The sequence below is a fragment of the Sarcophilus harrisii genome, chromosome 5 (genome assembly GCF_902635505.1).
Source record: "Sarcophilus harrisii chromosome 5, mSarHar1.11, whole genome shotgun sequence".
Lineage (NCBI taxonomy): Eukaryota > Metazoa > Chordata > Mammalia > Dasyuromorphia > Dasyuridae > Sarcophilus > Sarcophilus harrisii.
In genome coordinates, this window is record NC_045430.1 from 183,151,921 (window position 1) to 183,224,009 (window position 72,089).

Sequence of the window (72,089 nt, forward strand, 5' to 3'; positions counted from 1 at the left end):
TCTGGTTCTAAATTCTATAGTAGGAGAAGGGGGAAGAAGAGTGCACATAGTGAATAGGTGTGACATTATATTGTGGTACAAAAGCTCTCTTCCCCTAAATCTCTACTTTGGTTAACCCTAGCTCTGATCCCCTAGCATTCCTATAATCTGGTTAAGAGAAGATCTGATGAGCAGGTCTTACTGGATAAAAGATTTTCAAATTTATCAATAAGCACTTCTATAAAAAAAAAAGTCCTTATTTCATTGTGGAGGGTTTACTCAGGGAAATAAACAAAATAGTGAAATGCTGTTGTATTACATAACATAATATTAGTGCCTAATATGTGTGTGTATGTGTATGTATATATATATATATATATATATACATATATATATATATATATATATATATATATATAATTTTGTTATTGTTCAGTCATGTATGACTCTTTGCCATTTTCTTCTCCAGCTCATTTTACGGATGAGGAAACTGAGGCAAACAGGGTCAAGTGACTTGCCCAGAGTCACACAGGTAGTAAATGTCTGAGGCCAGATTTAGATCCCAGAAGATGGATCTTCTGGCATTTTATCTACTGCCCCACTTTGCTGCCCTTCCTAGTATATAGTATATTCTCTTTAAATGTTATCTATTATTATAATAGAATTATTTTAAAAAAAAGACTTAATTGTGGATTCATAAGATCTGGATTCAAGTCCTTGCCATTATTTACTAGCAAATCATTTAATCTTTCTGAAACTCAATTTCCTCCTTTATATAGAATGGGATGATTATGATACTTCTCTTACCTATCTTTCCCAGGTTTTATTGTGAGGATCAAATGTGAAGTATATAGCATGCTGTATAAATGTGAACTGTTATTAAAGTCAGGAACATGGGGATTTTGGGCACAGACTCCTATTTTCTCTATACCCCTCCCCCAATTCTATTCAATTTTCAGGATCTGGTTTATTCTCTCTTCTGCCCTCTGGATGTTTCAGGGAAAAAGAATTACAAATACTCATTGTTGTTGGAGAGAAGTTGAATTTGGTTGATGCCAATGGAAAAGTTGTTCTGTGCCAGGCAAGCCAGAGGAATTATTGTGTTAAGCACTATTTAATATATGATATTAATATATGATTTCCACTATGTGGAAAGAATTCTGTTTTCTGTTTCACTCAAAATCATGTTGATGTCTTGTTCCACTTAGTAATTTATATTTTGGTAGAAATTAGAAGCAGAGGGATCAATGAAAGTAAACACTAGATTGCCTCTAAAAAGGAGACAGAAGGGGAAAAAAATCTGTGCTAAGTTACAAGACTGGTTTCTAGGGGCAAGAGAATGTAGTGGAGAGAGCCCTGGGTTTTCAATCTGGGGACCTGGGTTTGAATTTTTTTCCTTTCTGGGTCTCAGTTTAGTCATCAATAAAATGATGGAGTTGGACTATTTGGGAATGTTAACGTGGAGATTCCTCTGAGGTGTGATTGTCCTAAATGGCCACTGAGTTCCTTCCCAATCCAAAAATTTTGCGATTCTATGATAAGATGCTCTCTAAAGTCCCTCTAATATTTCAACCAGAGATTTAGAGGTAGAATGGACTTTAGAGGCCATGGTCTTCCACCCCCTCAAATTACATATGAGAAAACTTATTCTGAGAGAAATTAAAGTGATTTGCCCCTAGGGTTACACAATTAATAAATTTCTGGGACTTCCTGACTCCACTGAATCATCTATGGCATTGCTGAATTTTTTTCCCTCAAGGAAATTTTTAAAAATTGAGGCTAAAATCAGAACATCCTGCTAATAAGAGGCTATCCAATGATGGCTTTTTTAAAAGAATGTTTTCATAAATGTAGTATATATTTCAAAGGGAAGAAAAAGCTTAAGAATTAAAAAGCACACAAGAAAGTCTTCTTTTCTCAAACCAAGCTAACATGAAAAAGTGTCTGTCATAATCCAGGTTGGATTAGATGTCACCAGGTCTATTTTTGGATGGTTCTTGCAGCCGGTGCTTCTAGTCTCAAAGGTCCTTGTTCAGGGGGTCTCTTCCTCTATTCCTTCCCACTTTGTAAAGGCTTTGGAGGCATCCCACTCACTACAGTTCACAATACCTGTCTGCATCCAGGCAAGGAGCATTATCTCTCCCTAGCTGAAAGATGTCTGGAGGGAAGGGGGCTGTCCAGGGCCCAGACTATGGCAGACTGCGTGACTGTAACAATTTTTTTCCCCCCAAAAAAAGTCTACTCAGGAAACCGCGATGTCTCATAACCTCTGATATCCAATTAAGGCACTTAAATCACAGACGCCTGTACCAGAAGGATTTTCTGAGCAAGAAGATTATTGTTTATAATAGACTCATTCCCGTGTTAATGCTAGCTCCTCCTATTGCAGTAAGATCATTTCCTTCTTATTACTCGAATCCTGCTTCCAAGGTTCCGAGTTACAGGCGGAGCATCCTTGATTAATTAATCAAGGCCAAAGGGTTTATTTTTTTTTCCCAGTGGGCCCTGCTAAGCTTTTCAGCGTCTCTGTTTTCACTGGGCTGGGAAACATACCAGGTATCTCATCATCCAGCCTACTGGCTCTTGCAAGTGACAGTCTCTGCAGAAGGCCAATGAAAATGTTACTTCCTCTCCCGGAGGTTTGGAAACACGAAAGGCCTTTGGCCAGTGTCTTGGAGCCCGTCCCACTTGCTAGGGCTGGGACTGTTGTCTCTGAGAGCCAGCTGAGTGCTGGAGTGATAGCTCAGCCTGCCAATGGGCAGGCCCAAATAACTTACCCTCCCGCCCCTGGCTACTTCTATATGAGCTTGTTTGAGCCTGGGAGAGCGATGAGGACCCGAGGTTGTTGCTGGCTGCGTGGAGGAGAGGCAGAGCTTAGTGGTCTTTGGTCAGGCAAGTGCTTTCTGCTGGGGATTGGCAGCTCGGTGGGAAGGAGCTCTTATTTACTGTGTGCCATAGTCATGTGTGTTTGCACAGCAAAGTAGGTGCTTTGGGAGGGGATGAAAGAGGAAGGTCATTTTTAAAAATCACCCTGGTGCAGTTGGATTGGGATGAGCTCACCCCTTGCAGCCCCCAATTGCTAACCCCTTGGAAATTCCCTTTCTTCCTCTCCACCCCGCCCCCACCCTCCGCCCCCAAAGCTCTCTCCTTTCTCTGAGCCTTTCTTGCAGCTGCTACTCTGGCAGCCCTAGATAGCGATCCCGTGTGACATGTAGTGGTGCCTTGGCAGCCAGAGTAAGTAGGAGTTAGCGTGAGCAGTGGATGGGCTTCCATCGGATTTAGGGCTATAGCTGAGGCTGAATGTGATGAAGGCCCCTTGATGTGAACCTTTCATTGAAAAGCTAGGTACTGTACTACAAATGATGTTCAACGTAGATTTGGCCTATAGAGAGGAAATGGCTATTTTAGTACTATAAGTAGGATATTTAAATGGTACCATTACATAGCCTATTGGACTCAATTTAAATTTTTAAAAATTTTCTAATGTCATAGTTCAATCCATATATTTTTATTTTTGAAAGATCTAAAATAGGATGCCATAATTAATTTTATTAATTCTATTTCTGGGTTGACAGTGGAAAGAGCACTGGCTCTAGAAGCAGGATCCGAGTTCAGATCTTATCTCTTATATTCCCTTTGTGATCTTATATAAGTGTTTTAATTTCCTTTAACTTTGGTTTCCTCATCTGTGAAATGAAACTAATCTAGATAGTCTCCGAGTCTCTCCCCATCCCATAGAACTCTAGCTCTATGATTCTGTGAATTGTTAAAAAGCAGTAATTTAAAAGACCTATATGGTGTTATCAAGAACAGGTTGATCCACAAATAAAGTACCCACTATGTATCAAGAACTGAGGATACAAAGATCTGCCTGCCCTTCAATTCAGTCTTGTCAGCTTATTATATGTATGTGTATATACATTATGTATTATATATATATATATGCATATATATTTGCAGAGTTAGTAGATTGGTAAGTCTGGGTGGTTCTGTAGAAAGAGGTTGCTCAGATTTTTTTTTAATAGAATTTTATTTTTTCTTCCAGTTACATGTCAAGAGTGTATCTCCTTAATGACCCCATTTCTTTCTCATTTTATCCCCACTGTTCCTGAGAAAATAAAACCCTACCATTGGGTAGAGGCAAGTGGGAGGATGCTGATCTTCATCAGGGCATTCAGGGCACAGAAGGAAAGAATAATAGAAAAAAAAAAGGGGGAGAAAGAAATTCTCTCTCTAGTTCCTAGTTTTCGATATGACCCTTTAAAACAGCATTATTACATCAATAATAAATAACTGAATTCTGGAGATAAATACAAAAGCAAAGATTGTACCCAACTTCTGGAAGTTTACATTCTCTTCACCTGAAGTATAATATATTCTGCTCTAGTCCTTTACCTCTTTTACCTTCACTCTGTATGTATCACTATACTTTAAATGTGTTTCTTGTAAACAACATATTGTAGGATTCTGGCTTTTAATCCAGTCTGCTATTTGCTTCAGTTTTATGGGGGAGTTAATCCCATTCACATTCACAGTTAAAATAACTAATTCTGTATTCTCTGCCATTTAATTTACCCTAGATTATGTTTTTCTCTTTCCTATTCCTCTTCCCTCCTCCCCAATATTTTGCTTTTGATGATCACCTCCCTCTAACAGTCCTCCCCCCTTTTTTACACCTTTCCCCTAATTCTTCTGTTTTCCCTTCTTTTAGTCTTTCCCTTTCTTTTCCCCCTTTCTCTCCTACTTCCCTATAACATGAGACAAATTTCTTTGTTTCTTTTTTGTTAGAGCTAAATCCGATGAGAGTAAGAGTCACACAATGTTCATCTTCTTCCTTTCTTTCCCTCAATTATAATAGGTTTTCTTTGCCTCTTCATGAGATGTAATTTCCCTTATTTTACCTTTTTTTCCCTCTTCTTCCAGTATGATCCCCTTTTCACCTCTGTTTTTTCACATTATCATAATAAAATCAAATTAAACCCACATTCTCTAAATAAACTTAGAAATATAACATATAGAATATAAGTATACAGAAATATAATTCTCAAGAGTTCTTTTTTTTTTTTTAACCTTTTTATGCTTCTTTTGAGTTCTGTGTTTAGAGATCAAATTTTTTGTTCAGTTCTGGTCTTTTCATTAGAAATAGGTGAAATTCACCTATATCTTTATATGTCCATCTTCTTCCCTGAAAGATAATGCTCATTTTAGCTTGATAGTTTATTCTTGGCTGTAATCCAGGTTTCTTTGCATTTCGGAATATTAGATTCCAGGCCCTTCTATCCTTTCAGGTAGAAGCTACTAGGTCCTGGGTAATCCTAATTGTGGCTCCTCAATATTTATATTGTTTTTTTTTTTTTTTTTTTTCTGGTTGCTTGCAGTATCTTTTCCTTGGTATGATAGTTCTGAAATTTAGCCACGATATTCCTTGGGGATTTAATTTTGGGGTCTCTTTCAGGAAGTGATTGGTGGATTCTTTCGATGGCTGTTTTACCTTGTGATTCTAAAATAATTTTCTTCTTTTTTTTTGTTTTTGTTTGATTGATTCTTGAAGTCTTGTGTCATTCACTTCCATTTGCTCAATTCTAATTTTTAGTGTATTATTTTCTTTAGTTACCTTTTTAAGCTCCTTTTGCAATTGATCAATTAAATTTTTTGTTCATTGCATTCTTTTTCCGTTTTTTCCATTCTTCTTTCAATGATCTCATTTCATTTCCCCATTTTTCTTCTAACTCTTTTAAGATCCCTTATTCAATCTTCAAAGAAAGCCTTGTGAAACGGGGACTAGATCATGTCTCTCTTTGGGGCTTCATTTGTAGTTGCTTTGCCTTTAGGAACCTCAGGATTTGAAGTCTGTTCTTCTCTCTCTCTGTAAAAGCTGTCTATAGTGAGAGTTCTTTTTTTTTATTATTATTCATTTTTTTAAGGCTTGAGGTCTGTTCAATGCAAAGGAGTGACAGCTGCTTTAACTTGCCCTGGGGGCAGTTCTGCTGATTGATTTCCAGTGCTGAGTAATGGTGGCTAAGTCCTGCGTTCTTCTGGGGCTCAGTGGTTTACAAAAGGCAAATCTGTCAAATCACCTGCTTAGATTGCTCTGATTTTTGTAAAGCATTTGTCAGAGTCCCTTATCCTGTTTTTGTGGTCAAATGGAAAGATGTAGGATTCAGAAATGATTGAATGGCTAGATCCAAAGAATAGTGTTCCATATCATTTTGGGTTCTAGTAGAGTACACCAGGGATCTAGGTTTGGTATGTTATACTTAATACATTTATAGGTAACAGGAAACAAGGAGACAAATCAGGACTGAAAAAGATCTTGATAGGCTTGAGCTCAACCTAACAAGATAAAACTCAGGATAAATGTAAAATCATCCTTGAGGTTCAAAAAACAAATTTCATGAGCACAAGACTGGTTAAATGTGGTTAGAGCATTTGAAAAAGACTTTGAGCTTTTAGTTAACTGCAAGCTTGATATGAATCAACAAAACTATTTGAACCTCTGTTTTGAATGTTCTAAGTATTGATGTATATACTTTATAAGTATATGTGTTGTACCATCTGATAAAAAGTAATTTCCTTAAGGACACAAAGTGATTTTTTTCTTTGTTCTTGAAACCCTAATAGCCTAGCAGCATACTAGTCAGGGACAACATCCAGAATAATGTGCTCATTTCTGGACTTACATTTTAGAGGGAGATCATTAAGAAGCTGGAGAATGATCAGGAAAATGAAGGGCTTAATGATTTTTGTTGCTTAAGGGTTAATTAGAAGAAGTAGGAATATTTAGACTGATGACTTGGTAATGGTAGTGAGGGGATAGGTGTTGTTGGGCACAGGTTAGATGTCTTCAAGTCTTTCAAGGACCATATTATGAAAGAGGAATTAAATTTATTCTGCTTGATCCTAGGAGATAAAACTAGGAACAATAGTAGAAATTGTAAAGAGACAGATTTGATGGAAGGAAGAAAATGAACAAGAACTTACCAACTAACTACTGTTTTCCAAGCTCTTTACTAAGTGCTTTACAAATATCTTATTTGAGCCTCACAACAATGCAGGAAGATGATGTTATTATTATCGCCCTTTTATAGTTGAAAAAAACTGAGACAGACAAGTTAAATGAGTTGTCCTGGTTGACACAGCTAGTAATTGTCTGAGGTCAGGTTTTAACACAAGTTTCTTAATTCCAGCCCTTGTGAGCCATCTAGTTGCCTTTAAGGAAAATATTTACTGAAAATGTGAAGTATCTAAAAGGGAAATACTTTTTCTCAAAAGTGAAGAAATTTATCTTCACTAGAAGTTGGTTTTCAAGCAAAGGCTAAAGGAAGGCGTGTTGAAGAAAGGATGCTTGTTAAGTCATAGGTTGAACATGCTGGCCTTTGACTTTCCAATTCTGAAATCATGTGACTTTCTCTAGTAGGGAAGAACAATTGCTAAACTCATGGATAAAATTTCTATTTGTAGTTCTATTTTCAATGTTTTTCAAGTGTTAACATGTATGTTTTATATATACACATTTTGTTTCCCCTGATAGTTTTTTGAGGCTAGAGATTGATTATTTATTAATTGGTCTTTGAAAGCTAAAATCCTACCATAGTCTCTGGCATTTAGTAAAAACTTTATAAATGCCTAATGACTGTTCATAGAGTATCAATAATTTCATACTACCTTGCAGAGCAACCACTCACTAATTAGTACTGTGACAGTAAGAAAGGCAGAAGCGTTTATTGAAAATGAAGAATGTTTGATGAGTTAAAAGGCTTTGTATAGCTGTGGTCACACTAAATTTTATATGATTGGACAAATAAAAACAGAGCCTTAAAAAGAGTCTAAATTCTCTCATCTATAAGGCAAGAGTATTCAACTCAGTGTGTTCAAAGTTCTTTTCCAGTTTTAAGAGTCTATAATACAAAAAATTAGGATTTTCAAACCCTGATTTATAAGTAATTCTTCCTTGTAATGGGCCTTATCCCTTCATTGTGTACTGTTATAAACACAAAACAGATACAAAGTGACTATTACAGTATCAAATTCTGGAACTAAAATGTTTCCAAGACATAGGATGTTCAGAGTTTTTCTGAATAGTAATTGATACAGAAAATCACTACGGTGGCCAAAGAGTTTAAATGGACTTCAGAAATCATAGAGATTCTTATCCTGTGAATAGGAAGAAAAAGTAAAATAGTTAAGATTGGTAGCCAAATTTCAGTGAAATTGAACCTATCTGGCAAACCAATACTTTAAGAAAACAAACTGATTAAATGATAATCAGAACCCCATTGCATTTGTGTTAGGGTAGGCTTAAGATTTTTATGTTGCTCCTAGCAAGTTTTTCAACTTAATCTTCTCAAACATTGAAAGCCCTTCTCCCATTTTCAACCATATCTTATGTTGAGTCCAGTGGTGTAGTGCTAAGTGTTTAACAACTGGCTCTTCAGAGAAGGTCACACTTTAAAATTTAATCTGCATTATTAACATTTTCCCCATCACTTTAAGTCTAAACTGTACATAGCAAATGAAGCCTCACTTTATAAAACTTGGCAGTTTCTAAGATGCAGATGCTCATGCTGAAAATTTCACTGATTGGCTTTTCCTTCAGGCTTGCTCTGGCACAGCCTAGGTAGTAATCCTCTTTCACCTATCTCCTCCACAAAACTTATCTCATTTTTCTGCCACCCTTTCCACTCAGTGCTGTAGGCTGAGCCGAGGGACTGTGACTGGTGAGATGCCAAGAACTGGTCATTTCTAATTCTTGTCTGACTGTTGCACCTGGTTTCCCACCTGCTCTGTGCTAATCAGAACTTCTCTCCTTTTAATCACCTCTTTCTTCCTGTGATTCTAAGTATGGGGGGGGGGGGGGGGGGGGGGGGGGGGAGGGAGCTACAGTGTGCTAATGGATTGGAACTTGTATGTTATTTAGGGGAAACCAGCTTGTCATTATTTACACTGGGGGGTGTTACCCCAAGCAAGATACAAGCTTTGTTAAGTCCTGGCTTCTGCTGATCTGAGTATTCCAGTACTTGACAATCAATTTGTTTCCCAAGCCAGCATTCAATTCCCTCAGTTTGTTTTAAGACAACTAAGGGAAGAAGAGGTCAAATTTTGGGGGGAGGGACTTGAAAGAGAAGGCTGCTGGAGTAAATGTTCTTGACAAATAGAAGGGCACATGAGCAGGGAGTCAATATTATCCCTGATTAGATGCTGATTTTTAAAAATCCTTAAATATAAATAAAGGGATTTTTTAAAGGAAGGGATTAGAAATGAACAGATGAAAAAGCAATTATTAAGTGCTGGAAAAATAAATAGGCCAGATAGACCCTGCTTTCTAGGAACCTGTTATATCCAGATTGAAGGAGACTAGATGGATGGGGTCATCAGTTAGGCAGAAGTAGAGCCAGGGTCTGCCATTTTACTGCAACCATTATAATTAGTGTCTGTTCTAGTATAGACCCTTGACCATTTATTAGCAGTGTTACCTTGGTATAATGAAAAGAGCACTGGCTCTGGAACCAGAGGAGGTAGCTTCAGATTCCATTTCTCATGATTATGACATTTGTGACTTATCACCATCCCTGAGCCTTTATTTTTTCATATGTAAAATATCCCACTTGGCTCTCTTCAACAATGAGATGATTCAGGCCAGTTCCAATGGTCTTGTGATGAAGAGAGACATGGGACTGAGTATGGAGCATAACATTGTATTTTCACCTTTTTTTGTTGTTGTTTGCTTGCATTTTTTCCTCTTTTTTTCCTTTTTGATCTTATTTTTCTTGTGCAACATGATATTTGTAGAAATATGTATAGAAGAATTGCACATGTCTAACATATATTGGATTACTTGCCATCTGAGGGAGGGGGTGGGGAAAGGGAGGGAAAAAAAAAAACTAGAATACAAGGTTTCATTAAGGATGTATGTTGAAAATTATCCAAGTATATATTTAGAAAATAAAAAGCTTTAATTTAAAAAGTGATATTGTCCTAAGTGACCTCTAAGTCCCTGTAATTCTATGATTCTAAACTGCTCAGAATCTGTTTTCTTATCTGTGAAATGGGATTGGATCCAAGGGTGCTTCCAGTTCTAAGCTTCCACAAACCTTTGCTAAGAGACAAGCAAGTGCTCATGGTCATATTTTATGATTGGGTTGTTGTGGTTGCTGTTAATCAATAAGTTTGGCTTCCTTGGACAGGAGAATTTTTATAGAAAGTCCAAGGAATTCTTCTACTTTAACTGAGATAAGACTTACCCTATTGTAGTCTTCTGCCTCATCTTCCTATATTGGTATCTCCTTCTAGAAATCAACTGTCAGTCAATAAGTACTTATTAAATGATCATTAAGTAACTAAGCATTATACAAAGCACTGGGGTTTTTAAAAAAGAGGGGAGCAAAAGAGTTCTTGTCCTCAAAGAGCTCACAACTTAATGGAAGAAGACAACATAATAAATAAATAAATATATGTGTGTGTGTGTGTGTGTGTATGTTTATGTGTACAGAGACAAACAGATGGATACACAAATAAGTTATGTACAGAGTAAACAGGTAAATAAGAAATAATTAACAAAGGAAAGGTATTAGAATTAAGTGGGGTTGGGTAAGCCTTTCCGTAAAAAGTAGAATTTTTGTTGGGACCTAAAGGAGGCCAGGGAGGTCAATCGTTGGAGTAGAAGAGGGAGGCAGGGCAGATAACCAGAGAAAATGTCAGGAGCTAAGCTGACAGATGGAGTGTCTTATTCATGGAACAGCCAGGAGGCCAGTGTCACTGGGTCAAAGAATACTATTGGAGAGGAAAGTATAAGAAAACTGGAAGATAGGGGAGTGTCAGGTTATGTTGGACTTTGTTCTTGTTCTAAATAAACTCAAGGGTTGATCAAATAGGCTAGTGGATCACTTTCTATTTAATCCTCTAAATGCATTAGAAGACTTTCACTTTGTACTATGTAGTATTATAGTGATAATTTCCTCAGCAATGACAAAGGAGTGCCCTCTGGGACTGGGAAGAGGAAGAGACTGAAAAAAACCAACCTGCCTGGAACTGAAGTTGTCTGAAGTGTAGCAGAAAAGAAACTATTGTTAGCCAGTTGGGGAAACTTCCAGGTACTTGGACAGTGAAATAAGAAAATGACCCATGGGTATTTAGAGAAGGATGGATACATAGGAACACTTCCTATGAAATCTTGATGTATAAGAGGAACATCAGTGCCAAAAGAGGAAGCCCTAAATTTGTGGGGAAAGTACCTTCTTGGTGTGACCTTAGGCAAGTAACCTAAGTTCTGTCTCAGAACCTCAGGTTCCTTTTCTGTAGAGTAATGACAACTGTATTTGGAATTAACAAGGCATGGCATAAGGACCAGAGATTCTATAATGGATAAAATAATATAGAAAGGACATGCTTCCCTGACCCTTCCCCAGCACTCTGTTTCCAACAGGCTATACCTTGATCTTGAATTGTCTTTTGTGAACAGTATGTCCACTTGGAGGGTCACTGTAAAATCAGAATGTCCCAATGGAGGAAATGAGGCTTTCTTAAACAGGAAATATATCTCCCATAAAGCAAGAGGCTCAAACCTACCCTCTTTGGTACACTTATAACTGAATAATAATCAACTGATTCCTTAAACCACATTTTTGTATTGGTGTTGACAAGAAGAATGCATGGAAACTGCTTTTGAGCATATACATGTTGATTGAGGTATGGCTCAGCAAAATTTCTATTAAATGAAGACATTTCACAGATGTATAACATTCTCAAAATACAATGACAATAATTGGGCTTGGAGGATATGTATGTGACAATTTAAAGACATAAATGCTTCACCTTCCACTCTTTCTTCCAAAGAAACTCCCTAGTAAAGAGACCTCTTAGGCACCTAAGTGCTCAGTAAGATGATGAAGAAGAGTTGTTTGTTTTAATTGGGTTGGCTTCAGACTTGTGACTTCAGTGGAGGAACCTAAGTTATGGAAAGTTTTTCCACCCATGTAAACCAGAGACTCCCTTAGCTTCAGCTTAGTCATAGTTGCCTGGGGTGATTGAAAGGTTATGAGACTTCTCCATTCCTCAAGTAAGGCTTAAAACCAGATCTTCTTCATTCTAAGACCACTATACGCCACTATTTACTGAAGGAGGTACAGAAGACTTATATAAAAACTTCCCTAACTTTTAAAAATTCCAGTGGGAGACAAAACTGATGCATGAATAATGAAGTGTTAAATTAGTTAGTACTCATTCAAATATGGTAGGAATTGGAGGAGGGCAGAGTATCTTAGGACTAGTGTTGTAGAAAAGATGGAATGTAAGTGAAGTAGAATGTAAGCATGTAGAAATGGAGGAGGGCATTTCAGGCAGTGATGACTTCCTCAGCAATGACAAAGGAGTGCCCTCTGGGATCGGGGAGAAGAAGAGACTGAAAAAACCAACCTGCCTGGAGCTGAAGTTGTCTAAAGTGTAGCAGAAAAGAAACTATTGTTAGAGCCAACTTCTCGAGGTCTTTGAAAGCCAGACCAACAACTTGGACTTATGCCATGGGAGATTATTCTAAACTGGGTAGAAATATGGTGACACTGAAAGTCTAATCTGGAAGTGACCTACAGGCTAGGCTATGAGGAAAGACTAGAAGCAAGAGATCAGTAAGGATGCTGCTTAAGTCATAATCCTGGACTAGAGGGCTAAAGCAAGAGTCAGATACCAGAGACTTGACTCTTGGGAGATGAAAAAGAAAATTGTGTTTTTGTTGGGATATTCTTTATACAGATGGAACTATATTGGTGAAAGGCAAAACAAATATATCTAATCCTTAAATCTTGGAATTGATGAAGGACAGGTCCAATAATTTGGAGGTGGAAATTAAGTATGGAGACATTACTTACCAAAAGAAATGCTAGGGTATCCCAGTTAGATGTATAGGTGAAGGTTTAATCAATATTGATGTTTCTGGTTGATCTCCATGTGGTATTTGAGATTGTAATGTTGGAAGACAAAAAGTTATTCTTCCTCATATATGGCACATTTTCATCTGTCATGATGCTGGCTGCCCAAACCACCCCCCTCATCCACTCCCCACTTCATGATTAGAACATACTTTCCTCACTTCAGCAGTTTTCAATCTTTGGTTTTCTTAAAGGCTTAATTCAAGTAATACTTTCTATATGAAGTCTTTTCAGATTTCCTCCTCTCACCTGCTAATAGCCTCCCCTATGTTAATATTGTATCTATTTTATATATTTGTATATGTTGAATCTCTTGGCTAGAATGTAACTTCCTTGAGAACAGAAAATTTTACTTTTACCTCTGTATCCCCAGTGACTCTCATGGTGAAAATCCTTCACCTTCTTCTGTTTCTTGTTTTAAAGTATTTGTTGAAAAAGTTGATTGATCACCAATATAAGTTTTCAGAGTTAAATGACTGGAATATATAATCTAATTTTTTTTTTAAAAAAGGGCATTAAAGTCAGGAAGTGGAGAAGAAAGGGAAACAAGTAATAAGAGTCCGGAGGAGTCAAAATAGAAGACTTGGCTTAGGAACAGAGTGCAATGTTCAGAACAAAGTGAAAGGCAGGTCATGGCCATCCTGAAAGCAGAACACCAGGGATGCAGACTTGAAGCAAGAGATCCATTGACTTTGAAACAGAACACAAGACAAAGGAAGAAAAGGGTTCTATGCCTTTCTATAAAATAGAAAAACCAGCCTGGATCTGTGGTGGGAATTGAATGAACTAGTAACAAGAACAGTAACTTCAGTAATCGAGATTTAGAGAAGATTTTCATCTGGAGAAGAGAAAAGAGCTTAATGCTTTAAATCAGGATCCTTTTTGTGCACCATGGATCCCTTTGGGCTATTTCTCAGAATAATATTTTTAAATGCATAAAATATGTAACAGATGAAGTCAGTTATATTGAAAATGTTATCAAAATATAAAAAACCCCACAAATTTATAGACCATAGATTAGGAACCCATGATAATTCAAAACTGAGTAAAATAACCATTTATATCTCTAACTCCAGCCTAAACAACACCATAAATGGTTTGTAACAGAGCTTCCTTTCAAAAAATATTTTATTCCCCCAATTACATACAAAAACATTTTTTAACATTTGTTTTTTTTTTTAAGTTTTGAGTTCCAAATTCTAACCTTCCCTTCCTTTCCTCCAAGATGGTAAGCAGTCTGATACAGATTATATATGTACAATCATATAAAATATTTCCATGTTAGTCATCTTGTAGAAGAAAACTTGAATTTAAAAAGAGAGAAAGTGAAAAATAGAATGCTTTGGTTTATATTCAGATGTCATCAGTTATTTCTCTAAAGACAGCATTTTTATCCTAAGTCTTTTGGATATAGATAGCAATTTTTATCATAAATTCTTTGAATTTGTCCTATATCATTATATTGTTAAGAATAACTAAGTTAGTCACAGTGGATCATTGTACAATATTATTGTTATTTCTTCTGATTCTATTCACTTCATTCTGCATCAGTTTAAGTCTTTCCAGGTTTTTCTGAAATCACTCTGCTGAGCTTCCTTTGAACTATAACAAATAGTCTTGCTTGGTACAAAGTTAACTACTGTAAGATCGGACTTGGTGGGGAAGATGTGGGGGAAGGAAGGATAGCATTAAGGAGGAAAAAGAAAGGAAAAGATCAAAAATCCCAGGGTTATAACTTTAGAAGGCAAATCTCTCCCCCTCTTAATTTACCTGAGGGCAACAAGGAGGCATTACTAAGGGAGTGGTGGTATTTATCTATCAAAGGGACACAATAATGTATCAGAAGACAGGGATAGATAGAGAAGCCAATTTGGAAGTTACTTATTTAGAAGGGAGAGTTTAAAGCCATAAGAACAGTTGAAATGTTAGAGGAAACAAATGTAGTGACAGAGGAGCAAAAATGACACATGCTAGCAAGGAGAAGAATAGGGGATAGGAGAGACACTGGAAGAAACTGATAGCAATAGAAAGGAAAAAAAAAAAAAAAACCACAATTTCTACAGCATGAATAATGATGTAGATTGTAACACTGTTTTATCTTGAGATCTTCATGATTTGCTGTGCCCAACAGAAGGGACCAAGTATTTATAGTAGCATGTTGTGGGTATGTCACAAATATTACCTCATTTGATTCTCACACCAACCCTGTGAGATAGGTGCTATCTTATTCCCATTTTACAGTTATGGAAACTGAGGTAGGAAGAAGTTAAGTAACTTCCTCAGTGTCAAAGAGTATTAGTTAGAGTTTGAGGCTGGATTTGAATTAGAACTTCCTGGATATGAGCTCAGCTCTCAGTTCACCCAGTCCTCTACCTTTTAATGAAATGCTCACTGAATTTAAATGCATTGCTAGCCACATAATTCATCATTGGGACCACACTCAAAGCATCTTCAACTTAGTCTGACAAACTTAGGCTTCAGCTCTGCTAGCATGGCTTTCAGACACCAATTGATTAATAATCATTTATTAAGTATCTACAAGATGTGAGGCAATGTGCCAAGTGCTGAAGGTTGAAATTAGAGACATAAGTGGAACACTCTCTCTGGGAGACTTACATTCTAAGTTGTGGAAGTGGTTTATGTATCTGTGTGTATGTATATAGTTACAAGGAACAGAATGCAATGTTCAGAACAAAGGGAAAGGCTGGTCATGGCTGTCCTATGGGCAGAACACCAGGGATATTACAAGGTAATTTGTGTTAAAGGAGTGATTGGGAAAGGCTTCATGTAGAAGATAACCGAGCTGATTTTTGAAGGAAACTAGAGATTTAATAATTCTAAGAGGTAGAAGGAAGTGAGAAACAAATGCCAGCCTTGAACAGCTAAACTAAAGGTGTGGCTTCAGGTGCTAGAGTTTGTGAGAGAGGGCAAAAACTGTAGGGAACACAAAGGAGAGCGATGTTCAGTAAGACTGGAAAGGGAGTTTGCCATCAGGCTATGAAAGACTTTCAGAGGCATAAGAGTTTTTTCCCTGGAAGTAAAGGGAGCCGCTGAAACTTCTTCAGTTTGGGATTTAGGAAAATCATTTCTACTTGTGAGGAAGCAATAGAACAGAAGAGACTCGAAGCCAAGAGACCAGTTAGGAAGCTACATACTGCAGGACAGTGGTAATGAACTAGGATGGTGGAGTATAGGGAAGGGGACATATGATGTATTATAATAAGACTTCAGTGGAAAATTTTGTGCATAGTGGGTACTTTCGCTGACTCTTGAAATGTTTAGGAACTGGGGGAGGGAGGAATGCTATTGTATTTAGCTAGTAGGAGACATTTTGTGATTTGTAGAAGAGTCAGTTCTCAAACTTTTTGGTTTTAGGACTCTTTACACCCTTAAAAATTATTGAAGATTCTTTAGAAAGTAATTTTTTTGTGAATTATTTCATGTTGTTGATATTTAGTCATTTTTGATCACATCCAACTTTGTGGCCTCATTTTCCTTAGCAAAAATACCAGAGGGTTGGTCATTCTTTCTTCAGCTAATTTAATGGCAAGGAATATGAGGCAAGCTGGGGTAAATGACTTGCCCAAGGTCACATAGTTAATCTAAGTTGGATTTGAATGCGTCTTCCTGACTCCAGGTCTAACATACACTGTCAGCAACAATCTTAGAAATTAAAAGCATATTTAGTATGACCTCGCAGCTGTAGAAGAGTCTTGGGCACATCTGATCTCTGTTGAGAACCACTACTGTAGCATATTGGTGGAGTAGGAGGCCAATTTGCAGGAGATTAATAATGGAATGAATAAGAAGAGCATTTCCATACCCACCTCATAAAAAGATGATTATGGGCAATTTGGGGCTAATTGACTTGGTTAGGGTCACACAACTAGTGTTGTGTTTGAGGCAGGATTTGAACTCAGGTTCTCTTGACCTCAGGATCAGTACTCTATGCTGTCATCCAGCTGCCTGATATACCATTGCTTCTTAAAAATAATATATAATTCCACAAGTTAATTTCAAAAGTTTCCTAATTATCTGATACTTCTTTCTGTCCCCTTCTGTGCATAAACAACAACAACAAAACATTTCAGTAGCCCTCTTGTTTTTGATTTCTCTCTTGTAAACACCTCCCCATCAAAACCCAGGGAAAGAAAAAAACTAAACCACTTTTTTTTTTTTAAATTTAATAGCCTTTTATTTACAGGATATATACATGGTAACTTTACAGCATTAACAATTGCCAAACCTCTTGTTCCAATTTTCACCTCTTACCCCCACCCCTCCCCTGGATAGCAGGATGACCAGTAGATGTTAAATATATTAAAATATAACTTAGATACACAATAAGTATACATGACCAAAACGTTATTTTGCTGTACAAAAAGAATCAGACCCTGAAATATTGTACAATTAGCTTGTGAAGGAAATCAAAAATGGAGGTGTGCATAAATATAGGGATTGGGAATTCAATGTAATGTAAACCACTTTTTTAAAAAAATCACTTCAAAAATCAGCATAGACAAAACAAATCCACATAGTTGCCATATCCAAAAATGTCTTTCTGCACCCTTCATCTCAACTTCTCCATTATGGGGTAGGTAATAATGCTGTCATTGTATCGATCAGAATTCTTAAGCCTTTCAAAGTTGTTTTTCCTTAAAATGTTGTGGTCCTTATGTAAATTAATCTCCAAGTTCTGTTCAGTTTCTGCTATAGAGATTTTTTTTTTTCATTTCTTGGGGAGAAATACTATTCCATTACCTTCTTATGTAACACAATTTGTTTAGCTGTTCTCACATTGATGGCTGATTTAATAATAGATTTTTAGTTTTTAGGGTTTGTTTTTTTGCCTTTTAATTTACTTTTGGTCATCAAGAAGTTTATTTTTCTTATGGCTATTTTCTTCCAAGTACTACTGATATTATTGTTCCACTTAACCTGGCCCCCTCTTGTTCTTTATATTCCTTGTTGGTTTCTCTTTGAGTTTTGATTCATTTATTTTATCTCTTTTTGAGTTCAGTCAACACCTACTATAAAAGGCACTGAGGTTATAAAGATAAAACAAATAAACTGAATAGGGAAAAATAGGAGGGGCTTTGGAAAAGGGAGAGAGAAGATTGTTTACTTTTTTTTCCCCAAGTTTGCTTTGTTTTTTAAAGATAAGACAACTCTTGAATTTCTTTAAAAGAAAGGGAAGCTGCAAGTCCTTTCCCTCTCTCCACCCCTCTGTTTTACTACTTAAGTGTCAACTTCCCCCCCCCCCCAAATTTCTTTCATAACATCCTTAACTAATGAGTTTCCAGCTTTTGTTTGAATATCTTCTTTGACCAAGAACTCACTAACCAAGTGATAACATGTTCTATTTTGAGACATTGTTCTTTAGTCTTTCTCAAATTAAGCCAAAACAAAAAGCCAAAATTAAGTCACATTTCATCTGCCCCATATTCCCCTACTTCTCCTTCTGCCCTCTATGAACCAACAGCATATCCTTAACCCCCCTTTTCTAATAAATAACATGGCTCTTATACCATGTGTAATCCTTTGTTCCACTTTAATTTATTGCTTTTGCAAGACAGTCTGGGTTAAATGACTTGGGGTCACACAGCTAGTTGTGTCAAATGTCTGATCAGATTTGGATTCAAGTCTTCCCCTTTTTAGTTCTGGCGCTTTTTAAATTATGGATTGTGATCCCATATGGGGTCTACTAACTGATGTGAGGATTGCAAAAAAATTGACAAGAGTAAAAGATTTCCAAATCCAGTCACCAAAAATTAATTCAGAATCAAAGTGTAATGAATCCAAGGTGTTTCTGGCAGCACTTTCCCATAATACATCATCACCCAACTTCACTACAGCCTTGGTTCTGAACACACCACACACATACTTTGCATGTGCTGCTAGAAGCACCTCTGCTCAAATTTGAGATAGGACAGCATAAATTTATTGGGTGAAAAGGGATTGTTAACCGAAGAAATTGAAGAAGCTCTAGACCACCTAACTGCTCCCAATCCTTCATTTTAGTCTTTCTTCTAGGCTAAAGGAGCTTGAATCCTTCAGTAGAACCAATCTAATAAACATTTACTAAACATCTATTATGTGTCAGGTGCTAGGAATACCCTGACAAAAATAGGAGGGAAAAATAGCTCAAGGAACTCATTCTATCTGGGATAAACATGTATGTACATGCTTAAGGAGGGACTACTAACACACTAATGACTGGGGAATTGAGATGATATTAAAGAAGAGTCAGAAAATCATTTTGGCTTATAACAAAAAATATTTGAAATAAGTAAAGGGAAAAGTCTGGAAAGGTAGTCAATTCTTCATAGTGAAAGACTTTGATTTTATGTTTTTACCCTCAATTAGATATAAACGAAAAATGTTAGCATTCATATTTTAAAATTTTGAGTTCCAAATTCTCTCCCTCTCTTGAGAAGGCAAAGACCTTGATATAGTATATCCATGTACAGTCATGTAAAGCATTTCCATGTTACCCATGTTGTAAAAGACAATGTAGACCAAAAGAAAAACAAACCCAAGGATAATAAAGAAGGTAACAACCTAAACTCCCCCTCCCAAAAAAAACCCCAAAACACCCATATCTGCCTCAATCTTCATTCAGAATCCTTCATTTCTTTCTTTGGAGGTATGTAGCATTTTTCATCATTAGTTCATGAAGGACTTTTAAATGTCCAACTGAGGAGTTTGTATTTTATTCTAATGGCAATAGGGACCCACCTAAAGTTCTATAGCCAGGGAGCCCCAAGATAAGATTTATACTTTGAGAAGAGTGTTTCTAAATGAACAAAAATCGATTCTTTCCCTCCCATCTTAAGAAAAAAGATGAAATAAAGCTCTTTTAAGACATCAATTATGTATAACCAAGCAAAACAAATTCCCACATTTGACTATATCCAAAAATTATATGTTGAGTAGATTGTTTTGACACTTTTAGAGAGACGTTGGACTTAAGAGAAAAATTAGAAGCCAGGTGTTGCCATGCCTAAGTGAAGGGACAGGTCAATTCTCTGAGAGCCTCCACAGCTGTGAATCATAACACTTGAAGGAGTTACAAAGCAGCCTTTACAGATGTTCCTTGTGGCTTGGGAATGAAATAAATTGGAGGCAAGGGGGAAGAGGAGAGAGGTCGGAGAATGCAATTGCCTCTCAGTCTCCTTGTATCATTATCATCCTGTCACATGAAGAGATCCATTCTACAGGTCTGAGTTAGACCTCCAGCAGCCACTGGCAGGTGGCTCCCATATCACAACAGTCAGGAATCCTATTAGAAGGTTGCAGCAGCATTAATCTAGGAGAGAAAGTTAAGGAGGGCCTAAATGAAGGTGGAGAGCCTGTTCTAATCTAATGAATAGATTTATAGATTAATCTTTTGCAGATTTTTTTTTTTTTTGACTAGGTAATCGAGGCCATTCTTTCCCTCATTTCTTACTTATCCTCAATCTCTGAATGGGCAATGTTTAAGTGTTTAAGTCAAACTGAGACCTGTTAAAGACCTTAATTTAAAAAGCCCAAGGTCTCCCATTGTATCCAAGCTATCTCCAGTTGTCTTGATCTATATCTTCTCTCTGGACCCACATGACTCTGGAGGAGTGACCCTTGTGACTTTGCCTAGACCTTCCTCACTTAAATCCAAATTCATTTACAAGTCATGGCATTACTTTCCTGATGTCATGATTAATAGATCCTCCACAATTTTGAGTCCCTGTCTACTTCATCTAGATCAGTGGTTCTCAAACTTTTGTTTTCAGTGTCTTTATCCTATTAAAAATTATTGAGGATCTCTCCAAAGCATTTTTGTTTATCTGGGTTATATTTATAGACATTTACCATATTGGAAATAAAAACTATTTTTGAATTTGTAGACCCTCTAAAAGGGTTTCAGAGATCCCCAGGATTCTCTAGACCATACTTTGAGAACCACTGATCTAGATCTATGTCACTTGTTAGTGAGTGACCTTAGAAAAGATTTCACTGAGTGGATGCCCATCAGTTGGGATTTGAATGGCTGAATGTTATGGTATATGAATGTTGTGGAATATTATTGTTCTATAAGAAACGTTCAGCAGAATAATTCCAGAGAGACCTGGAGGGACTTACATGAACTGATGCTAAGTGAAATGAGCAGAACCAGGAGATCATTGTACATGGCAACAACAATATTATACAATGATCAATTTTGATGGGCGTGGCTCTCTTCAATAATGAGATGATTCAGGCCAGTTTCAATAGTTTTGTGATTAAGAGAGCCATGTGGGAACTGATTGTAGATCACAACATAGTATTTTCACCTTTTTTGTTGTTTGTTTAATCTTTTCTCATTTTTTTTCCTTTTTTGATCTTATTTTTCTTGTGTAGCCTGGAAAATGTGGAAATATGTATAGAAAAATTGCATGTTTAATATATACTGGATTGCTTGTCGTGTAGGGGAGAGGATGGGGAGAAGAAGAGAAAAAATTTTGAACAAAAGATTTTGTAAGAGGTTTTAGAACCACCTGTTTTAGCCATAATCTGACTAAACCAGAAAACAATAAAACAATCACCTTTACTTTTTTTCCTTTCCTTTCCTTTTTTTTCTTTCAAAACATGAAGCTTCTTCCTTGGTGCAGAACAAAAGTATAGAGAGCAGTCCATTCCTATTGCATGGTCATCCTCTAAACAATTTATAAGTTGATTGTATTTATGTGGTGGCTACTTTTTTTAAAAATTCAATTTTTTTTGAAAAACGGGAACTTAAATGTGTGTATGGCCGTAGGATTGGAGAGGGGGAGGGATGTATTGACTCCATACTGAGCTGACCTTTTTCTGCTAATCTGAATGCTGATGTGCTTCAAATTCCTGACTTCTCTTTCTGCCCAAGCCTATAGATATAGAGCTTTGTACCTCTCAATTCCATCAATCCTGTTTTACAATATTCATTAGTACTCTATGTTGTTGTGCTGAAATTGTGCCAAAGCATTAGAATAATACCCTAGTTTGCAGACAGAACTGGCTCCCTTGTTCCCTTAGGAATTTGGTTTTCAACCATGGGGTTTCTTTCTTTCAAAGCATGTATATGATACTATACATAGTATTAATGTTCTTTAAACACTTTGAGATCTAAGATATTTGATTTCCCCTCTTGGGATCTCATTTTCCTCATCTATCAAATGTGGGAATTAGAGTATCCTCGGGGGCCCTCCTAACTCTGTGATACTATCTTAGAGATAGAGACTTAGAGATGTTTTGTGAAACCTGCCCTCTTCCTCTTTATGCTGCAAAATGAGCCTCTTAAGCTTCAAAGCATAACCTCCCTGTTTCTTTTGCAACCTTTTGCAGCAACAGGAAAACGAGAGTCATCATTTGGGAGAACTGGGACAGAAATTGAGTTCACTAAACATTGAGTAGTTTAGGGCACCGTGCTAAATAAAACCAGGGTGAGGAGCAGGAGAAAGGGGATACAGAGCTCAAAAGGAAACTGAACCTTTTAAAGTAAAGCTCTCACAGGGGAGAAAAGCCCAGTTCCTAGTCTGGTGCTTTGCTGGGTTTTATACTTACATACACATACACACACTCACACACACACGTACATCATTTTATGCATGTGTCAGTGATCTGTAATTTAATTTTTGATATATTTTCTTGCACTGATATACATTGTAAGACCATTACAATTTAGGTGGTCTCATAATTGCTGTCTCTCCTCCCCCCACACTTACCAAAAAAAAAAATCTGAGGCCACTTGGTTGTGATATCCAGCAACAGATACTCACCCTCTATTTTTTTAGCTGAGTGCAATCTGATTGATCTGTTGGCATTACTTCTGAGACTTTACAATCGCCTCCTAAGGAGGCATCAGGGTAATGTAAACCAACATGTTTATATGTATTTATACTAGAATGATAGGTTTTAAACTAGAAGAGTCCCCCACAAAAATCTAGCCTAATCCTTCTGTTTCAGAGAGGAGGAAGTTTAGGCTGAGAGAAATTATTTGACTTGACTAAGGTCACATCGTGATTCAGGAATAAATGTGTTGGGTTTTTTTTCCCCTAGTACTTGTGTATTTACTATTTCTTCTTGTGTAATCATCCCCTCAGCCCTTTCTCTGTTCATTTGTTATTTTGGAGATAGAAAGAAATATTCCAGTATTTCCTTCCACCTACATGCACATAAACTCATATAAATATTATTGGCTGATTGCCTTTAATCTCTTCTCTCTCTCATCTCGGCCTTCTTCCTCACCTCCTACCCCAGGAGCTTGGGATTCTCTTTCTGCACCCCCTCCCCACACACACACACACCCCAGTGATTTTTCTAGCTGGGCAATTAGACTTGAGCTGCCTTAGCCCCAAGTCCCTGCAGCCTAGCTCTGGCTCCACAGAAAGGCTGAAACCCCTAACTTGCCCGGAAAGAGAAAGCTTAAATGTTGCTACCTCCTCCTAATGGCTTCCAGATCTTCTCCTTTCCTTTGTTTGTCACAAACCCTCAGGCTCCTTTTAAAAGGCATTTTCCAGTAGCTCTAGACGCTTCTAAGAGATAGAAATGTTGAGTCTAGAGTCTTAACCTTGCTACTGATGATGATGTATTTCTGGGTGAATCATGGTCTTTTGGTAAACAGGGAAAGAATCTTGAAGATTAATGAGTTGCTAAAAATAGCAGAGTTTCTCGTAATCTTTACTCCCCACATTGCAAATATGCCGAGAGAGCATGGGGGCTCATGCATGTAAATATATGACTTGCTGGGATAGATAGGATTTAGCTAGGGCTGGGACTATATCTTAATGATCTTTTTGTGTTTTTTTTCCCCAAATACTGGAGCACACTGTGCTGTTACAGGTATCCCCTTAATTGGTAGGGTCAAATGGCAGCCATGTGGCTAGGTTATGGTACTTTATAGGGGAAAGATGAGATGAATAGGATGTACAGCTAAGCACCATCAACAGCTAGAAGGAACCCCAAAACAACAAAATCTAGGGCCTATTCACCTGGTTTTTAAAATAAGTTTAGCTTTGTTATTGTTCAGTTATTTTTCAGTCTTTTCTGACTCTCCATGAACCCTGGAGTTTTCTTGTTGGAGATATTGAAGTGGTTTGCCATTTCCTTCTTTATTTCGTTTTTACAAATAAGGAAACTGAGGCTGAGATAGTTAAGATAGTTAAGTGACTTGCACAGGATCATCCAGCTGGTAAGTGTCTGACGTCGGATTTGAAATCAGGAAGATGACTAACTTCAGGCCTGGTTCTCTCTCCACTGAGCCACCCAATATTTGGATGATTGCATTATGATTTAGAATTCCTTTGTTAATCTTACATGTGCATTTAAAAACCTTAGTCTGAGGCAATCCGGCAAAATTGTTGGTGACACAAGTTAAGAACTCCTGCCCAAAGATTACTTAGTATAACTTCCTCACTTTGCACCTGAGAAGAATTCCCCTATTTGGGGGAGAGAGGGAACTGTTCCCTTCAGAGGGCATATAGTTAAGCAGTCATTTGGATTGATAGCACATATTTGTGACTTGTACTGGTTGCAAGACTAACTTAATTTCGTCATTGGACTAGATACCCTTTGAAGGGTGTGGCTGGGGTGTATGTGTGAAGGTCCTGTGTTATCTGTGTCTTCCGTCTTCGACCCAGTTCAGACCTTGATGGTTTTTTTTTTTTTTTTTTATCTGCTCCTCCAGACAGCTTTACCCAGCTGCACTGGATTACTTGTTTTAGTGCCCACATTTTTTTTCCCCCTGCCAGAGGCTTCCCTTCAAAGCAGGAGGGAGACCTGCTGCAGGTTAAATGCCTCTGACTGTCCAGGTGAGTGCCAGCATTTTGAGCTCATCTTTCGTGTATTTTTTATGTCTGTCAGTTATATACTGAGCTCCTTGGGGCCTTGCTTGGGGAGCTATTTGGGATAGCTGTAGCATTTGGTTTTCCATTTTGGATGATGAAAAGGGACAACATGGTAGAATAGTGCTGGACTTGAAACCTGGGGAGGGCCATTTAAATATGGCGTTCTGAAACTCCTAAGGGGCCACTTCACCTCAGACCCTCAGTTTTTTCAAATGTAAAATGTAGGTTGTATTACCTACTTTATGTTATAAAGAAAGTACTTTTAAAATAATTAAGTAATGATATTTCCTTCCCTCTCAAAACTATCACATTTGTTTCTATTTGTACATATTGTCTCCCCAGAGAGAATGTCAGTCCCTTGGGTGAAAAGATTTTCTCCTCTCTTCTTTTTTTTTTTCCTTGTGTCTTTTGCATCTAACAAAATCTCACACATGCTATGTGTTTAATAAATACTTGGTGATTGTTGATATAAATATGGGTAGTGATAGTGATGGTTGCCACATTTCAGAATGACTTTTATATACAACATGGATATGCTCATGTTCTTTTATTGGGGTGACTATTATTATTAAACTTTGGGAAAGGGAATGGCACTTTCCAGAACCCACAAATAATTCTTCCTCCTCTCCCCTCACTTCCTTCCTCCCTTAGAGAGAAAGTGAAACACTTAAAAATAGGTGGAACTTCTTCCAAGCCCGAGGCACTGTCTCTTAGGAGTTAGGCGTGTTCCTATCTCCTTGATACAATTAATCCTCAATCCTCTCTCCCCAGAATGAATTGCTTATGCATGTGGAGGAAACACCACATACCTTTTGGGTGTAGTAGGTGTTCTGTTAATTGATACCCTATAATTAACACATAATATCTTGCCATCAAAACACCTAAGTCAACTTGGTTCCCTGTAATTATCCGTAAGGTATAGTCAGAGTGTGTGCTGGCCTATGAGTGACTAGATAGATATGATGTGAAAATGTTCAAAGGAATGATAATTTACTTTGGAAGCTGTCCATTAGTGCAAAAAAAAAAAATACTTATTGTTTTTGCTACCTCTTCCAAGTGAGAGTGTTGAAGGAGGAGCATGACTCATTTTGCCTTTTTCCCCTCCTCTTTCTAGATGTATTGCCATCAGTAAACGTGGGTCCTTTCAAGAGCTTTAGGGAAGCTCACTATCACGATGGCCAAGTATAAACTTGTCTTGTTAAGGCACGGAGAAGGAGCTTGGAATAAGGAGAATCGTTTTTGCAGCTGGGTGGATCAGAAACTTAACAGCGATGGAGTTCAGGAAGCTCGAAACTGCGGCAAGCAACTCAAAGCCCTCCACTTTGAGTTTGATCTTGTCTTTACCTCTGTCCTTAATCGGTCCATCCATACCGCTTGGCTGATATTGGAAGAGTTGGGTCAGGAATGGGTCCCACTGGAGAGTTCTTGGCGACTAAATGAAAGGCACTACGGGGCCCTCATAGGCCTTAACAGAGAGAAAATGGCACTAAATCATGGTGAAGAACAAGTGAGAATCTGGAGAAGAAGCTATAATGTAACTCCACCTCCCATTGATGAATCCCATCCTTATTATCATGAAATCTACAATGATCGGAGATACAAGGTTTGTGATGTGCCTGTGGATCAGCTGCCCCGCGCCGAAAGCCTAAAGGAAGTGTTGGACAGGCTGCTTCCCTATTGGACTGAAAGGATTGCCCCGGAACTGAGAAGTGGAAAAACTGTTCTCATCTCGGCTCATGGCAATAGTAGTAGAGCCCTCCTGAAACATCTGGAAGGTATGAAATTTGATGTTGCTTACGAGATTTACATGATGTGCTTATGGGCTATTCTTGGTTTAGAAAGGATGTAGTTATTAATACATTAGCTAGACATATTTGAATACCTATGTCTTCTTAGTCTCTGTAATTTCAGGTCTGAGAACTATCCTAACTTAAAAATCAGATTATGTATTGTGTTTTTTTCCCCTAAATATTTTCTTTTTCCAGACAACAGCTATATAGGGGAAATAAAAGGCTAGGAGAAAATGTAATATTTAAAATGAGGAAATGAAGTTACCGAGTTTTTCCATCCTCGCTATGCTTTTATTATATGTGTACTACATACCAGGCAGGGAAGCTAGAATAGAGTCCCGGGTCTGGAGTCACGAAGACTCATCTTCATGAGCATAAATCTGACTTATACAACTTACTAGTTGTGACTCTGGGTAAGTCACTTAACTGTGTGCCTCAGTTTCCTCATCATGCATGTGGAGGAAACACCACATACCATTTGGGTGTAGTAAAATGAGCTGGAGGAAGAAATGGCAAATCACTCCTGTCTCTTTGCCAAGAAAACCCCAAATAGGTTTGGGAAGAGTTGGACAAGACTAAGGAAAAAAAAAGTTGAACAACAATATGTACTAAACACCCTATTTTTAAGCACTAGTGATATAAACACAAAAATGAGAGAGCACCAGCTTTCAAAGAGTTTTCATTTGACTAATGTAGATTTTCTCAACCTTATTTTATATCCTGGATCTTTTTGGCAGTTTAGTAAAGCTCAATGAGCACCCTCTCTGAATGATGGATGAAATACATAGCAAAGAAAACTGAAGATGAATAAAAATAAAGATGCAGTTTTTTCCACTATCGGAGTTTATAGATTGCTTCTCAAGTCTATTCATAGATTCCCTTGGGAGTCTATGGACTTCAAGTCAAGAACCCTTGTATTGGGGGATAAATAGGATCACAAACATAATAATATGCATATAAACATACATATGTGCAAAATAAATATGCAGTGATTTGATAAGAATTTACTTAATTTCTTTATGTGCCAGAATCTGTGAGAAGTACTTCACAAATATTATTTTATTTTTTCTTCACAACAGCTCTATGAGCTAGGTGCTGTTATCCTCTCCATTTTATTCTTGAGGCAACTGAGGCAAATAGAAGTTAAATGATTTGACTTGTCTAGGATCATAAAATTAGAAGAGTCTGAAGACTTATTTGAACTGGGATCTTCCTGACTGTAGACCCAGTGCTCTGTACTTGTCACCTAGTTCATAGGGTGAAGGAGAAGGGGAGCTAACAGCTAGAGGAATTGGAATAGCTGTCTTTGATTTTGAGCTGAGCCTTAATTTGATCTAAAGATTTCAAGATGTGGAGATGAAGAATTAGAGAATTCCAGTTATGAGGATGATCTGTGCAAAGATATGGATGGAAGCTGGAGAAAGAATGTTATGTACAGGAAACAGTAAGGAGGTTTGGGTAGGAACTGGCAAGGCTGGAGGCAGATTTCGAATCTAATTCTGGAGTTCTTTGTTCTGATTAGCTTGTGCCAACTTTAAATGCTGTTTTAATATATTCAAAGTTCTTTTCTGTGACTAATCCTCAGACCCCACCCTTCTCTTTTCCATGACTAGCTCAATCAATATTCTGTCTGTGGAAGAATAAAGGAAAAGGACATTTCCCTGCAAATTTACTTAGCATCGCAGAGGGCAGGCCCTCTGCCCAAACAGATTTTCCAGATAGCTGAAATTTAAGGGCTAAAATCTTTATCTCCACTATTTTTAAAAGTTCTTTCTGTAGTTTGTATTCTTCCCTTCGTTCTTGAGCAACATATCTACCCTGAATCATAATTTATATAGAGTTGAAAGTTTTTAGAATCCCCAGCTCCCTTCAAAGGCTTCTTTGGGGAAATCCTTAGTTATTATCTGAGCCCCAGTTCCTGATGATGTATTTTCTTCTTCCTGAAGTAATCACATGTTTGTGCTTATCTGTGAAATGAATGAAATCAATAATAGAATGTAAATTTGTTGAGAACGGTAACAACTTTGCCTTTATAACCTCCAGTGCATTGTTTGTAATAGTTACTCAGTAAATGTTCATTGGATCAAACGGAAGCTTAAGTTATAAACTATATAGTATTTGAATTATAGCAATACAGAGAAAGCCCCAAAGGCTGTCAACATTTTAAATTTGTTTTCTTCACATGCTGATTCAGTCTACTTTATTGTACTTTAAAATCTTGTGATGGCTACTTTTTTTATCTGTTCTTTTGATTGTTCCTTTGTCAGTTGTTACCATATAATGTGCTTCCAGACTTCTATTCCTTTTTGTTGTTGCTGTTGTTTGGAGTTTTTTTCAGTTTTGTTTGACTCTTCATAAGTCCATTTAGTATTTTCTTAGCAAAAGTACTACCTTGGTTTCCTTCTCCAGCTCATTTAAACAGATGAGGAAACTGAGGGTAACAGAGTTAAGTGACTTGCCTAGGGTCACACAGTGTCTTGGCGAGATTTTAACTTGGGAAGATGAGTCTTCCTGGCTCCAGGCTTGGTGCTTTATCCACTGCACTACCTAGCTGCCCCTTTTTAAAAAATGTGTTGCTCCTGCTACTCTTGTCAGCTGGGAGAACAGAAACTTCACATAGGTACTAAGGAATACAGCCATGCATAAAGAAAAGAGATTTAATGTGAAGATGTTGACATTTGTTTTTGGCTGGTGAAAAAGCCCTCATTTGCTTTTATGGTAAAAATAGCTTGCTGCCTAAGCTTTTACCAGGTGTTTTTCAGTTTTTGTTTTATGACTTTGACTGCCTAGATAAGGGCTGATGTAAATTAGATTTTATGTTCCTATACCCATGCTTTCATTTAACTTTTCATATAGATTTTAAGTCAGGGCAAGGAACTTATCTTTTACTGATAGTAATCACATATTCCATATCTCATGGAATCTCCATGTCCATGATTTCAAGAAAAAGTATTATTCCAACAAGACCTTTAAGTCTTTCTTTCCTTCTTTCTTTCTTTCATTTCTAAGGCAATCACTGTTAAATGACTTGCTTAGAGTCACACAGTTAGGAAGTGTTAAGTGTCTGAGATAAAATTTGAACTCAGGTCCTCCTGACTTCAGGACTGGTGCTCTATCCACTACACCACCTAGCTGCCCCCAATGATTAGATTTTCAGACTGCATCCCCATTTTTTTTTCTAAATGCTTCCCCCAACCAAAAACCCTATTTTCATTGCTTAGATCAGGGCTTTGCATTTAATATGTGCTCAGTAAAATCACTTTGAAAGAAGATATGTAGTACCTTTAAATATCTTTTACTCCAAATAAGATTGAGAATTCCTTTGGGGAGGGAAAGGAAGGAAGAGCAAAGTGCATTCTGAAACTGATGTCTTGGAAGTATTAGGTGGGTAGTGCAGATACTTTTTTCTATCTCAGGACTGCAATTGGAACTCTTATAACTCTACACATTCTTCCCTAAAGAATAAAGTCTTTAACCTCTCCTAGAGATGGTTCCTTTTTTTTAAAAGGACATTTTTATATTTAGCATATTGTTCTAAGGTTCAACATCATTTTTTGTTCTTTTCCTCAGAGATTACTTTAGTCCATGTATGGGTACAAGATTCTAGAGTTGTAAATGGATCTCTTCCCAGATACTTCTTATACCATCAACTTCCTTCTGTTATGTATGAAATTGAAGGTCCTAGTCATAGGCCAGTTTATTTAATTGTCCTCCAGTTATAGTTGTATCCTGAGAATCTTTTAAAAGACAAAATGTGTACGTGGATGGAACAGGAGTTACCATTTTAATGGAAGGAGATTTAGGAATTTGGATTTGTTATAAGAAAAGAATACAAGTGGAATAATATAAAGTATTTTGAGGAGACCAATTAGAAACTTATTACAATAGTGCCATAGAGAGATGATAAGGGATTGAAATAAGATGATAGTTGTCTGAGTGGAGAGGAATGAGCATATGGGAGCACTATTGTACACAGAAAAGTGATGACAAGTAATTGGATATTTTAAATGAATAAGAACAGAGGAATTGAAGATGACAAGGAAGATTAGAGCTTGAGTGACTGGAAGGATGATGGTATTCTCAGCAAATACAGGAAAATTTAGAATAGGGATAGAATTTTAGGGAAGATAATGAATTCTGATTTGGACATCCTGATTCTGAGATACCTAAGGACATATTCCATGGGCAGTTAGTCGTGTTGGATTGAAACTTAGAGAAAAAAGAGTTTGGGAATCATCTACATAGTGATAATTTAACAAATCCATGAAACCTGATGAATTCTATAATTGGAACTTCAATTGAGGTGGAGGAAAAAAAGAACTTGGGCCAGAGCTTGAATACACCCATAATTAGGGAGTATATGATTCAGCAAAGGAGATTCAGAAGTAGTAGAGAGGTAGAAGGGAATGCCCTAAGAAGGCAGCATCAGAAAACCTTGAGAGCCTGGTCAACACCATCAGATACTTGAAAGAGGCCAAGAAGATTGAGAAAGGGCCATTAGATTTGGCAAGTGAGGATATAATTGGTAACTGTGCAAAGAACAGTTGAGTTGTGTTCGGTTGCCATATTGCAGGCTAGGGTTAGTCTCTAATTTTTAAAATATCAATTATAGGGAATAAGAAAGAAAAGAAAGGTGAGAGGCATGAGGATTAAAACAGTGTAGAAGAAATAAGGCTTTATATGGTAGCAGAAATAATACTGACTTTAAGGAAAAAATATCTAGGTTGATTGTTTTTATTTTCTACTTACTACCAAAGTGATCTTGGATGAATCACTTCCCTTAATCTTGACTGATTACTTTTTTCTGCCAAGTGAGTGAACTCGGTTAAATATCTCTAAGGACTCTTTGGATTCTAAATCCTACAGTTCTCATGGCCCAACCACTAAGGTTTATGGGCTTGTATTCCTCAATCCATAGCACCCTCTGCTGGCATATTAGTTCAGACAACAAGTAGGAGACAGAATTGAGAATACTAGTAGTCTAATGGAAAGAGATGATTAGGAGCTAGTCTTAAGCAGGAAGTTAAATTTATATGTCCTAAATAGCCTTCAGCAACACATACAGAATTACTTCATTTCTATGGGTCTTAGCATCCTCAGCTATAAAATAAGAGGGTTGGATTAGCTAGGTGGTTCCTAAGTCTTTGTAGTGCTAATATGTGACTTGTGCACACACATTACAATCAATTTCTTTTTTTAAAAAAAAGAAAAGTCGAAACTTAAAATATTTTCAGTTTCTGAATTTTCTCAAATTTCAAAAAATTAAATATTCTGTACATGGAAAAGGGTAGATTTTTTTTCTTCTAGAAGAGAGGTCAATTTTTTAAAAAATGGTTTATTAATGTTTCTCTTATCTCACTCTCTAAAAAACCCTCCTTTGCAACAAAAAAAGAATAGTTAAGTAAAAAAAAAAGAAAGAAAGAAAGAAAGAAACACATGGTCATGTAGCATACCACCTGTTTCCTGAGATAGAGAGAGACATATAGCAAAGTCAATTCTCCAAAATCATTAGTCATCATTCTGATGAAGGTTCTTAAGCTTTGCAATGTTTTTTGTTTCATTATTGTAGTCATCATGTAAATTCTTGGGGCTCTGCTTACTTCTGAATTATTTCATAAGGTCTTCCCAAATTTCTCTTAACATTCTCTTAATTTCTTTTATGCATAATTTCTTATGCCATAGCAATCTATTGCTTTATATGCTACAGTTTGCTCAGCATTTCTTCAGTCAATGGGTACTTTTCTTGCAACTTTTTTCTACTACAAAGTACTAGAATTATTTTTTTAAGTACATGTGCTAAATTTTTCTTTTTGACATACTTGAGGATATATGTCTGGTAATGTATATGTCAGGGAGAATGCATGGTTCTGTGACTTTTGGAGGTTGGGGTTTTGAAGTTTTTTTGGTGGATGGAGAGACACTTGATTTCATTGGTATGGGGAACTCTAGTCAAGGCTCACCCTCTTCCATTGCAGATCTTAAAGAGATGCCTGACTTTTCTAGTATAATTTTAAGTGATTTTCCAGAATGGTTAGATGCTCTCCCAAGTTCCACAGACAGTGTGTTAATGTGTCTGTCTTCCCATAGTGCCTCTAAAGTTTACACTTTCCTTTATTTGTTATCTTTGTCACTTTAAATGTGAGGTGAAAATTGTCTCAATTTGTGTTTCTCATATTAACCATTTGTAGCATTCTTTCATATGGTTGTTAAGCTTTATTTCTTTTGAAAACTGCCTTTTTACAGCTTTTGATCACTTCTTCTATTAGAAACCAATGATTTTTGCCATAAGTTTAGAGGAAGTATTAAAAGCAAATCCTGGAAGCTAGCTAAGTAAGCTAGCTCAGAATTTCCTGAGAGAGGGAAATGAATTTAATCTCCTTAACACAAAGCCTAAAATTCTAGGAAAGGGAGCCTAGTAATTATCTGAGTCCTCCTACCATATGGTTATCCTTCAGTGTTTGTTCCTGAAGTACACTCATGTATATCATATATTTGCATGGTGTAATGCAAAAACAAAGGGGGGAGCGTTCAGTCAAAGAACCTGGGTATGTATTTTTGCTCTCCTATTTTATGACCATGTTGACTTTGGAAAAACCATTTAATTTCTTTTGACCTCAATATCTTCATATTTAAAATGGGAGAGGAGAGTGGTAGAAAAATTGGTTGGGATCCTTAAGGTTCCTTCCAGCATTAAAAGCTATTATTTGTGACCAAATATGCCACAAGGACAGGGGACTGCATACACTCTTTAAATGTCAGTTAATATCTGGGTATCCTTAACATATATTCCCTTCCCCTACATTCTTATGAAGTAGGGGAGATTAGTAATGCAATTAAAAGAGAACCTGAATAATTTGACCATTATCATAGTTGGTTGAATTGAAAACAGTTTAAGAACCTCCTTTGCCTACATTCTTATTTACTAGATGTCCTGGATGATGTCTGAGTTCAGATGCAGCCTCAGACACCAATTGTGTGACCCTAAGCAAGTCATTTAACTTTTACCCTTCTTAGGTTAGAGACTAACCCTACCTCCTCTGTAAAATTTGGTAATAACTACATTTACCTTGAAAGATTGTAGTAAGAATCAAATAGGTTCATATTTGTAAAGTGCTTAGCAAAGTGCTGGCACAAGTTGTTCAATTGTGTCTGATTTTCTATGACCCCGTTTTGGAGTTTCCTGGGCAAAGATATTGGAGTACTTTGCCATTTTCTCCTCCAGTTCATTTTATAGATGAGGAAAGTGAGATAAGTAGGGTAAAGTGATTTGCCCAGAATCACACAGCTGAGAAGTGTCTGAAGCTAGATTTGATCTCAAGAAAAAAAAATCTTATTTCCAAGGCAGTTCTCTACCCACCGAGCCACTTACCTGCCTGTAACATGTGGGTGCTTAATAAGTTCTTCCTTTCTTATTTAAATGTGATATTTTTTCTTTGGAATATTGCAAAAGATTTCATCAATCCATTGAATGTTAGAAACCTATTAAAAAGAACTTGCCTAATGGAGATGTTTGTGATTAACTTTTATAGCTACCAAGCTCAGACAAAGAACAACATTGATACAGAAAACCATTTAATTGGGTTCAAAATGAATAACAAAGCAGTAGCAAACACTCTCAGCCACATTCTCAAATACAGTTTCAGTTCACTTTTCCCCCAGAGTAGTTCTGGTCATAGCCTCCTCTATAACTCACAGCTTCAATAGAGAAGGAACAGGCAAAATCTCAGGAACCTCAGTATACTCCTGGACAGGTCCCAATCTGCCTTGTTTCAGACACTATTTGTTAGGACCTCAGTGTACTTGGTATCTTTCTGTTTTTCCCATGGTCAGGACTCTTTTGTCTCTTTCAATTTCACAAATATTTATTAAGTACCTAATATATGGTAGGGAAACAAAGATAAAATTTAATAGTATTTACTTTCAAACTTATATTCTATTGGATCAGTCAACATACACACAAGTAATTTGTGGAAGGAGAAATCTCTGACAATTGGCAAATTCAGGGACAGGTTCATTGGGAGGGAACATCCTTGAGTTAATTCTTGAAGGATAAGGGTTCTAAAAGGTAGAACTGAGGAAGACGTCCATTCTAGATGTGGGAGATGGGGGATGATGTTGGCAAAATGTACTGAGTTGAGAGATGGAATGTCTGTTTAGGAAATGGATAGATATTTGTTTTATCTAAAAAAAAGAGTAAGTAAATAAGAGTAATGTAAAATAATATTGGAAAGAAAATTTCAAGTCATATTTTCAATGGCTTTTTAAATATTAAGCTGAATGTTTACATTTGATCCATGGGCAAGATCAAAGACAATGAGGACTCGGACTATATTGGTGATTGTGGGAGTATAACTAAGGGATACATATATAACTAAGGTAATGAATGTGATGGAGGTGAAGCCATAGGTCTTGGCAGCTTATTGAAGACAAAGGCTGAGGGGACAGGAAGACTTAATAAACGTGGGGGACTATGAAGATGGCAGTGTTAACAGAAGTAGCTAGGTTAAAAGTGACATTTAGGATTAGACTGATTGCCTGGAAGACAACACAGATATCCAATTCAAGACAACATACTTACCTTCCTCAATACCCCCAGCTTGGAGCCCTGGCGCCAGGTCTACTACCAGACTGGGATTAAACATCCCAGGCACATGAATAGTGCCAAGGAGCAAAAGCACGCTATTTTGGTCAGATATACCATTGCCATTGGGCACAAAAACATCTAGAGATACTGGAAATAAGCAGGAGATATATTACAGATACACTACAGAATGAGGAAGAAGAAATTGAAGAATTACATTACACAGCTAGTGAAAAGCAGAGCTAGAGTTCTCTGCTTTCAAATCTAGTGTGCTTTTCATTATCGCTCATTTCTTTAATATTTTGATGCAACTTCTGAAGTTGGAAAGTCTACCTGTGAAATTACAGGTGAGAGGAGGGAGACTGGTTCTAATATTCTTTTAACTCTTTTAGAATGCTTTCTTAAAAGCAGAACTGTCTTAATGAAATAATACTGGTTTTACTAATATCATTTTGGGTTTGGTTTTTATGAGATAATAATGCCCTAGAATTCAAGGAAATTAATAATGCCCTAGGTAATAATGTCCCAGAAATCTTAAGGAAATCAAGAAACTGGAAGCCTGAGTACTTAAATAGATTAGGAAATGTGTTAAGTGCCTCTACAATCTTTTTCTGCTAAGCCTCTGATTATTGAATTATAGGAGATGATAAAAGGAAGTAAAGCCTGAGAGTGGCTTTTCTTTTCTGTATAGATTTATCTCTACTCAAAAGAATTGCTCCGGACTTTAAAAGAACAAATTGTATCTTCCCAGACTTAAAGCTCTCAAAATTATCTTCATTTGATTCACCAGTTTGGCAATGGCTCCTAGTACTCAAAAGATACTTTTTAAAATAGATTTATCAAACATTTGATACTTGAGGATCTTTTGTATAATGTTAGTAACTTGTAAATTATTAGATTTCAATTTTATAATGTAGCCCATGTTAGAGCAGATTTATGATATCCCAGAATCTCAGTGGGAAGGGACCTCTAAAGATTTGTGGTAGTGCTTGGTGCTATTTCCATAGATCTGACTCTTCATGACCCCATTTGGGGTTTTCTTGGCAAAGATACTATAGTGCAGTGTTGGAATCTTTACAAAGTGTTAAGCCATTGGAGTTGATTTGATCTTAGAGATATTTTGGGCCAGAACTTGAAAGAAGGTACTAGGTGGAATTGATAGAAACAATGATTGTGTTCACACCTCTAGAGAGCTCATAAGTATCTAAGTACTCAATGGAGTTCACATGTTTGGGAGGATGCAGGGCTTAGTAGGGCTTAGTCCGAATTCACACTTCCTTTAGGGCCAGAGAGCACTCTGGGAGATAACCCAGAATCCCTCTCCCTCCAGAAAGCTAACCAGAACATTATAGGATGCTGCCTAACTATAGAATACTGTGCATGCTGGACACTACAAACAACTTGCTATTGTGTACAGATGTTTCCTTGCCGTTTTAGAATAACTCTGCTTTAATTACAACACAGGTTGTCAGGCCCCTTGACTTCTCAGGAAAGTCAAGATTTCCTGGGTGGGGGATGGAGAGCCAAACCAGACATATCAGCAGGGTTCCTTTTACTGGACTAAAGGGTCTTATGCCTTGTCCAGAGTCTCCTCAGCTCCTACATGAAAAAAACAACTTATATTTATATGATTGTACTTGTATAACAATTTTCAGAGAGAAACAAAGACATATATTCTTAACAGTTTGTAAAAATTCAGTGATCTGCTCCATAATTATAATCAAACCTTCACTTTCCATAACTTTAACAATGCTCTCTAAACATTTTCCTTGTACAGAAACAGAAGGCTGTTTTCTAAAGATCTGTCCCATCTTAGCTGAAATTCTACTTTAATTCTTTTAACAAAATTTCTTTGTTGTACTCACTCTAATTTCTGAGTTGAGGAGACTTTTCCACTTGATCAGGATCACAGGCTTTTCTACTGAAATCAGGATTGGAGCTTTTCCACTGAAATCAGCTGAGGGTCCTGTCAGTCCCACGTTCAGGGCACCAAAATGTGAAGGTTTTCTGGAGGCAGCCTTAGTCTCATTTGAAATAAATAATTACTCCAAAATCGCAGCCAGCTGGTAAAAATGTAAACGTTTATTTCTCCTTCCAAATTAGCCCGGTTAGTTGAGGCCTATCTTTCTGCCTGGTTCCAAGAGCTCTTGCAGCTTTGTCCTTGACTTCTGCCTCTGCTTTCTTCAGCCTCTAGCCAGCACCAAGGTAGAAGATAGGGCTTGTAGGCTTTCTTCCAGAGTCTCCTGTCTCTGACCCCAGTCAATATTCACAAGAAAACTCTCCAAGAAACTCCCTCAAGTAACTAACTCAAGTCAGTCCCACAAGAAGAACTAAGCTCAAGCTTCAAAAGCTCCCTATATATGTGATCTCCTAAAGGTTAACTCCGCCTTCTAGAGGGAGAAGGATTCTGGATTATCTCCCAGAGTGCTCTCTGGCCCTAAGGGAGGTATGAATTCGGACTAAGCCCTACTAAGCCCTGCACCCTCCCAAACATGTGAACTCCTTTGAGTACTTAGATACTTATGAGCTCTCTAGAGGTGTGAACACAAGCATTGTTTCTATCAGTTCCACCTAGTACCTTGTTTCAAGTTCTGGCCCAAAATATCTCTTTCTAAGATCAAATCAACTCCAATGGCTTAACACTTTGTAAAGATTCCAGCAGTGCAGGGGTCCTCAAACTACGGCCCGAGGACGTTTATCCCCCTCACCCAGGGCTATGAAGTTTCTTTATTTAAAAGCCCAGAAAACAAAGTTTTTGTTTTTACTATAGTCCGGCCCTCCAACAATCTGAGAGACAGTGAACTGGCCCCCTATTTAAAAAGTTTGAGGACCCCTGCAGTGGTTTGTCATTTCCTTCTCTCCAGTTCATCTGACATATGAGGAAACTGAAGGAAATAGGGTTCGATGACTTGCTCAGGATCATCCAGCTAGGAAGCATCTAAAGCCAGAATTGAATTTGAGTACTTCTAACTCTAGGGCCAGCTCTTTATTCACTGTCACCTCACAATCTATTCCAAACCTAAATAACAGTCCCTTTCACATTATACTGCCTTTGGTTTGAAGATCTCCAATGGCAGGTTATGCGTTGCCTTTCAAGTCAGTCAATTCCCTTTTGGATAGCTCTCGTTGTTTAGGACATTTGTTTTATTCCCTTCAATCCCCACTGCCACCCCCTGAATGGTTCATCAATGCTGGTTTTGCCTCTTTACAACTTCCCATTATTGTACCCTCTGAAGATGTGCAGAATTACCCTAATTGATTCAATCTTAAAAGCATTTTTAATCATTTGCTGGAATGGGTGCTGGTATTAGAAAGACAAGATTAGTTTGGAGGGAAACAACATATATGCAGACTAGTAATGTATATACATATACACAGTAACTTAATAAGAAGCATTAATGAATGGGAGATCTGGAAAGGGGCTGACATTTGGTTAAGGGCTTGAAGATTTCAAGAGGCACATGAGGAAGGAATGCATTCTAAGAATATGCAGTGGAAAATGGAAAGTTGGAGACAGGGAGTACCAGAAAGAGGCTAGTTAGACTGACATGTAGCCTAAATGGTGGGGAGTGGCAGAAAATAAATCTAAAACATCAGTTGGAGCAAGATCGTAAGGAGTATTTTACCTTATCCTTAAAGCAGAAGGAGTAACATGGTCAGAATTGTTTTAGGAATATTACTTTGTTATCTGTGTAGAAAATGAATTGGAGAAGTTAGCTATGAGGGAAATAATTGGGGCAAAGGGGACTGTTGTATTAATCTAGGTGAGGGATGATAAGAATCTATATTAGATTGTTGTGAGAAGAAAGAGAAGGGGAAGGGAAGAGAATACACACTGATATAGCATCTACTGTGTACCTGGTACTGTGCTGAGTGCTTTATAAATAGCTCATTTGAGCCTCATAACAGCCTCATGAGGTAGACTAGATGCAAAAGATCTTGTGTAGGTAGAAATAACAGGTTTCAGCAGATGATTTAATAAGGCAACGAGAGAAAGTGAATAGTTGAGGATAATACCCGGGTCGTGAAGCTGGATGACTGGAAGGAGGGTCTATTTCCATAGAAATAAAAAAGTTAGGAAAACTGGATTTGGGAGCCCTACTTTGGCCTGGTTGACTTTTGTTTTGTTTTTTCAATTTTTATTTAAAGTTTTGACTTCCAAATTCTGTCCCTCCCTCCCTTTCTTCCTTCCTGCCCCCATCTCTGAGAATGGTACACAATCAGATAGAGGTTATACCTGTGCAATTATGTAAAATATTTCCATAGCAGGAAGAAAGAAAATGAAAAATAGTATGTTTCAGTCTGTATTCAAATATTATCAATTCTTTCTCTGGAGGTAGTTAGTATGCTTCATCTTTAATCCTTTAGGATTGTTTTAGATTATTGTTTTGCTGAGATTAGCTAAATCATTTACAATTCTTCATTGAACAATATGACTCTTGTTGTGTATAACATTCTCTTGGTTCTTTTCACTTCACTATACATCAGTTCATGTAAGGTTCTACAGGGTTTTCTGAAATCATCCTGCTTGTCATTTCTAGTAGGGCAATAATATTCCATCATAATCACATAATACAGCTTATTTAGCCATTTCCCAATTGATGAGCACCCCTTAAATTTCCAATTCTTAGCTACCACAAGAGCTGCTGTAAATATTTTTGTACAGATAGGTTGTTTTCCTTTTTTGATATTCCTTGAGATATAGATCTAGCAGTGGTATTGTTGGATCAAAAGGTAGGCAGAGTCTTATAGCCCTTTGGGCATAGTTCCAAATTGCTCTTCTGAATAGCTGAATCAGTTCATGACTACATTAGCAGTGTATTAATGTTTCAGTTTTCCCACATCCCTTCCAACATTTTAACATTTTCATTTTTTGTCCTATTAGCCAATCTGTAGGTGTGAGGTGGTACCTTGGAATTGTTTTAATTTGCATTTCTCTAATTAGACCATTTTTTTCATATAGATATCTTTGATTTCTTTGTTTGAAAACTGCCTGCTTATATACTTTGATCACCATATATATATATATATATATATATATATATATATATATATATATATGAAATGAGGCCTTTATCTTTCTTTGTATTTTGTTTGTGTAAAATCTTTTAAATGTTATTTAATTAAAATTATCAATATTATATTTTGTAATGCACTTTCTATTTTCTTTGGTCCTAAATTCTTTCCTTATTTATAAATTTTACAAATAAGCTATTTCATGCTCTCTTAATTTGCTCATAGTATCACTCTTTATTTGTAAACCATGTACCCTGGTTGACTTTTAGATGCTTCTGAAATTTTATCTCATGATAATCATTCAAATATTAGAATACAGATATTATCCCCATACTCCTGCAATATTCTTTTTGACTTAAACATTTAGTTCTTTCAATTAATTATCATATGGGCATGATCTCAAGACCTTTCTTTATGCTAACTGCTCTCCTCTGTAGAGCCTCAAATTTATCAGTGTCAACAATAAGTTAGCTTCTTAATTGACATATTTCATTGTTGACTCACTTGAGGTTTATAGATATTTTTCGGAAAAACTGCTAGTTATTCCACATCTTTTCTATCTTCTATTTTGTCAGTGGCTTATGTTACTTTTAATCAACAATTATTCTCTGTGTCTCTGTGTCTCTGTGTCTCTGTGTCTGTCTGTCTCACACACATCAGGTCTTTTTGTTATCCCTAGCTTTCATTGTAAGCCTTGCCTTCTTTGAACCTTGAGAATGTCTGACAATAATTTCGTAAGAATTGTAATAAGCTTTTCTGTTTATCTTCCACTTTCTGCTCTTTTTTCTGTCCCTTTTATGTTGTTGTTGAGTCATTCCAGTCATGTCCAAATCTTTGTAACTCCATTTAGAATTTTCTTGGCACAGATATCAGAGTTGTTTGCCATTTCCTTCTTCAGCTCATTTTACAGATCAGAAAACAGGCAAATAGAGTTGAGTGGCTTGACTAGGTTCACTCAGGAAGATGATTTGAACTTGGGAACATGAGTCTTCTTGCCTCCATGTCTGGTGTTCTATGCATGGCACTATTTAGCTTCCCTAGTACATATCTTTTAAAAATCTCAATTGCTTAGCTTGCTGTACACCCCTATCTTTTGATAACTTCTCCTGCTCTTCCCTATTGAAATTGTATTCTCTGATTTCCCAGAATTTCTTTGGAGGGATTCTCATCTTTCCTACTTGCCTTGTAGAGTTTTAGGTCATGGGATGCTACCTGTTTTCTTTTCTCTTTGAAATCTCTACCCAAATCTAGGATGATTGTCATATTATGTCTGGATTCCCTCTGTTCTTCTATTACAAATTCAGAGGTAGTAGTCATTTCCCTCTCAGACTTGTACCATTTTTCACTTCAGCACATACATCATCCTAGTTGGTATGATACAAATCCAGAATCTGTATGTCCCTTTATTACTTTATCCCCCAAAGTGAAATGATCAGTAAAGCAAGTTAAGAAATTTTTATCCAATCAGTTCTTGACAGAGAAATCAATCTAATGGATGTCCTAAGTGGAATAGTGGATAAAGTACCAGGGGCAGAAAGACCTGAGTTCAAATCCTTCTTTAGATAGTTAATTAATTTTGTGATTCCAGGCAAGTTATTCTCTTGTTTTTAATCTCTGTCTGCCTTTCTGGACATCTAGGTGATGCAGTACATAGTTCAAATCTGGCCTCGGACACTTACTAACTGGCTTAACTTGGGCAAGTCACTTATTCCTGTCTGCCTCAGTTTCCTCATCTGTCAAATGAGCTGCAGAAAGAAATAGCAAAGCACTTCAGTATCTTTGCCAAGAAAACCCCAAATGAGGTCACAAAGAGGAGACACAATTGAACAGCAATACTGCTTTGCCTTTTTCATTTATAAAATGAAATTAATGATAGTATCTCCCCCATTTTTGTAAGAATTAAATGTATGTAGAGTGCTTTGCAAATTCTAGTCCTAGCCACATAAATATTAGCCGTTATTTTGTCTCCATGGCAGACTGTGATCTGTTTCTCAAATGTCTTTTCAGACCCACCTTTTACAAAGCATTTTTATGGAAGCTCTTAATGTGCACCTGAATAATTTAATAGACTCTGGTTCAGTGGTTTGCTGGGCAGGAAGTTTTCGTTTCCTTCTCTGTCTGGCCTGGTCACTTCTGGCATTTGTTTTCTGCCAGCCCTCATGGAGGGGAAAAATATCTTTCCTATCCAACATCGGTGATCGTCTGGCTCCTGCCAAGGAAGTCATTTTATTAATAATAATAATAATAATTTTATTATTACTAAGTCTCTGTGACCAATCCTCAGAATGTGGAGACTTCTTAAGTTGAGAGCAGGGGTGAGTGTGACACCAGAACACATAGATTCAAACACTGGAAGATTGTGTATTGGAGGATAACTAGACCCAGAAGTGAGTGGGATGAAATTAGAAATAGTTGAAAGGGCAGCCAGGTCTGGTTGCAGAGACTGGGAGTTAGGGCGGGGAAGAGACCAGAGTGGTTGCCTTTTGACATTTTAATGGAATCCATTTTCAAAAGCAGTCAAGCATTGCCTCCTAAAAGAAAAAACAACACCTACCTAATGGTGGAATGAAGTTTGATTTAAGTATTCTTGTATGGGATTTGAAATGGAAGCTCTGGGAACCTTGAGCTCAGCAGCTTTTTTTATAGTTAAAATATTATACCATATAGAAAAGATTTCCTCCCTAAATACTCCCATTCCCCACCTCATCTTTATTACACAATCAAGTTGCATTATAAGTGTTTTTGTTCATTTTCAAGTCAGCTTGATAACTTAACCTCTGTCAGACTATTTTCCTATCTTCAAAATGTGAAAACTGGATATTTAGAACAAACATAGTATGTTCCAAGTTAGCTGGAATAGAATTTAAACCAGGCTATTTGGACATAAATATAAAAACACTGAAGTAAAACTTTTAAAGTTAACTTTTTTCCTTAGGGCACAGTCATTGTAATATGGTAGAAAAGTCATAGGCTTGGAACTTGGGTTCAAATCTTGACTCTGATACTTATTGATACTGTAATCTTGGGAAAGGTCCTTTAACATTTCTGGGCTACAATTTCTATATCTGTAAAATGAGGAAGTTGGACAAGATGGGTTTCTGAGCTTCCTGCCAGCTATAGATCTGTGGTTTTTATAATCTTATGGAGTAAATGACTTTAATTCATACTATATTAATTTGGAATTTATAGTTTAAACCTTGACTATTTAAGGAAAGGTGGCTAGAAGATATTAATTATGATTTAAACATGAAGGATAGAGGTTCTTTTACTTTCTTTTATCCTAAGTGATAAGGCAATCGTACACATGGTGGTTCGATTTCTTTTGCTCAACAACAAATTTTTTCTTAGTCTCACTCTTTCTAGCCTCATAGTCCAAATTGGGAGAAGTTGAACATTTTCCTTTTCCAACCTGATTTAACAGGTTTTAACTTTATGGATATTTTAAGCAATTTTCTAAGACTACAGAAGAGTTACATATGTGCATTGATTGGTAGAAAGGAGTTCCCAATATAGTGGTCAGGACAAAAGCAAAAACAGTAACAAAAAAAAAATAATAAAACAGGAGTGATTTGTGACCACCTGTTGACAAAGCCTAAAGACTTTAATACTTCACTAGCTAATTTTGATTCTTTTTGGTTTCCCATTCTCTTCCCTCTCCCAGAAATCATGGAAAATGATTTCCCTAATCTTTAATCATAGCTTCTTAGCAAATTAAATGTGACCCAGATGTGTGTATGCACTTCAAAGTATATACATATTTGACAGTTTCTAAATAATTTGGGACTTGACAATTAATTTTTTTAATAATAGCTTTTTTATTTTCAAAATACATGCAAAGATAGTTTTCAACATTCACCTTTGCAAAATCTTGTGTTGCAATTTTTTTCTCCCTTCCTTCCTCCAACCTTCTCCCCTAGGCAGCAAATCATCTGATATATGTTAAATATGTGCAATTCTTCTATACATATTTCTAAATTATTGTGCTGCACAAGAAAAGTCAAAAAAGGAAAAAAGAGAGAAAAAAGCAAGCAAACAACAACAAAAAGGTGAAAATACTATGTTGTGATCAATCAGTCCCCATAGTTCTCTTTCTGGATGCAGATGGCTCTCTCCATAACAAGACCATTGGAACTGGCCTAAATCACCTCATTGCTGAAAAGAGCCACATCCATCAAAGTTGATCATCACATAATCTTGTTGCTGTGTACAATGTTCTCCTGGTTCTACTCATTTCTCTTAACATTAGTTCATGCAAGTCTTCCCCAGGCCTTTCTGAATGATCATTGATTTTGCATGGAACACTTGCCTCATAGAATCAAAAGTCCTTCCAAAATAGGAATATGGTCTAGACAGCTAACAAAAAGTTCACCCTAAAAGTAGATTCTGACAGGAAGGAAATAAAGTGTGTGTGTGTGTGTGTGTGTGTGTGTGTAGAAACAAAAGCAACCCATTTCCTATCGAAAAAATATACTTCTATGAAGTTTTCTCAGGAAGAAAATTCTGCTGCTTCTCCTTGAACGTTTCAAATGTTACTTTTACTTTGTTCTTAATCAGCATGAACTCTGATCTTGCCTCTCCTCATTAGATTAAAAATTCCTTAGAGACCTTCTATCTATTTTATTTTTTATTCTTGTGGTTTACATAATACAATATTTCACAAATGATGTTCAACAAATAACCTGGATTGGAAAATTTCTGTACTAGTTGTAATAGAACCTTAAAATGTTAAAGCTGCAAGAGATTTTCAAGATCATCTAATCCAAACCCCTTATTTTACAGAGGAGGAAACCAAGACCCGGAACTGGGACAAATAAAGTAACTAAGCCAGGATTAAAATATAGCTTCTTGGGCTCCCAAATCACTGTCACTGTACCATCTCTTGATAAGGCAAGAAGGCAGAGAAGGCACATAGAAGTCTATTCACCAGAGGGAAGTTTCCCTCTTCTGCTCTGAGTCTCTAAAAAAAAAAGATTTTAAACTGGGTTTTCAACACACTTCAACCTCTACCAGGTGCATATCTCTTGGGGCAATGGCCATAATTATGAAAACAGGACTTCTTTTTTTAAAGCTTTCCCATTCTCAAAGACTTCCTCTTCTACTACCAGGTGGGGAAGACATGTCTCTTCTATCATGCTTTTTCTTTCTCTTAGATGCTTAGCTGACTGCCTAGCTTAATTTAGGAAGATTTTTGCAGAAGACAATAAGAAATGGAGCTTACATTTCAAAGACTTTGTAGATTTTTAGACTACTCTTGTTACCAAAAATATTATGACTGGAATAGTTCACTGAAGAAAAAGCTAGAATCTACCTTGATTTTAAAGGGTTTCCTCTGGAAGACCTCCATCTCTGGGAAGAAGTGAGTAAATAATCCTGCATTGAGTGAGGTAGGCAATGCAAAGAAAAATTCTGTGGTAAAATTGATTGGGGTTCTGGTAGATGGTTTATTGATAACTTTTCTTTTGTTTTGGCTAATTATGAATTCTTTACAAAGAACAACTTATATAGCAAGAATTTTCTGCATTGTCTTGCTAAATGTCAAACTTCTCTTGATATGTGTGGTCATGGTGGCAGAGACTGGTAGGGGAAGCACACATTTTAAAAAAAAAAACCCAACCCTACAAACTTAATTTCATTTATTTGCATTGTAGGCTGAGAAGGGAAGTGTGTATATACACATATGCATTATTTCCTTGATATCAAGAATCTATCACTCAAAAATATCTCTTCCTCTTCCCTGGCTGAAAAAGTCTAAGCACTTAAAGCCTGGCACTCCCTAATTCTAGAACTCTTCACAAATATAGATTCAGGAAGCAGAGGGAAGGAGGAAGGTTCAAGGATTTGTTGGTCTTTTAAATTTTTTTTTTAATGACACTTCCTCATTCTGGGCACTTCTAAACTAGGCCTGTCCAACTGCTTTGTAAAATTGCAAAATTGGAGGGAGCTCAGAAACTATCTTCTTCAATCTCAATGAAAAACATAAGTCTCTTCTTTAATGTTGACCATCTAACTTCTGTTTAAAGACCTTCAAAGAACTCGCTTGGTCTCTGGCTTAGTCCATTTCATTCTGGAGCAGCTTTACTTGAAATTTTTCCTTTCATCAGTCTGAAATCTTCCCCTTTAACTTTCCTTTCCAGACTCCTCAAAAGCAGGATAGGCAAGATATAATGACTGACATTTTGTCTGGAAACAGTCTACAAAGTGCTTTGTTTCTTTGATTCTCATAATAACCCTGTGCGGTAGATACTATAGGAATTATACCCATCTCATAAATAAGTAAACTGAAATTCGAAGATGCTAAAAAGCACTTGCCGGAAGGCTCAAAGTAAGTGACTGTGATGAGATTTGACCCTGGTCTTTTCTGAATTGGAATAAACTATTCATTATGCTTTGTGGCCTTCTATTACAATAAAATTACTTGGAAGCCCCATAAAGTGAATTTTTGTAATGGACATTTGCCTAATGTTGATGCAAATTGGTCAGATCAGGTTCTTGACTAGGTTACTCCAGCTTTCTGAAATCTGCCCACTGATCATCTTATAGCTATAAATTGAGACTGAATTGAAATTAGCAGCCTAAGATGTATAAACATGAGCAACTATTGGACTGAAAATCTTCTGAATTTGCCCTTTTTACATCTTAGGCACCCGGTATGCAGTTGACTCATTAACCAAGTTTTCATGTCTTAAATATTTATAAGCAATTAGTTTGTTGCTCCATGTGTGTGACTTTGAGTCATTTAAGTGGAATGGAAAGTCTGCTGTTCATTGGAAATGTTTTTGTGTGGTTGTTAAACTAAACTAGTTTGTTTTCTATGCTTGCATGTGATGGATTTCACTGGAAATTTAATAAGGGTGTATTATTACATTGCTGTATATGTTTTTTTAAAAAGGAAAATTGCTTTGATTAGATTGCATCAAGGTTGGTATTTAAATATATACAGTATGTTAACACTTTAGATTTAGAGTGAAAATTGTACCATTAAAAAAAAGACCTAATTAATTGGATTGTGAGACTTATTAATAGAGTTGAGTGATTTAGCTCTCTGCTTTGCTCCTGATATTTATGAAAAAGGGTAAGTGTTCACAGATCCCTTTATCCCCCAAATCTTCTTGGTCTAATGTTTAGAGTGTCAGACTCGTAATCAGACCCAGGTCCATAGCTAAGGTATCTGCCACCAGGTGATTGATCAGTGAGTGGTACATTGCAGCAAACCAGCCATTAGCTGAAGCATTGTGGACAGACAAGTTTATCACTTAAGTCTACAACCATATTATAGGGATGGAGCTACCATACCAAGGCATTGAAAACATTGTAAATAGAGAACCTCACCATGTATCCAGGCTTCTGCTTTTTATCTTTAGTTCTCACTCTGTTTTCTCTGCCCTATCATGCCTCTGTCCTACCTCTTACAAGTAGCACCCAAAACCTGTCTTTTTGAAGACATCTATTGTAGTGAAACAGAAGCTTGCTTAGCTTCTGTTTAAAGACCTTCACAGAGACCTTGCTCATCTCTGGCTTAACCATTCCATTCCGGAACAGCTTTACATAAGGTTTTCCTTCCATCCATCTGAAATCTTCCCCTTTCATTTTCTTTTCCAGACCCCTCAAAGGCAGGATAGACAACAACGATAGATGGGTTGCTTGGACAAAATCCATAAAGTACTTTGTGTGTCTTTGATTCTGTGAGGGATGGAAGACCTAGTTCTTGCCAAGCTTAATCATTAGAGTATCAGAGAAGCTCCGCTGTGATACAAAGTAAAAGGTAAAGATACAGATAAGACAAAGTTCAGAAAAAAAGAGAGGATTATTGGGGATACAGGAAGGGCTTCGTTTGAGCTGATGGGAATCTAGAATTGGTTAAGTAGGGCTGAAAGAGGGGAAGTAGACAGAATAGCCTGAGCAAAGGCAGAGGTGGCCAGGTGGTTTTCAAGAAACAACAATTAGTTCAGCTTAATTAGATAATGGGTTCTTTACATAATGAGAGAAATCAGGAAAGGTGGGATGAGGTTAGATCACATGGGACCATCCATGTCTGGTTGGCAAAAGTATTTTGATCTTTATTCACTTGGTAATGTGAAGCCACTGAAGAACTTTTTGAATAAAAGGATGACAGCATGGGAAGCTTTGGGAGGTTTAGTTTTCCAGTGGTTTGTGTTGTGTGATGGAACGGGAGAGACCAGAGGTTGGTTAAATTGGACATAGGATGGATGAAATTCACCAGTAGGAAAAAATTAGATGGCTTTAAAAAAAAAAGTTTCAGGTGATTGAAGAAACTCATTTGGATGTCAGTTTTCTTCTCTTTAAGAAAGTTTGCCTCCTAGAAGCTGACCCCTTCCCCTCCCTCTCTGCGCGCGCTCTCTCTCTCTCTCTCTCTCTCTCTCTCTCTCTCTCTCTCTCTCTCTCTCTCTCTCCCTCTCTCCCTCTCTCCCTCTCTCTCCTCTCTCCCTCTCTCCCTCTCTCCCTCTCTCCCTCTCTCCTCCCTCCCTCCCTCCCTCCCTCCATACTTAACATAGTAACTCTGTGGGTAGGGTATGGGTCTACCTGAACATGCTGGATCACAAATTCTTATTTTTAGCTTTGGGGGCCAGGGGGGGTTTGCAAACAGAAGAGATCAGCATCAGTCATCAGAGTCCTTGGCATATGTTGAACACAATACCGCATTTCCACAAGAAATGGAAATGCTCGTTGGTAGATCCCGGCAAGCTCCAACAGGAAAGTACCTGCCAGTGAAGCGTAAACAAGAGCCTGTCACCTGCTTAGTGGCTCCGGTCCTTTCTGGGCCAGACTTGGCTCCCTTTCGGTTTGGCATAGGGTTCTGGGTTTTGTTTTGATTGTACCTTTTACTAGGAGACATTGACTTGAAGCTCCTGGAAACTGCCAGATGTTGTGCTTAGGAGGTAGGGAGGCTCATTCCACGTCTCCCAGAGACTTCTGAGCTACCTTGCAGGAGAGACACCCTCTAGATCTCGCCCAACCCAAAGAATAGTTATGTGTCAGAACTGAGAACTCCCGGGTCTGATTTAAGTCATTGTCATCTCTTCCCACCTCCAAACTTAACTTATTTTTAGAAATGTTTTTCCTTGTTGGGAGAAATAAAATTAAATATTAGACTCTGAGTTTATTCGGGTTAAGGATCTTGCCTTATGGTTAAGGAATACTTTTTTGGATGGATGAAGGATAGACCCTCAGAGAAAATAAAGGCAAAGGCATTTATTTTATAGATGAGGAAATTGTAACTCAAGCAAGATGCCACAGTGGCTAAAGCACCAGGGAGACCTTGGTTCTAATGCAGCCTCAGACACTGAGCAAATCATTTCAATCTTTGTTTGCCTCAGTTTCCCCATTTGTAAAATGGAAATAATAATAGCATTTACCTCCAAGTTTTTTTAGAATCAAATGAGATAATAATTGTAGTGCATTTAGCACAGTTCTTGGCACATACAAAACACTATATAAATGTTAGTTGCTAGTAGTGGGGATTAGTAGTAGGGTAGTATTATATCTCATCATGTGATGCACTTAATTAGAATTCAGTAAATATTTGGGATTGAATGAGTAGGAGAATCCTTGAGTTTTCAAGATAAGAACAATGAGCTGACTTGACCAGCTAGCTGTGGGTAAGAACATCCACGTGGCAGCTTCTATGGTCCTGTCCATATAGGTCAGTGATGGATAGTCTCAGAGAATACAGAGTAGAGTCAAATCGCAGAGAGCTGTGTTTCTAGTTTTATGTGTACTTTGTCTTTTCTTCCTCCCTCTCTTTTCCTTTTTTGTTTATAGTGGGATGTTGTGATCCTGGTTGAATCACTTAATCCCATTTGCCTCAGTTTCTCATTTGTCAAATGAACTTGAGAAAGAAATGCCAAATCACTCCAGTGTTTTTATCAAAAAAAGCCCAAATGATATCATGAAGAGATCCAAAGGTTGAAGTGGGTGAACAGGCACAAAATGCTAGGATCCCTCTTTTTGGAATTTCAGGTTACAGGGAAGGATGTGAGAATTATAGACCCATGGCTTGAACCCACATAAATCCATCCCTTGATTTTTATGGATAAGGAAACAGGTTGTGACTTGCACAAAGTCACACAGCTGGCAAGAACGAGGGATAGGATTTGGATCCAGGTTTTCTGAAACCAAAGTTGATATATTTCTGTGAAGGCACTAATTGAAGTAGACTTCTCTTCCTGCTTCTCTATCTAGACAGAGAATTTATGACAAGATATCCGGCCTCCTTTGGGTCTGCTTAATGTTTATGTTCTGGCTTGTCTTTTGAAATCTCTGAGGGTCTCTTATATATAGTTAGTTCTCACCCCAATTTCAAATTGTGAGTTAATGTTTAGAACCTGTTTTCTCTGGCTCTGTTTGGGGAGCAGAAGGGGTACTGTAACTTACCATTTCTGGTATTTTGTATTAGATTGATACCTCAGTTTCTTTCACTTCAAATTCTGCTGTGGTTTCCACTAACTGATGATGATCACATAACAAAAGATTATATTTACGTAGGTTTGCAAAGTGCTTTGCATATTTTATATCATTTGATCCTTCCAATAATGCTAAGGTAATGGACTATTATTATTCCTGCTTAACAGATAGGGAACTGAGGCTGAGAGTTTGATTTCCCCTGGATTATGCAGTTAGCAAGGAAAAACTGGATCTTGAGTCTTCTGGACTCCAAGCCCAGCACTCAATCTGTATCCCCTTTGGCATGAGGAGAATCCTTGGAGGGCCTCCCCTTCTACCAAGTTACCATACATATGTCTTATTTTTAGTTCGAGGTGCGAATGATGTCTCCCTTGTTGGATTATAAAACTCCTTGAAGGCAGAAACAGTTTTGCTTTTGTATTTTTATTTTAGTTCTGGGCACATGGTGGGCACTTCATAAATGCTTGTTGACCTGATATGTACTTCTGAATTTCTTTATTAAATAAATATTTTCTATGTTAAAGCAGGGAGATTGAGGGTTTGTTGTTTTCTACTTGTAACTTTTCCTCCACTTTATCTTTTTGTTCTAATTGCATATGGGGGCAGCCTAGTGTCCAGATGCAAAGGTGACACGTCCTAAGTGGCTGGTATATATAAGAAAAGCATGTGCTTGGCAGAGTCTGGTCTGGGTGTTCCAGGCCCGATTGGTGTTGGAAATACCAACCACATTCCTACCTAATGAGTTTGGCTTGTAGAGGAAGAGATCTAATTTTAGTAATACCCCTGGAGAACTAGGGCAATGTTTGGCTTTGATAGGGTTTTTTTTTTTTAATTCACTACTATATATAGAAGAAAAAGGAAGTGAGAGAAGAGACCCCTGGCCTTCAGATTTCTAAGGAAGAAGATGAAGGCTTTCTGAAAAAAACTGTCTACACATACGTAGAGAGATCTAGCCCATTTATCTTACAGAATGGTACCATGTGGTCTTAGCAGTGAAATAATCACCTAAGGTCATAAAAGACAAATAAAATTAGAATCTAGGTCCTCTGACTTCAAATCTTGAGATTTTTTTCCTCAATAGTAATTAATTTTCCCCAAAACTTATAAAGATAAATTTCAACATTCATTTTTGTAGGGTTTTGTGTTCCAAATCTTTTTCTCTCTCCCTCCCTTATCTCTCTTTCCCAAGACTGTAATCTGATATTATATAATTAAGCATATTTTCTATATTTGTTTTGAATTCTTTCTTTAAAACTTTTTTCCTGAACTTAATAACAAAACATACACAAATGAGAATTTCTATATAGAAAAAGAGGATTGTACATGTAACTGAATCTCTCATATAGTGCCTGTTTTTCCTTTGAAAATATAAAGAAGAAATCCAATGTGTAACTTGGAAAGCTATTCTGCTTGTCTCTTTTCCCCATGCTCTTTCCAAAATGTTCTGAGCAGGAACAGATGAACAAAATGTTGTTTACCCTCCTAAAACTCAGAATTTGAGAGCGTATACATAATCTTGTTTTCTCCCCCATGTTTTAGTCTTTGTGGGCAGGGATCAACTTACATTTTATTTGTACCCTTACAATTCCCAGATTATGAACATATAACGGGTATAGAAGAATAAGCTACTCACTAAAGGTGATTGTGGCGTTAGTTTATTTTTTTAAAGACCCATTTGCCTGTTTGTTTGTTTTTAATGTATTTCTTTGCTCTTTTCTCCCTGTTCTGCAGGTATCTCGGATGATGATATTATCAATATCACTCTCCCTACTGGTGTCCCCATACTCCTGGAATTGGACGAGAACCTCCGTGCTATTGGCCCTCATCAGTTCCTGGGTGACCAAGAAGCTATCCAAGCAGCTATCAAGAAGGTGGATGATCAAGGAAAAGTGAAGAAAGCCGGAAAATAAAGTTCTTGTTCTAGGCTGTCTGCTGACTGTGTGTAGGAATCATGGCAATGTTATGTAGTATGTTGTGGATATTAATCTGTATTCTTTTGGTGTATAAAGTTGAATGAAAGCAAAAGTTAGCATTGAGCAGTGTATGTCGGGTGTCCTAACCTTTCGGCCCAGATGTGGGTCCACATCTGGTATGGATTCGGTCTCCCCATTAGATGCTACGTGATGATCCTAATGCAAATTGGCTAATGGATAAAGCCTTGAGCATTAACAAAGACCTGGGACAGGGGAGTGGTGGGGGTGATTTCTAAGTGAGGTTGAGAGGTTCTAATACGGTCTCTTACAGAAACTTTGTGCCCCATTCCATTCTCTTGTGGCATAATTCACTTTCCCATGCACTAAGCTCTGTCTGAGATTGTACTCTGGGATGTTAGATAATGCATTGTACCTAAGAATTATTTATTATTAGATTCTATTCCTCTTATCCATAAAGGAATGGGTGCTTTGATTTATTTAAGACCAATGGCTCATTGACAAGGAAAAGTCTTTTTTTCCTCCTCATAAAACGGTGCCCTCTAGTTTTAGTATTTAGTCCCAACGTTTCTTTTCTTTGGTATTTGGTCAAATTCCCTTTGGCTACTGGAGTCTTCAGAGCATAAATAACTAGAATATTTCATGCTCTGATTATTTTCCCCCTCTCTTCTTATTCCTGGGATCTAAAGATTGGAATCAAAATTTTTGTCATCAGAATAGCTTAGGTGGAGAATTCACATGGCGTAAGGACTTCCCCCCTCATTGCTAGCACCCCAAGTGCAACATTCAACTAAAAGCAGTTATTTGTGCCTTTTTGTGACCTACTTCATTAAATTTAACACCCTTCTTATAACACTGGGTTTATTTTAGTGTCTGGGCACTCCTGATTTTTTTCTATTTAACAAGCTAAATTTTAAAGTGTGTGAAGGGAATATGGTGAATATGTTTGCAGTCAAGGAAAAAAAAATAATCAGTTGTGTCTGTTATGTAACACCAGCATAAACTAAGAACTAATTATTATAGCACGTAGTCTGGTGCAAGGAGTGGAGGGTTTCCTTTTTCTGTTTCTTTTTGTTTTCTCCTTGTCTGTGTTTGTAAGGGCCTCACTCAAAATGTTATTCTCAGCCAGTTTTCTGAATTTTGTACACTAAGGCAATTTTGTACACTAGTTACTGGACACTATTTGAAAGTTATTTTTTAATAGTGAGTTCACCATTGACCCTATAAAGTCGACCTTTGAAATCCAAGGATCTTCCAGTATCTGTTACCAAGATAGGTAATTTGCTCAGTAAGGAAAGACATGAATCTTTATAAAGATGTGAACCTTCTATATGGGACTTTTGAAGATGAGCATTATCTTAGGGCTGGGTTATAGCTGTAGATGTTTGAGATCTACCAGTTGAAGTCACTTTGTAAACTTTGAGAGGCAGTATTCCAATTTTTTTAATAATAACTTTTTATTGACAGAACCCATGCCAGGGTAGTTTTTTACAACATTATCCCTTGCACTCACTTCTGTTCCGATTTTTCCCCTCTCTCCCTCCACCCCCTCCCCTAGATGGCAAGCAGTCCTATACATGTTGAATATGTCCTAGATACAATATGTGTGTGCAGAACCGAACAGTTCAGAGGCAGTATTCCATTACAAAAAACTATACTGAGGTAAAATCTGTGCATAAATTCGGTGAAGATTTTAATAAGTCACATGGACAGCTAGATAACGAAAAGGATAGAGCACCTGTCCCTGTGTCAGAGTTCAAATCCAGCTTTAGATGTTTAGATTTAATCCCAATTACTTAGGAAAGAAGGAAGAAAACAACATTTAATAAGTTACAACAGCTTTGACAGAATCTATGTATTTAATCAACAATAGTTCTGTAGTGGTGGTATGTTTTTAAGAGTGATTTCCCAGAGGCATAAAATTGAGCATCCTGACAGACTAGAAATGGATGTTTTTTATGTCTTTGGATGCCTGGATTTTACCTGCAGAAAAAAAAGAAGATTCCCTCTTTTTTCTGAGAGGCTTGCGTGATTTTGTAAGCATTGAGTTTGCCAAGGATTCTCAGCAGGATCATCATCCATTCCTGTACTTCCAAAAGTCATGTGAAGGCAATTTCCTATAAGTGAATGAACTCACACTACTCGACTTTTTTGTGTATGTATGTGTGTGCAAAATATATACCTATCAGTTTTTAATATTAGGTCTGGCCACTTATTACAAGGAGTTCATTCAGAATAGTAGGGGGAGTTTTTCTCTTGTTTTTCCTTCCCACATCTTCCTTTGGGTCTTAAAAACCCCTTCATTTAACTTGAGCATAAGGGATGTCTTTTGAATCTTTTACTTACCCAAGTAGTATGTGATTCTAGGCACTTAACCCTAATTGCCTCATATCCCCCCCAAAAAAAAATTAATAATAACTTGCCCAAGTAGTGGGTTCCTAAGTGAAACATGAACCCTGAGAAAATAAATGAGAGGGGAACCCAGATGAATTCCCTCCCTTTTAAACAAATAACAAAACCACAACTTTTTTCTTTATCCTTTTGAGGGAAAAGAAATTTTAATAGAACAAAGAATTTGTCTCATTTTCTAAGGAATAGTTTTCAGCTTTTGCTCTGTTTTGTCTTGCCAGAAGGTCATGCCAATTTTGGGGAAATCAGCATACAAAAAATTCTACATATTGGACAATGTGTACTAGTTTTATTAAAAAAAAAAAAAAAAAAAAGGCCTTGTATGACTGCAGGAATCAAATTAGAAGGAAAGAACAACATCCTTTATTTAGGTCCCATGGCTAAAGTGAGGCTTGAAGAAATCAGGAATTAACTTTTCTTTGTCCCTCAATCTCCTTCAGTTGTATCTTTCTACTCCCTTTAATGTCTTTCATAATTTGGCAGAGAGGGACAGTAGAGAAATGGGTAGGTTGATTGTTTGAGATTTGGGGCTAAGAAGGGAAGATAGGGAAGCCTTTGGATGTCCAGTAGACTCACCAACTTGGAAGCATTTTGAACACCTTGCTGGGCTTACAAGGATTTATTCTAATTATTCTTTTTTAAACACACACCTGAGAAATGAAAAATTTTGTGGATTGAAGTGGAATGATCATTTTTCTCTCTTCTGGGTTTTTTTTTTTCCTTTCCTCCCCCCTCTACTCCACAAGTTTCCTCAGTTTACTCCAGAGTAGTTAATAAAGTACCTTAGTCCTTCCTGTGAGATATGAGGGTGGGGATGGTTGCGTTCAGTGTTATGTTTGATAATGTTATTTTTGCGTATCATTAAAAGCATTCATTTTCCCCCATTGTCTTAATTGTATGATTTGACCGTTACCAATCCCTTCTGCCTTACTTGGTACACAGTTGTCCCACGGGCCATTCTTTTCATCTCACGTCACCGTGGTCACCCCCACCAACAATGCTATAGGTGCAAAAGTGACTCTCACTATGCTATGAGGGGAATTTAAACCACAACATTCCAAGGACTTCAAACACAGGAACAAGAAGACTTTTCGGTCATCCAGTCTCCTCTTCAACTCTTAATGACAAGAGCTGTTTTGGCAAAATTTAGGAATCTAAATCACTTTTTTTTATTCCACATTTGGTAAAAGACTTTACTGAAGACTAATTTAGTCATCTTAGTTATAACCTTTTAAAATCTTTAATATGGCAGGAAAGCATGCTGGGGGTTCCCTCTATTCTAGGAGAAAGAAGTGGCCCACAGGCATAAGGAATCCCTGGAACCAGTCTTTTTCTTTCTTTCTTTCTTTCTTTTTATTATAGATTTTTATATACAAAACATATACATGGGTAATTTTTCAACATTGACCCTTGAAAAAACTTCTGTTTCAACTTTTCCCTCTTTCCCTCCACCCACTGCCCTAGATGGCAGGTAGTCCCATAAATAAAGTATATGTTAAATACAATATATGTGTACATATTTATACAGTTATCTTGTTTTTTTTATTTTTAATAGCCTTTTATTTATAGGTTATATGTATGGGTAACTTTACAGCATTGACAATTGCCAAACCTCTTGTTCCAGTTTTTCACCTCTTACCCCCCACCCCCTCCCCCAGATGTCAGGATGACCAGTAGATGTTAAATATATTAAAATATAAATTAGATACACAATAAGTATACATGATCAAACTTATTTTGCTGTACAAAAAGAATCAGACTCTGAAATACTGTACAATTAGCTTGTGAAGGAAATCAAAAATGCAGGTGGGCATAAATATAGGGATTGAATTCAATGTAATGGTTTTTAGTCATCACCCAGAGTTCTTTCTCTGGGCATAGCTGGTTCAGTTCATTACTGCTCCATTGAAAATGATTTGGTTGATCTCATTGCTGAGGATGGCCAGGTCCCTCAGAACTGGTCATCATATAGTATTGTTGTTGAAGTATATAATGATCTCCTGGTCCTGCTCATTTCACTCAGCATCAGTTCGTGTAAGTCTCTCCAGGCCTTTCTGAAATCATCCTGTTGGTCATTTCTTACAGAACAATAATATTCCATAACATTCATATACCACAATTTATTCAGCCATTCTCCAACTGATGGGCATCCACTCAGTTTCCAGTTTCTGACCACTACAAAGAGGGCTGCCACAAACATTCGTGCACATACAGGTCCCTTTCCCTTCTTTATGATCTCTTTGGGATATAAGCCCAGTAGTAACACATACAGTTATCTTGTTGCACAAAAAAGATCAAATTTAGAAAGAAGATAAAAATAACCTGAAGAAAAAACAAAAATGTAAGCAAACAACAATAGAGAGTGAAAATGCTATGTTGTGGGACCATTCTCTTTCACTGGAAACATGTTTTCTGCAGTACTCCCAATTATGTAGGATGAATTCATATCCTTTGAGTGGTTCGATTTTGTATGGTACAGCTCTCTTATGAAATAATCGTCACCAAATAGCCAAGAAAAACACACTTAACATATGTTCATGCAAACTGAGAACTTTTTTTTTTTTGGCTTTGAAAAACTATGGGCTGTATGCTAAAAAAGAGGTTATGGATAAGGAAAGAATTTTAAGGGATTTGGGGATCTTTCAAAACAGTGCAACAGCAATAATACTGTGAAGTGTAAGAGAGTGCAGAATAAGACTATTAAATAAACAGACATGATCGTTGTGTCTCTGAATCGGATTTAATCTTAGAATACAAATAATGACTCAGATCCAGGCATTGTGAACTTTGTGTAGTATAATAGTTTTAATTCAAATACTCTCAGAGAAAATGGTAAAGAAAGCATCCATTCACATAGTTGATATGAAAACCTTGACCAAAAAGAGTAAGGAAAGTACTTTTTAAAATATAAATTTTTTTTATGGCAACTTAACAACTTGCTTTGTGGCCTGAAGAAATTTCATAGCCTGGAGTAGGGTGCTAGTAGTAGTCTAACAGGATGATGTGAACTTTTTAGTTGTGGTCTACTTCAGTAGTTTTTGGAAATCTTTACTGTGCTTTGCATGTGATGATGCTAATAATTGGGTAAGAAAAAAATGTTCTTAACAAATTATTAAGCATTTACATTTCATGATCATATCTGTCACAAGGGTTGTGCTTTGTCTTATAGATTAGGGAACTAGAAACAGTGTGATGAGTGTCCTATTGAGACTCAAGCAGTCAACCTTAGTTATGTTAGTTTGCTCATTCAATATAATCCCTTCTCCCTTGTGTCACGGTAAAATACTTTTGGATTTCCAAATAGGGTTCAATACTTGATTTTATTTACTAGCACCTACAATTGCCTGAGTGGTGGGATGCCAAGTGGATAGAAAGCTGGACTAGTCGGTCAGAAGAATTGAGGTTCAAGTCTCATCTGACACTAGCTGTGTGACCCTAAGTAAGCCATTTAACTTCTCTGTACTTCTGGCCTTCTCTAAAAAAAAAGGTTTCTCCCTAGAGAATCACCACACAAGGATATATAATGATCTGCTGTACTTTAGGGTTTTCCCCAAAGACAAAAAATGTTTTCCTCAATTTTTGATATACAATTTGCCCACTTATGGTTAGTTATTTAAACAATTAAAAGCTAAACTTCATGTCCTAAAAGTGAAGTTTTTATTGCTTCCTGTTTTCAGGAGTATTTGAGAGATAGAAAATCTTAATGCTTTAGAATTAAGCTGAATCTTTAGAATATTATGCACAAGCCCCTCAACTTGATGGCAACCTAGAATATGGCATCAAAGCTTTTGTTCATACACCTTCAATGAGACAGAAACTATCTGCTGGCAAACAGTGGCTAACATCCTCCAATGAACAGCTGTGGGCCTTTAAAGGGGTTGATTCCTTGCAGAATTCCTTTTCTGTCTTTTAGGAGAGCTGTGGTAAAAGTTTCTTTTAAAAAAAGAATGTTTGAATTGACAGGCTGAAAAAGGCACCATGTGAGTTGGGGAACCATTATCATGGGATGAGTCTCCCCTTATTGTTATATCCACCCAAGAATGGTGACCAAGGGGAATGGGGTCCTCTTCCCATCTGCTCCCCCTTTCTGATTTAAAAAATAGCTCCTACCTTTCAATTTAGCGAAACAAAACCAAACTGGTTTAATGGGCGAGTCTTTGGAGTTGTTAAAGATAGCAGATTTGGGGGATGAATAATGCTCATCTGTTCTGGGAAGCAGAAGAATGGACTCCTAGAGCAAGTTATCCACGTGGGAGATTTTTGATTCATGGTGAGATCATTTATGAACTGGTGATACTGGCACTGCCTCCTAGTTGTGAGATTATGACTGGTTGACTAATTGTAAGGATCAAATGAGAATGCATATTAAAAAAAAAAGTTTTAACCACTAATATTAACTTTCTTGTCTATTGTCAATATCCCCTCCAGCTTTTGTCCAGGAAGAATTGGAATATGGGGAAGATCAGTTCATCCTTAAAGATCTCCAGATGTTGGGGAGGTGAAAAGAAGCTGACATAAAAAGAAAATTGAATGAGGATCCCTGCTCTATATTTCCTTTCTATCTAAAGGCATATAAGGACACATTCACAAACCTCTTTCTCCCTTCCCTTTTATTATAGGTAGCAAGAGTCCAGTGGCAAGACATAGCTCGGAACGACCGGTGATGAGAGTTTCAGTGGTAGAAGACCTTGGCTTTTTAAACCTCAAGTCTTGTCCAGATCTCAGTTTGTCTGAGGCAACACCATTCAGTAATTAAAGGCTAAGTAAGAATAGAGGAAAAAGATGGTCTAGTTTGCAAAAGTTAATCCGGGAGGGGAAGATCTTCAGAACTTTTGGCCATGACAGAAACAATTGCCATTTGTGGGTGTTGGTCTCTGAGGGAGAGAGGAAAGCCCATGATTTTGCACAGCTCAGTCTCACTTAAATCCAATTCACTTGGAAGTCAGGACATCACCCTCCTGAAGCCATTGGTCCTCTTTGAGAATGAAGGACAAAAAACAGGTCGGCAAGAAGTGAATGTCTAAGAAGGAAAGAAAGAAAACCCTCTGGAAGCACTTAAATGAGAGTTATTTTTGAGAAACGAATGCCCAATTCAGTGAGAAAGGCCAGAAGAGCTGAAGTCCAGCATCTTTAGCAAGCAAAATACACAACTGAATTGCAAAGAAAAATTATTAGTATGTGACTGACTATCCAGGATCTCCCAGCGAAGACTAATTATTCTGTGATCTGAAGCATCTATTTCTGTAGACAGACACTGGAGGTCAGTGTTCAATCAGAAATACCTTCTCATATTCAAGGAAGATGTCGATCTGACTTGGGACTTTAGCACTAATCATAGAGCATCCTTTTTTAAAAATCCAAACCCAATAAATGACAAATAAATGTTAAGTAGTATATCTTTCTGATCTCAACAAATCCTCCCACCTTTGTTTTCTGATTTAGAGAAAATTCTTGCAAGAAAAATATTGACCCCTTACCAGCATTTATTCTGAGCAAGAGTACACTGGGCTTCTTTCCCTTTGGGCAATTTGGTGAAATCTCTTTGCCGAATAATGTTATTTATTTGTTTATTTTTAGAATAATGTTTTTAAATGCATAAAGTACATAGGATTACAAAGGAAATAAATTATGTTGAAATACAATTATCAAAATATTTTTTAAAAAATTGAAAAACTGTTTTTTGCTGATGAGCTGTAAGGATGATGAGGATCAACTATGATTGTATGTAAAAAGTTCTGTGCAAACCTCAAGGTACTATAAAAATACTAGCTATTAGTAATGGGGCAGCTAGGTGGTACAGTGAAAAGAGTTCAAATCTGACCTCAAACACTTACTAGCTGGGTGACTGGGTAACTCACCCAACTCAGGTTGCCTCAGTTTCCTCATCTGTAAAATAGCTAGAGAAGGAAATGGCAAACCACTCATGGGGTCACAGAGTTGGACATGACATTTTGAGCAGCAAGAGGAGCTGGAACAACAATGTCTTTTTTCCCTTTCTCATAGCTGTTTCCCCTTCTAAAAGGGAGAACTATTTGTTTTTCTTCCTGGTCTGACCTATCATTTGGGGGGAGTCCAGAACCAGCTGGCTAAATCTGACTACAATTAAAAGCCAAATTTGATGGGGGAGGAAGTGAGGGGAGCAGGAACTCAAGGGCACATGCAGGCACATACACCCACACATATACAGAGTAAGTGGGTTTTATGATCCTTTGGCTTACAGTTGACATATTTCATCTGGCTTTATTTAAAGCCATTTCTCTATGGTTCTCTACTGACAGTGATGGGCAAGGATGAACAAAACACTGAGAAAGGGACGTTGGGCCCATTTGTGGGCAAGTGGTTTGGTATGAGGCAAAAACCACTGGCTTAGGAGCCAGAACACCTGGGTCCTAGTCTTATTTTGTATCTCAGAACTTAGGTTTCTTTAAGGCTGCAAAATCATTACCTTCTTATCTGGTTCTCATCATAATCCTATGTTGTTCCCATTTTATTTTTTATACTTTTTAATAGTTCTTTTGTGTGTGTGTTATAAATTATAAGAAACATGAATAAATATAATACATATAACTCAAGATAATATAATTAAATATAATAAATTAATATATATTTTCAAAATTCTGGCATTAGCAAACATCATGTAAGATTAGCATTTCTAAATGCACAAGAGAACAGGGAAAAAAAGGATTGCATGGATTAAACCCAATTCTAGTATCTTATTGCCTCCAGCTGGCTGCATGATCTTGGATGAATCAACTCCCCTGTCCTAGCCTCTGTTTCCTTTGTTGTTCAGTCCTTTAGTTGTGTCTGGCTCTTCGTGACCCTGTGGAACATAGCATGCTAGTTCCATTTAGTTTCCATTATTTCTCAAAGTCTATCTAGGTTCATATTCATTGTTTCCGTGATACTATTTACTTAGCTCATCCTATATTGTCCTCTTTTCCTTTTGTCTTCAATTTTTCCTGATGCTAGGAGCTTTGCCAGTGAGTCTCATCTTCTCATTATGTGGCCAAATTATTTAAGTTTCAACTTCAGTATTTGACTATCCCAGTCCATTTTCCTTAACTTCAGGCTTTTGGACTGCATTCTAAAAGTTCTTTTTCAGTCCTCTGAGTTTCCAGAAGGTTATTAGAATACTTAATTGCCTAAGATCAAGAAATAACATAAACAGCAAGTTCTGAGGTAGCCATAAGCTCACGCCTGCCTCAGCCATATGGAAGACTGAGCTATTTTACCTCTTCATCATCCATCTCTCAGGATAAACTCAAAGGGGTCCTCACCTGAAGCTATCAAGAAAAAGAGAGTGATATGGTTGTCCTTTTCGTGTACCTTCTCAGTGCTAGCTCAGTAGTTCTTGAACCATTATTTCTGCCAATTAGAAAACTTTTCATCATCACACAGTACGAATCCAAGAGTCATCCATGCTGTTGCTCAAACTGAAACCAGGTGGGAGATATCGGTCCATTCTTCAAGGACTGGTTCTCAGGTTAGACCACCCACACTACACTCAGGACCTGTTCTAGATCAATTTACAGCTACCTCATTTATCTTGCATAATAATCTTGGGTTATATGAAGGACTGGATTCTGGTGACATCCAGATGGCTGCTAATTGGCTGGATCTTCTGTCAGAGGCAAACTTTCATGTAGAACCTTGTTTAGTGGTGATGGGATCCTGAAGGACGATATCCTCAATAAAGAACAAATCAACAAGCATTTAAATGCCTGTTATGTATTGAGGATACAGAAATAAAACCAAAGTAGCGTCAGCTCTCAAAGAGTTTCCATTTCTTTGAGGGGGAACAGCATGTGCACACAAAAGTAACAGTAAAGATTGGGGGATCACTAACACTCAGGGTGATCAGAAAAAGCCTTCAGTAGGAGATAGAATTTGACTGGTTCCTTTAGGAGAACTAGTGACCCAAGAGGCAGAGGGAGAATAATCAGGAGGAGAAGGACAATGAAAAGAAAACAGGGAGGTCGCAATTTGGGCAAAAATTTAGAAATGAAGATGAAATGTCTTGTGGAGGAAGAAGGAAGTGGACCAATTAATAATGATGGCAAGAATTCAATTCAATGAATATTTAGTACATTATGACTATAAAGACAAAAACAAAACAACCCCCATGCTAGCAGAGATTGAATTCTTCTGGAGAGAACATCTTGTGCACAGATAAGCAAGTAAAAATAGATTCAAGGTGATTTAAAAATAATTATAATAGATTTGTCCAAGGTTACACAGCTTAGTAAATGTCTAAGGTCACACCTGAACTCACCACTTCCTGTCTCCATGAGACCACCTGGCACATTTTACATAGCATTTTTGTTTTAAAATTTATACTTAGCATTTAAAAAACAATTTTACATATTAAAAAATTTATTGTATCCCCAGTACTCAGCACTGTGCCTGGTACATTGTAGTTTGGTTTTTTATTGTTGTCTTCATCAGTGTCCAGGTCTTTTAAGATCCCATTTGGAATTTTCTTGGCAGAGATACTGAAGTGGTTTGCCATTGCCTTTTCCAGCTCCTTTTATAGATGAAGAAACAGAGGCAAAGCTAAGTGATTTGCCCAAGATCACCCAGCTAGTAAGTGTCTGAGACTGGATTCGAACTCATGAAGATGAGTCTTCCTGACTCTATTTACTGTGTAACCTAGTTATCAATAGATATCCTATTTACTAAAGCAGCAGACACAGCTGAGTATGAACCCAGATTGCTTTAGAATCCTAGAACATAAGAAGTAGAAATGACATTAGGTTCTTCCACCTGGGGCCCATTAAATTTTTTTGAATATCTTGATAACTATATTTCTTTTTTAAAGAATAGCTTTTTATTTCCAAAATACATGCAAAGATAGTTTTCAACATTCACCCTTGCAAAACCTTGTGTTCCAGATTTTTCTCCCTCCTTTTCCTTCATTAGTCTCTCTTAGACAGCAAATAATCCAATATAGGTTAAACATGTGCAATTCTTCTATATGTATATTTCCACAATTATCCAGAAAAATAGATCAAAAAGGAGAAAAATGAGAAGAAAACAAAACAAAAAAAAACCAAGCAAACAACCACAAAAAAGGTACAAATATTATGTTGTGATCCACATTCAATCCCCGTAGTCCTCCCTCTGGGTGCAGATGGCTCTCTCCATCACAAGTCTATTGCAGCTGACCTCAACCATCTCATTGTTGAAAAAAAGCCCAGTTCTTGATAACAATATTTCAATATGATTGTTTTCCTTTGTAATCCTATATATTTAATTATATGCATTTAAAAACCATGATTCTGGGAAGGAGCCCATGGGCTTCGCCAGCTTGCCAAAATAGCACCATAACACAAAAAAGCTATGATTCCTCCCCATCTTTCTGGTTCCTTGATTCTTCTTGGAAGTGTATGAAAGAGCTGTATGAAAGAAGGGGAATATCCAGAAGGAGAGGGCAGAGACATAAAGAGGAAAAATCTGTGACCACAGGGAAGAGCAGCAACATGAGAGTGGTCAGATGCAGATAGAGCAGGATGCTGAGGAAGCCTTGGCAAGCCCCAGAGACTTGGAGAAGATAAATCTCAAGAGATGCTCTCAGCTGGAACTGGGCACTTGGCTTCTGGTCTGGGAACCTTATGAATTTGGGGACACAAGAAGGCATTCATGAGTTTTGTCTTTTTTTCTGTCCTGCTCCCATCTGCCCCTAACACACCATCATGCTCTCAATGTGAAGGCCAGTGAAAGATTTCCCCCAGGATATTGGGTTGGGGCACTGAGCCAAGTAAATGAGAAAATATCCCCCGAAATTGACCCAAGACATTTTTTGCCAGAGATCTCTAACACAAAGATTACATGCCTTTTAAGGTTAGGCAATAAAATATTTCTAGAAAAAAGTCTACTTTTATTTATTTATCTCTTAAGAGAGAACTAGCATGGTATAGATGCTAAAAGTATAGAACTAACATGGTATAGAGTCAGAAAAGTTTGGATTCAAATACTGCTTCTGACACATAGCAGCTGTGTGATCTTAGGCGAGTCTGTGGAAAATATAAGATCTCAGACAATTCTCTAAGATTATAAATGGCAAAGTAGTTGTTGATCTATTTTGGCCAAAACGGTTTTCTCATCGGGGACTCCCAGCCTTAATGAAATTAGAGATTTGGACCTACCCACCTCCAACTCCAACTTTCCCCCTCCCCCAAAAAAACAGCCTCAAGTCATCAATGGCTATATATCCCATTTGTTCTAGATTTTTACTTGGTGGGCTTCTTACTTCTGCTATTCCTACTTACCACCTTCAAAATCGTCCTCTAGAAAAAAATATCCCTATAACTTGCACTTCATTTTACATTTACATTTACTACAAAAGGAGAAGAGAAGAAATTATGGTAAGTGGTTAGAATTAGAGTATAAAATAATGTCTCCTTCAATGAGATTTCCTCACATCTACATTTCCTTTTTCCTTCAGCCTGTGACTGATTTTTATTTCCTTGATCTAGTCTGGAGCCAAGATAAGGTAAAAATCAAACACTTGGTTGTTATTTATGTTAGTGGGCTGCAGTGGGATAATTTTCAATGTGGACAAATTTTGCTGTTTCAAACTATCAAATCACTTAAAATAATTACAGTTTACAATGTCCCTCGTGACAAATCTGGAAGATGGCTGGTATATTAGCCTTATCACACAGATGAGGAAACTGAGACCTTATCTTAGGAATGAGGAAAATGTCAGACTCAAGAAAAATTATGGTGTTAGAATTCAGTTTTTCTGTCTCCAAAATCAAGGTTTTTACTCCTTTGACATACTGTATAAGCAGCCCTTAATTTGATCCTCCCTTCTGCCTTTTTTATATGGGTTCCTAGGTTTAAATAGTGTCGTAGCCCACTTTGGATCATATTATAGACCAGTTGGATGACCCAAGACTTCAGTTTATTGGCAGTCTTCAGCCAATACTTCAGAACTGAAGCTAAGTAGCATCCTTTGGGCTTACTGAGGAAGTTAGGGAGTAGGGGTAGGGGGAGGAGAGTTGCACTTTGAACAAAATTCTAAACCCAGTGCCCTGGACCCAAGAAGACCAGTGATTTACCCAAAATCACAAAGGAGTAGGTGGTAGGGCCTCTGACTCTCAAATCCAATTTTATTTTTTAACAGTATTTCTACTCTTTAAGCCATTTCTAAAGTTTCTTAGTTTCTATTTGGGTAATGTTGGGAAAATCCTATTCATTGACAAACTCAGTTCCTTGGTCTATAAATTAAGAGGAGTCTTGATATCATCTGAGGTTCCCATTTAGCCCTGACAGTCTCCATTCTTAGTTCATTATATAAAACCAGGACAGATCTGCTCTGAATGGAAACATTGCTGGCTTGACCACTTCCTCCCCTTTATTTCACATTGTAGTTAAACACTGGCCATATTCAAGTATCACGCTGTGAACTGGATTTGGATCACTCAGACAACTCCAACCCACATACATACCCTGTTCAGATATTCATCATTTCATCATTTCTTATGAAAATAGCTTCAATTCTCAAGCACAGTTTCCTTTAGTATTGAGGAGGCTCCTTTTCCCTTTTCATGTATTTGTTCCTCCTCTCCTCTCCTATTCTCTTCCAACTACGTGCATTATATGTGACTGTTATTGTTTTTTGTTTCAGAACTGAGGTTAATTAATCACATTTGAGAGAAAATGCTTACATCTGTTCCTCCTTCTCTCTTACAGATTAGTCTAAATTTTTCTTAAAAAGTATTGAGACAATGCTCCTAGATTGGTTGGCTAGGGGACCAGGGAGTAATGCTGCTGACATCACTTCCTCATTGTATGAGAAAGGCTTTCTCAACTCCTTTTAATTCCAGTGCTTTCCCTCTATTAATTCACTCCCATTTATTCTTGTGTGTGTGTGTGTGTGTATATATATATATATATATATATATATATATATATATTTTCATGTTATTTCCCCATTAGATTATAGGGCAGAGACTATCATTTGCCTTTTTTTTTTTGTACCATCAGTGCTTACCACAGTATCTGGTAGTCAAGGTCTTACTAAGTGTCTTTAATTGATTGTCTATAAAGCAACCACCAGCATCTGGGGCAGAGGCTCATCAATGTTTGGCTGATGGATTTTCATAGGAACTTCCCTCAGCTGAATTAACTCAGAGTTCTTGATAATAAAGAACTTCAAAGAGTTCCTTATTAAATAGACTTCTGTTAGAAGTAAGTAAATCTCTGTTAACTGTTGAATGACCTATGAATGTCTCATTTTGTTCCAGAATTGAGCCTAAACTACCAAGGGCCTGGCCTGAATCAGCCCTAATGCAGTATGTCTTCCTACCCTCAAAATTTTGATATAGAATTTGAGGGCCACTTTAAATGACTATATTTGTAATTTTGTTAGAAAATTGTGCTAAAGATTATGGATCATCATTGTGAGCCTAGAGTTCCTGGATCCCCCCTTTTCAGCATTTACAGGCTGAGATTCAGTTCAACAAGCCATGAGCCACCATCCTTTTTAAGCATTATGATAGACCTTAGAGTTTCCAGGTTGTATAAATCTCCAGCTTTGCTCTTGAATTTGTAATCTCAAATCTTAGCTAGCCTTTAATTACTAAATGGGTGTTGGTTCAGACAAACTGAAACCTGGAAAAGACCTTAGCTTAAAAAGGCCAAGGTCTCCCATTGCATCCAGGGCTATCACCAGTCATCCTGACCTATGTCTTACCACTGAATTCTGCAGCCTGTATTTTATGTCTTATTTTCCCCAGTTACATATAAAGCAATTTTTAGCATTTGTTTTTAAAGCTTTGAGTTCCAGATTCTCTCCCTTCCTCTCACTTGCAAATCAAGACTTCCTGATATCATTGGTCACTTTGAGAATAAAGAATGAGCAACAGTCTCATGAGAGGAAGAACAAATACAAAAATTAATTAGGACAAAAAAGGAGTATTAAAATGTATAAAGGAGAGATCTAAGCAAAAGTTAATGGAACCATGTAGCTTGTTTTCCAAGCCTTGTTTCCTGGATAAGATAATAACTGTGGATCAGTGATCAGTTTGGAGGGGGAAAAAAGAATGGATATTATCCTTGGGCGGGCAATTAAATCATAGTTAATGATTAAGTAGCATATTAATATTTTTTGCAATAACTTTTATAGAAGAAGATGTGTTCCAATGGCAGATGTTATATTCTGAAACATCCTGACTAGAAGTGAAAGTTAACATGGGAGGCAGTGTTCTGGAACATCTGATAAAGTGGGTGGTCCAAATGATAACTTTGGATAACTGAAAGAACATTAATTGTGCCGTGGAATATGAAATACGACCTGGGAGATTTGGGGCAAAGGGACAGAAGGATAGGGTTGGAGTTAAAGGAGTTGGGTTACATGATTACTAAAGATCCCTCAGGGGAGCAGAAAACCTTCTAGATTACAGAGTCATAGGATGTTAAATAAAGCTAGAAGGGATTTGGGAAGATCATTCATTCTAGGGACTTTTAACCTTTTCATGTTATGGACCCCTTTGCCTATTTGATGAAGCCTATAAAATCCATCTTAGAATGTTTTTAAATAATTTAAAGAACTGCTAAATATCAGTTAGAAGTAAGTAAAAATAATCCATTCAAGTAACTGGAACTTCTCCCCACTGAAATCTATCTATGGATTTTAAAGGGATTTGTTTATGAACTTCGGGTTTTAGAGATGAGGAAACTGAGGTCCTGAAGAGTTAAATGATAGAGCTGAGGCTCAAAGCTTCAAGCAAATTTTTCTTTTAGATTAAAAAAAGGGTGAAGTGCAAAGGCCTGGTTAGTGTATCCTATGAAACTCTTTCATACTAGCAGTGTAATGGGTTAGCTCATCAATGATTGTAAAGGGGGAAGGATTAGAGAGCAGAAGGATATTAGGTTCCTGAAATGGAAGGAAGGGTTTTAAGATAGGAAGAAAAAAGATGCAGAAAAAGGCTGAGAACCTAGAGGCAAACTTGGAAGATTTCATAATTTTGTCCAAAGTCAATCTAGTTTACTTACATTCAGCTGTTCAAGCACAAATAGTAAAGCAGCTGCATGACAAATACATAGCATTCTGGACCCAGACATAAGTTAGCCATGGGTTCAAAGCTGACTTCAGCTGTGTGACTGTGGGTAAGTCAATCACTTCAGTTTCCTTATGGAGATAATGGGTATACCTATCTCCTAGAGATATTGTCAGGATCAAATGAAATAATTATAAAGCTCTGAGCAAAGTGCCTTTGGGAATTAGACATTTAGGAAATACTATACAAATTTGGGCTTTATTATTTTTATTATTAAAATGTTTCACATGAGACAACATGGCTAAGTGGACCAAGCAAAATTTAATGAGCCTTTATCAAAATGTTACTGGTGCAGAGATACTGAACATGATGGACCTGGATTCAGAAAAAATGATATTTAAATTCTGCCTTAAATGCATGATTTTGAATAAGAAACAACCTCCCTGAGCCCATTTCTTCTTCTGTAAAATGAAAATAATACCTAGAGTAATTATTTCATAAGATTTTGTGAAGCTCAAAAGAAATTATATTTGTAAAATGCTTTGCAAATTTTAAAGGAGGAATATCACTGATTTAAAGGAACTTTGTACATTAAGTGGTGTATTGTGTGTGTATTTAAGAGACTATCTCAAGAATTGAGTACCAAAATAACTTGACTTTAGAAGATAAACCTGATTCTACTATGTCTTCTACCTCTACACCAATAGACTTCTCACTCTGAAGATTTCTTTGTCCCTGTGGTCCCTCTTCTGATTGATCTGGGATCCCTATTCCATGAGAATCCCAAGCATCCATACTCACTTCTGTATCAGCTCCATTCCCTATGCTCCCGCCTCTACTAGAATGGAAGCTCCTTAAAGCAAGGGCTGTCTTTTTTTTTGTTTGTTTATATCTGTATTTTCAGAACTTAGAACCTGGCACACAAAGTACATGCTTAATAAATGAGCTATCTATCTATCTCTCTATCTATCTATCTCTATGAAAAATCCATCCCTCCATCTATTTCTATCTCAAAGCATTTATCTATCTCTTTCCATCTATCCATCTGTCCATGTCTATCATCCATCTATCTACTTAAACTTAGATTTAGGATTTCTGATTCCAAATTCAGCACATTTTCCAATACTCTTCCCCAAAATTACAGGTGAAGAGAGAGATCTAGAATAAATATATGGCTTACTTGGGGGTCACTCAAGTAGTCTGTGGAATGGTGTAGGTATGGGGAATCAAGTGAAGAAAGTCCCTGAAGGCCAGCCTAAAGTTATGAACATTAAGTAATGTGATTAGTTTTTTTAAATGTGGGGAAAAAAAACCACCTACTGACTTTGCAATCATCACAAAGTTGATAAACCCTTACAGAATCTTGAGGATGGAGAGATATGATTAAAGCTTTTTGAGCAGGATGATACTGGTTTGTCAGATAGAGTGGCTCAGTGAAGAAAGTACTGGATATGGATCCAAAGGACCAGGGTACAAACTCTGACTCTGCTATTTACTATCTATAGGACTTTAGGCAAGTGACTTAATCTCTTTGATTTTACCTTTCTCCTCTATCAACTTTAGCTCTAAGTTTCTAATCTTAGTTTCTAAGATCTTTTTTTTTTTTTTTTTTTTACTTTGAATCAATGGGACCAGTTTGGATATAAGCAGGGAGTATGTGGTGGAAGAGAGACCACAAAGTAAATCTAGCTGTAGAAAATAAGGGTCAATACAATAAGAATGATTATTAGAAAGGAGATTTGTTTTCTATTCTGAATTCATTTTGTTTTCCAAACAAAAACACATGAAGTAAACTTTTCTTTTTAAAGAATTCATGTTACATAATAAAATTAGCTGACATTTATATGAAAATAGCTGGATGGCACAGGTGATTGAGATCTAGAATTAGGATGGATCTGAGTTCAAATCTGCCCTCAGACATTTAGCTGTATGACCCTGAGCAAGTCACTTAATCCTATTTGCCTCAGTTTCCTTATCTAGAAAATGAAACCAGTCCAGTATCTTTGCCAAGGAAAATTCTAAACAAGGTCATAAAGAGTCTGAAATGACTAAACAACAAACATTGATTTATTTTGATTTAAAGTTTGCAAAGGGCTTTACAAATATTATCTCATTGTATGAGAAATGGATTGGATCGTTTCAAGAAACAATAGAGAAGAAAAAATAGTAATTATCACAGGTTTATAAAATGTTTGAGGTGGAAGGAACTTTAGAGGTCAGCCCCTTAATTTTACAGATTCAGAAACTGGGATCCAGAGCAGTTACATGAGCATATCTATTTAAAAACAAATGGAATGTAATCTGCTTCCCAATCTACTCATTTGGATGTTTTGTTTGTTTGCTTTTAGGGAATATATCAGGAGCAATGTTCAAGCAAATTGTAATATGGATGTAATAGAAAATTATTGCATCACAAGAAACAAGGGATATGAGGAACTCAGAGAAATTTGGGATCATTTGCAAAATCTGATACATCAAGAAGAAAAGAGGAGGATCACAATTTGCAAAGTTAAACTATAGCAAATGAATCAAGATTCAGATGAGTGAAATACCAGTCTTTATTATAGGGGGCTGATGATGGAAATTTATTGCTTTTCTTCTCAATAGAGAGACAGAGGGCCCCCAATACAGAATTAATTGTATGTTCTTGGATATGATTCTTCTATCAGATTATTTTGCTTGTTTCTCTTTGTTATTGGAAAATGATAAAAATAATTAAAAAGCCATATGAATAATACCTTTTTTTTTAAAAAAAGTTTTTACTTTTAATTTCTGGAATAAAATAAGCATTTTCATAATAACATCATTTTAAAAAGATGATTGCTCATGAAATTGCAAATCTCTTGTGATCTACTTCCTACTTCTTTTAAATATATAATAAAAGTTATCATGTAAATTTTTTCCCTTTTTTCCTCTCTCCTTCCCCTCTCCTAGAGATACCATTAGACATAAATAGAGAAATCAGGTTACATAATAATAATATTAACTATTATACAGTGATTCAAAGTATGTAAAATGCTTTACAAATATTCCACTGCATCTTCACAACAGCCTTAAAATTAGTCAGGGTTGTGCATAAGTTTAACAGGTGAATATTTAAACAGGTGTTTAATACCAGGTTTTGGGGGGGGGAGAGAAATAAATGTATATTACACTGTTAAGTTCAATCTTCATTATTAAGATTTTATCCATCACTTT

At 37.0% G+C, this 72,089-nt stretch overlaps 1 protein-coding gene across 2 annotated transcripts; it reads left to right on the forward strand.

Moving 5' to 3' along the window:
- The first annotated feature begins 2,746 nt into the window (after window positions 1-2,746).
- On the forward strand, window positions 2,747-53,774 carry BPGM (bisphosphoglycerate mutase). Of its 2 annotated transcripts, none has more exons than XM_003771626.3 (3): window positions 2,747-2,871; window positions 25,851-26,511; window positions 52,277-53,774. In XM_003771626.3, exons 2-3 carry the CDS (start codon window positions 25,911-25,913, stop codon window positions 52,453-52,455), a joined length of 780 nt encoding a protein of 259 aa, XP_003771674.1. In that variant the 5' UTR covers window positions 2,747-2,871; window positions 25,851-25,910; the 3' UTR covers window positions 52,456-53,774. The 2 variants fall into 2 exon arrangements, with proteins under 2 accessions (XP_003771674.1, XP_003771675.1); XM_003771627.3 differs by lacking the exon at window positions 2,747-2,871 and adding an exon at window positions 24,598-24,700.
- The last annotated feature ends 18,315 nt before the right edge of the window (window positions 53,775-72,089 follow it).

What these genes read in the sequence shown, in the direction of transcription:
- BPGM (XM_003771626.3), top strand. Translation starts at nt 25,911, where the DNA reads ATGGCCAAGTATAAACTTGTCTTGTTAAGGCACGGAGAAGGAGCTTGG. An exon ending in CCTCCTGAAACATCTGGAAG is followed by an intron (nt 26,512 to 52,276) that starts GTATGAAATTTG and finishes CCTGTTCTGCAG; the next exon opens with GTATCTCGGATGATGATATT.